The sequence below is a fragment of the Pseudophryne corroboree genome, chromosome 7, assembly GCF_028390025.1.
Source record: "Pseudophryne corroboree isolate aPseCor3 chromosome 7, aPseCor3.hap2, whole genome shotgun sequence".
NCBI lineage: Eukaryota > Metazoa > Chordata > Amphibia > Anura > Myobatrachidae > Pseudophryne > Pseudophryne corroboree.
The window spans coordinates 485,841,398-485,913,486 of record NC_086450.1 but is presented as its reverse complement, the minus strand read 5'-3'; the positions used below and the strand labels follow the sequence as shown (position 1 = coordinate 485,913,486).

Here is a 72,089-nt window from a genome sequence, read left to right as displayed (position 1 = left end):
ACGCAAACCACCCCACCAACTCCCTCAGTGTCAATTTCCTCCTTCCCCAGGAATGCCAATAGTCCTGCAGGCCATGTCACTGGCAATTCTGACGATTCCTCTCCTGCCTGGGATTCCTCCGATGCATCCTTGCGTGTAACGCCTACTGCTGCTGGCGCTGCTGTTGTTGCTGCTGGGAGTCGATGGTCATCCCACAGGGGAAATCGTAAGACCACTTTTACTACTTCCACCAAGCAATTAACTGTCCAACAGTCCTTTGCGAGGAAGATGAAATATCACAGCAGTCATCCTGTTGCAAAGCGGATAACTGAGGCCTTGACAACTATGTTGGTGTTAGACGTGCGTCCGGTATCCGCCGTTAGTTCACAGGGAACTAGACAATTTCTTGAGGTAGTGTGCCCCCGTTACCAAATACCATCTAGGTTCCACTTCTCTAGGCAGGCGATACCGAGAATGTACACGGACGTCAGAAAAAGACTCACCAGTGTCCTAAAAAATGCAGTTGTACCCAATGTCCACTTAACCACGGACATGTGAACAAGTGGAGCAGGGCAGGGTCAGGACTATATGACTGGGACAGCCCACTGGGTAGATGTATGGACTCCCGCCGCAAGAACAGCAGCGGCGGCACCAGTAGCAGCATCTCGCAAATGCCAACTCTTTCCTAGGCAGGCTACGCTTTGTATCACCGGTTTCCAGAATACGCACACAGCTGAAAACCTCTTACGGCAACTGAGGAAGATCATCGCGGAATGGCTTACCCCAATTGGACTCTCCTGTGGATTTGTGGCATCGGACAACGCCAGCAATATTGTGTGTGCATTAAATATGGGCAAATTCCAGCACGTCCCATGTTTTGCACATACCTTGAATTTGGTGGTGCAGAATTTTAAAAAAAATGACAGGGGCGTGCAAGAGATGCTGTCGGTGGCCAGAAGAATTGCGGGACACTTTCGGCGTACAGGCACCACGTACAGAAGACTGGAGCAACACCAAAAACGCCTGAACCTGCCCTGCCATCATCTGAAGCAAGAAGTGGTAACAAGGTGGAATTCAACCCTATATATGCTTCAGAGGTTGGAGGAGCAGCAAAAGGCCATTCAAGCCTATACAATTCAGCACGATATAGGAGGTGGAATGCACCTGTCTCAAGCACAGTGGAGAATGATTTCAACGTTGTGCAAGGTTCTGCTGCCCTTTGAACTTGCCACACGTGAAGTCAGTTCAGACACTGCCAGCCTGAGTCAGGTCATTCCCCTCATCAGGCTTTTGCAGAAGAAGCTGGAGACATTGAAGGAGGAGCTAACACGGAGCGATTCCGCTAGGCATGTGGGACTTGTGGATGGAGCCCTTAATTCGCTTAACAAGGATTCACGGGTGGTCAATCTGTTGAAATCAGAGCACTACATTTTGGCCACCGTGCTCGATCCTAGATTTAAAACCTACCTTGGATCTCTCTTTCCGGCAGACACAAGTCTGCTGGGGTTCAAAGACCTGCTGGTGAGAAAATTGTCAAGTCAAGCGGAACGCGACCTGTCAACATCTCCTCCTTCACATTCTCCCGCAACTGGGGGTGCGAGGAAAAGGCTCAGAATTCCGAGCCCACCCGCTGGCGGTGATGCAGGGCAGTCTGGAGCGACTGCTGATGCTGGCATCTGGTCCGGACTGATGGACCTGACAACGATTACGGACATGTCGTCTACTGTCACTGCATATGATTCTCTCCCCATTGAAAGAATGGTGGAGGATTATATGAGTGACCGCATCCAAGTAGGCACGTCACACAGTCCGTACTTATACTGGCAGGAAAAAGAGGCAATTTGGAGGCCCTTGCACAAACTGGCTTTATTCTACCTAAGTTGCCCTCCCACAAGTGTGTACTCCGAAAGAGTGTTTAGTGCCGCCGCTCACCTTGTCAGCAATCGGCGTACGAGGTTACTTCCAGAAAATGTGGAGAAGATGATGCTCATAAAAATGAATTATAATCAATTCCTCCGTGGAGACATTGACCAGCAGCAATTGCCTCCACAAAGTACACAGGGAGCTGAGATGGTGGATTCCAGTGGGGACGAATTGATAATCTGTGAGGAGGGGGATGTACACGGAGGATGATGATGAGGTGGACATCTTGCCTCTGTAGAGCCTGTTTGTGCAAGGAGAGATTAATTGCTTCTTTTTTGGTGGGGGTCCAAACCAACCCGTCATTTCAGTCACAGTCGTGTGGCAGACCCTGTCACTGAAATGATGGGTTGATTAAAGTGTGCATGTCCTGTTTATACAACATAAGGGTGGGTGGGAGGGCCCAAGGACAATTCCATCTTGCACCTCTTTAATTTTTCTTTGCGTCATGTGCTGTTTGGGGAGTATTTTTTTGAAGGGCCATCCTGCGTGACACTGCAGTGCCACTCCTAGATGGGCCAGGTGTTTGTGTCGGCCACTAGGGTCGCTTATCTTACTCACACAGCTACCTCATTGCGCCTCTTTTTTTCTTTGCGTCATGTGCTGTTTGGGGAGTGTTTTTTGGAAGGGCCATCCTGCGTGACACTGCAGTGACACTCCTAGATGGGCCAGGTGTTTGTGTCGGACACTAGGGTCGCTTATCTTACTCACACAGCTACCTCATTGCGCCTCTTTTTTTCTTTGCGTCATGTGCTGTTTGGGGAGTGTTTTTTGGAAGGGCCATCCTGCGTGACACTGCAGTGCCACTCCTAGATGGGCCAGGTGTTTGTGTCGGCCACTAGGGTCGCTTATCTTACTCACACAGCTACCTCATTGCGCCTCTTTTTTTCTTTGCGTCATGTGCTGTTTGGGGAGTGTTTTTTGGAAGGGCCATCCTGCGTGACACTGCAGTGCCACTCCTAGATGGGCCAGGTGTTTGTGTCGGCCACTAGGGTCGCTTATCTTACTCACACAGCTACCTCATTGCGCCTCTTTTTTTCTTTGCATCATGTGCTGTTTGGGGAGTGTTTTTTGGAAGGGCCATCCTGCGTGACACTGCAGTGCCACTCCTAGATGGGCCAGGTGTTTGTGTCGGCCACTATGGTCGCTTATCTTACTCACACAGCTACCTCATTGCGCCTCTTTTTTTCTTTGCGTCATGTGCTGTTTGGGGAGTGTTTTTTGGAAGGGCCATCCTGCGTGACACTGCAGTGCCACTCCTAGATGGGCCAGGTGTTTGTGTCGGCCACTAGGGTCGCTTATCTTACTCACACAGCTACCTCATTGCGCCTCTTTTTTTCTTTGCGTCATGTGCTGTTTGGGGAGTGTTTTTTGGAAGGGCCATCCTGCGTGACACTGCAGTGCCACTCCTAGATGGGCCAGGTGTTTGTGTCGGCCACTAGGGTCGCTTATCTTACGCACACAGCTACCTCATTGCGCCTCTTATTTTCTTTGCGTCATGTGCTGTTTGGGGAGTGTTGTTTGGAAGGGCCATCCTGCGTGACACTGCAGTGCCACTCCTAGATGGGCCAGGTGTTTGTGTCGGCCACTAGGGTCGCTTAGCGTAGTCATCCAGCGACCTCGGTGCAAATGTTAGGACTAAAAATAATATTGTGAGGTGTGAGGTATTCAGAATAGACTGAAAATGAGTGGAAATTATGGTTTTTTAGGTTAATAATACTTTGGGATCAAAATGACCCCCAAATTCTATGATTTAAGCTGTTTTTTAGTGTTTTTTGAAAAAAACACCCGAATCCAAAACACTCCCGAATCCGACAAAAATAAATTCGGTGAGGTTTTGCCAAAACGCGTTCGAACCCAAAACACCGCCGCGGAACCGAACCCAAAACCAAAACACAAAACCCGAAAAATTTCAAGTGCACATCTCTACTTTTTACACATTAAGGCAGACAGCGTCCGCTTTTTACACATTACGGCAGACAGAGTCCCCTTTTTACACATTACAGCAGCCAGCATTGGGACACTTGCCTGCCCTTCTAGAGGGCCGGAAGTACCACCTGATATTTTGGGGAGCCTCCCGGCAATCCAGGAGATTACGCAAGTATGAAAAACATTACTAATCTTTATGGACTACAATGGCAGTAGTGATAACGCTACATAATGTGATAGTAACAGCGTCACCTCCAAGGATCGCAACATTCATTGTTCCGTCACTATACTGTATGACTGACAGCTGTCAATCACTAATCACAATTCTGATGTACAGGAAATCCACGTGACAGCCAGGGAGTAATAACAGTGACTTTGATGAACATTTTTCCATTAAAACAGAACAATATAAGACAAGCTAAAATCTCAGCCAATCATTTGCCACCTAATTATTCTAATTTCCTTAACTCTTTTTAACATGTAGTCAACTAAAACGTCTACAGGCTTCATTTGTATAAGTAACAGGTAACAGTGACACCGTGAAGGTGCTATAACCGCATACACATGTTACACAAGGTGGGATCTGTGCTTGTTAACCCATCCCCCCCAAACACACACACACACATGTGGGCAATATACACAGGTGCAGCAGTATATACATTTGGGCATTGTACACGTGTGCAGCAGTATATACATGTGGCATTATACACAGGTTCAGCAGTATATACATATGGGCATTATACACAGGTTCAGCAGTATATACATGTGCGCATTATATACAGGTACACTAGTATGTACATGTGGGCGTTATACACAGGTGCAGCAGTATATACTTTGATAAATGTGATTAACTTACAGGACAGAAAAAGCAATACCTTTAACTTATATTTGTGCAGGCCGCTGTGACCGCTAAGCATGTGTGTGTAACCCCTAATAGATGTGTACACGTTGCGTAAGCACACCGTCTCGCTGTAAGCATAGAGTAGCTACACGTGAGGCGGAATACACTTAATAACCCCTAGCAGGAAAGGAACATGACACCAATTGTATTTAAAAATGTTGGGATCCGACCCACCAACAGTTATTTACTAAAAGGGGGTTACAACAATAATACAAATACATTAAGAGAAAGAGGCTACAATCAATGATACATACGTTTGTTTCGCCAGCGCCACCCAGTCCCGGTCCTCGGTCAATCAAGATAGATGACTTTCAGAGAATGTGTGACCGGCCAGGCAGCTTGGCTTTTTATACATTTGTCCAGTTCATGATATAATAGACACTGTATGCTCTTCTTCCATTGGTTCGGGGGTGGGACATATCCTGTGCACTGGCGATCATTGGTCAGCTCAAGCGGTGGGCGATGGCTATTCTTGAGATGTAACCAAAAAAGAAAAAAGATTTGTCTAGGCGCTGACCTATTTAGGGAGAATTTCCCAGGTAAATAACCCACTTCTATCTGGGTGTACTGCAGCTTCAAAAAAAAAGGGAGATCACTGATTCTCCCAAAAAGTACCACCAAACAAACGAAATTGAAGCGAAGTACATCCAGAATTTAGATTTTATAAATTTATTATCACAATAGACAAAACACATAAACATACAACACTAAACACACGGCCGGTGTATAAAATATATTAAAATAACAATCAATTCAGATATTAATTAGTACTAGACAACCTAGCCATTGGAAATACATCATATTTTACTATCCATTCTCTATAAAGCACTGGAATGATCAGTCCTCATTTGTTAATTAATCTGTGCAAAGTAGCAATTATTTAATCACAGCTCTTTAATGATTAGATATATCTTGCTGGTCATCCGTTATTTAGTGCCACAGTCCAGATCAAGTAAACATGTAAACAGTTAGTGCAAATTCATGTCAAACTCTGTCCACAGCTGTTAATTGATTACTGCATGCATAAATATATATTAGCCTTTAGTAAAGCCCAACGCAAAATTGCAATGGATTAGTAGATGAGTAGAAAAACATCCGTTGCAGAGTATAAAGTCACAGCTGATGCATTTCCAAATTAGTGCATTTTTAGATCACTTAAAACTTGTTAGTAGATAGCAAGCACTCACAACTTAATGCACACCCCATCAACATGGGTTAATAGATGGACACTGGAATCTTGGTTGGCTTACTGTGCAGTGATCAACCCCAGTAGCTGCAAACTATACTGGGAAATGAATACCCCTCCAGCGGCAGAAAGTGCTGTATACCACCGTAGCTTGTCCGGGGTCCCGCCGCACCAAGTCCGTTTGATTGATGTCCCACCAATGGTCAGATGGTCACAGCCGTGCATAAAGAGCAACCTCAATGCGTTTCTCCGCCTCTATACTCAGCGGCTTCCTCAAGAGTAATAATTCTTGAGATGTGATTTCTTTTGTTTGCATCTGAGTCCCCGCCCCATGACCAGTTAAACCCACTACATTAATCATACATAAATCTGGTATTAGTAATAACTTATTGTTGCAATATGTGACAATATTCTCATACCCACTGGATTAATGCTTATGTGACCCTGAACAAAATGATCCCACACATGATATGATTATCCTTTTCCATCCTCAAGATATATATATATATATATATATATATTTATTATACATACACATACATATATACATACATTCCTGCTATTACAATTTGTTAGGAAATATATATATATTTCCAAGAGTTTAGACTATAAATGTTATACCTCAGATATCTAAATGTCTGGTATGTAGTATGTCAGCTGTTAGTGGTTTGTACAAGCAAGGCTTGTGTTTGTATATCTTATTGTCTTCTTGTTTGTCCTGGCTTCTAGTAAAACAATGACAGTCCAGTATCTGCTGTCTTTGACAGATACTGAACAACTCTAGAACAATGGGGGTAACCAAAGGTGTTTGCCTTCTTCATAGGATTTCAAAGCTTTGCGTAAACAAGTCAGTCTGAAACATACAAGGCACTATTTGTGCTTGAGTTTCTAGGAGAATCGCCTTTCTATGCATATGAGAGGTTTGATTAATTTATGTGTGAACAGTAACTTGCTATTTGAAGGATGTACAGACAGGGTGTGATTTATGCACTATATGGGTAAAATATTGAATATGGCTTTTGTGGCTTTTTCTGTGCGAATGCGTATGTTACCGTATTTACTCATACCACGTGCTAACACGCAAGACCACGTGAGCGATTATACATAGCTTGCGAGTATGTGTACGCACGCCAGAACAAGCACCCACACGGAGGCTATCTGCGTGGTGTTTCTACGTGATGAGTGTGCCTATAAATTTTTTAATTTGGCAGTCAATAATAACTGCCACACATAACTAATAAACTGAAAATATTATCTCTACATTATTTACAAAATTTGGATGAGCATGAGAGAGTTGTAGGTAGGAAACGTGTAGCCTAGTGGGATAGGAAAAAGCATGTATGTATGAATCAATGTCTGAGGGGCATGTATCATGCCATATATGTTCAAAGTATGCTTCAAGGTAGTGCGAAGTATACATTAAATCCTTCTTATTCTGTATTAAGGGTCTGTGCATGGGCAAACAAACACTACCGAGCTCTTTTCGTGCAAGGGCTTTTACTCCTCACCCTTTTCGGCTTCTTATTTCCAAAAAATGGGGAGCACATTTATCTGAAGATACATGGTGGGGGAACATGTGTGAGTGCTACTAAATGTGGATAACACCTGTCGACTATGTGTGCCACATTAACTGAGGGTTGCAGAGATGAGGGTAAGACACATATAGAAAAAATGCATTTACATAAAATTTGGGTATGGTTGATGTTTTTTCCGGTTGGATATTTCTGGGTAAAGGGGGAAACAGAGAGAAATGGTGAAAGAAACAGGCCATGAAATTCATTTGCACTCCTTATCATAACACTGTTTAAACAGATGGGTCGTAAATCAAGTCTGCTGCTGTAACAACGCCATCGCTCCTTTGACTCATCAAATTTGTGCTGTGCTTGAGCCACGTCAAAATTCGAACACACCTGAATATCAGGCCAATAATTATGACAACACCCAGGATACAAAGGAGAAACTTTCTCACATTCACAATAACATTCTGTGCCCACTCTCCTAACCCTGAGAGCCATTTGCGTGGGTTCAACCATGAGACCCAGCCGGTCAGTTCATTACCCACAGCCATCAAGGTAAGGTTGTGTTTCCTCCTGAACTCCCACTTCAACTGCAAGATCTCGTCCATCTTTTGATCGATGATCTCCATGGGGTCGTCAGTGCTATTTGTAATATACGTACAGTACTTCACACCATATTGAGTCGCCAGAGTAACACAGTACCCACCTGTCACAGCCGTAACATAATTAAGGACCATCCTGTGCTGGATCAGCTCCTTCTTGTAGGCTTGTAGCTCTCTTCCCGTATACATGAAGGCGTCATCATACATCTCAGTGATATTATCTATCAAGTTCGCTAGCGCATAGATGTACCTATAATTTATAGTTCCTCTGGCAGTACGGGTGATGTCTAATGTGAGAAGGAACTGAATCCCAGTGGATTCATGGATCAAATCAGAGTCTGCGTGCTTTGCCCTATCTATGAGGTGTCTCTTGATGATGTGTTCATAATGGGTATGAGTATAAGGAGTCTGAGCGTTGCGGTGAATGTCCTTCATTTTATCGTGCACTATGGTAATGACCTCTGGTAGTACTCTCCCAATATAACACAACCCCTCAGAGCTCGGAGAAAGCAACTTTTACGCTTTCCTCCCAAATATGAAATAGGCATCATCTGGGAGAACATAAGGGACTAAATTTAACAACACCATATCACAAATCTTCCTGATAAAGAAACCAATCCCTAGTTCTCTCATTTGGTTCAGTACAAGTATCGGGCTGAATGATGTGGGCACAATACCCCTGCGACACTTTTCCAACCCACATGGTTTTGATCCCACGTGTATACCTATACCGAAAATTCTTCCCACTAGTGGCTATCTTGAGTACAAGTTCAGAGTCAATAGGTATCCTATCAGCTCTGTGTGAAAAAATCATTGTCTGGTTATTCCCAATTTCCTGGTTTTCTGAAATTGGAAACATTAAAACATAATAGTGATCTATCTACGTGGTACTGGTGGAGCTTCAAGCTAGGGGGCCTAGATATATTGAATTTCTTGTCCACCGGTCTCCCACTCCGTAATTCGAGTACCTCATCTATTGTTAAAGGGTATTGCACTAATCCCGACTTACTCTGTCCTTGAGGTACCTGTGAGCACACCCAACATTCTGTTTGGTTTAAGACCTTACCCACTAATGAGTGGTAATCACTCAACGGATGTCGGTCAATGTCGATATTACTGTTTGCCTGACATCTCTGGATGCACCCATCTTCGACTATGTTCTCGCAATGCTTACATATACAATATTCAGTGGCGGATCCAGGGGGGGGGGGCACTCGGGCCCGTGCCCCCCTGTAATTTGTGGCCTCCCCCGCGTCCCCGCCCCCCCCCCATCCCCGCGGCGTCGGCACCGCACAGGGAGATGACGGGCGCCCGCTGAGATTGTGTTACCAATGGGCGCCCGTCTCCCTGCACAGTGGTAGCCGGAGGCAGGAGCTCAGTACTGAGCTCCGGCTTCCGGCGCTGTCACTGCGCCGTGCGCTATGGGAGAGAAATCAGTCATGACGTCTCTCTCATAGTACTGAGGAGAGGACGCCAGCCAGGAGGAGGACTGCAGCGGCGCGGGAACGGGGCTCGGTAAGTATTATGTTTTTTTCCTCCTTAATGCAGCGGGGGCATCTCCTGGGGGAAAACTACTGGGGGACATTACTACTGGGGGGGGCATCAACAAGGGGCATTACTACTGGGGGGGGCATTACTACTGGGGGCATTATAACTGGGGGCATCACTACTGGGGGGGGCAGCTACTGGGGGCATTATTACTGGGGGGCACCTACAGGGGGCATTACTACTGGGGGTCATCTATTGGGGGCACCTAATGGGGGACATTTTTACTGGGGGAATTATTACTGAGGGGCATCTACTTGGGGCATTACTACTGGGGGGATCATCTATTGGGGGCAGCTACTGGGGGCCTTATTACTGGGGGGTATCTACTGGGGTCATTACTACTGGGGGTCATCTATTGCGGGCACCTAATGGGGGACATTTTTACTGGGGGACATCTACTGGGGGCATTATTACTGAGGGGCATCTACTTGGGGCATTACTACTGGGGGGGTCATCTATTGGGGGCATTATTACTGGGGGGTATCTACTGGGGGCATTACTACTGGGGGGTCATCTATTGGGGGCAAAGTCCTAGGGGGAATTACTACTGGGGGCAAACTACTGGAGGACATTATTACTGGGGGACATCTACTGGGGGCAAACTACTGGGGGACATTATTACTGAGTGCCAACTACAAAGGTGCTAACTACTGGGGGCATACTACAGGAGGGCATTACTACTTGGGGGCTAAACTACAGGGGCATTACTACTTGGGGGCTAAACTACAGGGGCATTACTACTTGGGGGCTTAACTACAGGGGCATTACTACTTGGGGGCTAAACTACAGGGGCATTACTACTTGGGGGCTAAACTACAGGGGCATTACTACTTGGGGGCTAAACTACAGGGGGGCCAAACTACTGGGGGCATAACTACAGGGGCCAAACTACTGGGGGCATTACTACTGGAGGCTAAACTATAAGGGGGGCATAACCACAGGGGCTAAACTACAATGGGGCAAACTACAGAGGTGCATTACTACTGGTGGCTAAACTAGTGGGGGCATTATCACTGGGAGGCTAAACTAAAGGGGGGAGGCTAAACTACTGGGGTCATAACTGCAGGGGCATTACCACTGGGGGCATAATGACTGGGGGCATTACTACAGGCAACATTACTACTGGGGGCAATACGGGCATTGCATAAGGGACACCACTACTATGGGGTCTATATAAGGGGCACTACCAGTACAGTGGACATTGCATAATGAGGGCTACAACTGTGGGCATTGTATAAGAAGCGCCACCTCACATGCACCGAAGCCGCACGCAAATGTACTTGCCCCTTCCATGGTGCCCCCCCCTATCATTTTCTTCTGGATCCGCCCCTGACAATATTCATCAGACAATAACCCTTCACATTGCCTCTGAGCCCCATCTTGATTACCAGATCGCTTACTGATACCAGCCTTTAATAGAGCGATGTGCTGCTGCTGAGATCCTACAAATCCGTACTCACCATCAGAACCCATTCCAGATCCTTGCTCTGGGACCCTCACAAAAACATTGTCCTGATCAAAAACAGAGTTACCAGAAAAACCCGAAACACATTCTCTTGAGGTAGATCCATTTCGTTAAGGAGCAAAAGAAAAATAAGAAGGGAACAAAATAAAAGAAAAATGCAGTGGGGATGAGGTGAAAAAAGAAAAATGGTACGACAACCGTCTTTGATTTTGTTGTTCTCCGCGCTCAGGTGCCGTCTCAACAGTCCTGCCTCTCAGCTTTCCCGGAACAAATTCTCTAGTGATACGAGGATCTCTTCACCTTGCTCTTTGTCACGAGTTTTCTCAGTGTCAGCGACCTTCTTGCAGTAGGACGAGTGGACCCAAGTCTCTCTCTCTGCAACTTTTAGTGCTGTCGTACTGGTCAACAAAACTTGATACAGTCCTTCCCACCTGTCTATGAGGCAACCTGAGCATAACATTTTTTGAATCATCACATAATCTCCAGCCTCAATGTCATGACAATTACTGTTTGGTAGGTCGGGAATCACCAGCTTTAGATTTCTTTGTTGATTTCTCAGCTGCTGGCTCATCCTAACCAAGTATTGCACAGTTATTTCGTTATTGCTCTTCAAATCATCCTGAGGGTCTATCATTACATGGGGTTGTCGACCAAAAAGAACATCGAAGGGTGATAAGTTAAGCGGTGACCTGAGAGTGGTTCTGATGCTGTTCAACACTAATACACCTTTCACACCACAGCTATAACCCGGTAAATTGCCATTTTTTAAGCCTTCCAAAATGTTTATAGCTGTTTGTAAAAGGGACACTTTGAATTTACTGGTTACAGATTACTGGTATTTTAAAATTGTTAAAAATCAGGGTCCTGCACGGTTCAGACACGTTTCATTATGCAATGTGAAAGGCTCAGAAATGGTATTTCCAAACCACAGAAGGTGATAGGCTGTCTCCATGCGTGATGTCACCAGGCGGAAGCAGGAAATAAACTGGAGGAAACACATGAGAGTGAAGAAGCATTTTATGCTGTTTTATTATACAGAAGAGAGTTTAAAATGGCAAATTGGAGTGATGAGGGTATTAGGGAGCTGCTTAGGATGAGAGGGGATGAAGAAATTGCTGGCCAAATCACTGGGACAGTGAAGGATGCTGTCATCTACAAAAACATGGTAAAGATGCATGAAGCTGCTGGGTTCCATCGTACGACTAGCCAAATTATTAATAATTAATTAATAATTATTAATAATGTGTGGGCCACCAAAGTACATTTAAATTGACAACCACTATTTTCTATGGGAGAAACGTGTCCAGTGTGAAAGGTACCAAAACGGTAATGAAACGGTAATATACCAGTTACAACATGCAACGTGAAGGGGGATTAACTGCTCAGACCCGTTTTAAGAACCGTTTAAAGAACCGTTTGAAAAGCAGGGTTTGCGATGTGAAAGCAGTATGATGGTAAGGCCTCTGGCCACAACAATCCAGTTTCAGCCATCACTTTGCTCATTTTATTCTTAATAGTGCTGTTCATTCTCTCCACCTTCGCACTCGCCTGTGGTCGGTACGGAGTATGCAGCTTGCTATTAATTCCCATCAGCTTGCACATGACCTGAAAGACTTCACCTGTAAAATGGGTACCCCTATCACTTTCAATCATTCTGGGATACCGTATCTGCACACAAATTCCTGCATGATTTTCTTTGCAGAGAACACAGCAGTATTTGTGGCAGCGGGGAATGTTTCTACCCAGTTTGAAAACACATCAGTACATACTAATACATATTTTAAATTCCTACAGGGTGGTAATTGTATGAAGTCGATTTGTATTACCTGAAAAGGTCCGTCTGTAGGAGGGATATGGGATGGCTCTGTTGGTATTGCCTTACCAATATTCTTCCTCAAGCAAGTAAAACATGTCATTGCTCTCTTACCTGTATGAGAAGAGAACCCTGGTGCAGTCCAGTCGGCTCTTACCAGCTTGCACATACCTTCCTTACCCAGATGAGTCAGACCATATGCCGCCTTAGCTAGGCTCGGGAGATATGCTCTGGGGGTCACTGGCTTACCGTATCCATCTGTCCAAAGTCCTGAGGACTCCTGACCATATCCCTCGGCCTTCCAGACTGCCTTTTCCTGTAGGGAACACAAATTTAGCATTTACATTTTTGAATGTTGTGTATTTGTTGTGTGGAGTAAAAACATCTCTAGAAATAGAAAAGAGGGTAATAAAAAAGAAAATGTCAGGTTTGTGTCAGGTTTGCGTTCACCATCAGGCTGTCACACCATCGTGCATATCAGTGTCTGTACACAGTTTCCCTTCACCAGTATTCTCATTCTCCAACCTCTGTGCATGACCAGGCACACTGCAGTAATACTGGTGTCATTGTGCTGCTGGGTTTGGGCAGAACTCTGAAGGACCAATTAGGCATGTGGTGTTTGAACTGTAATCGGGTCCATATATTGCACCCTCCTGTAGGTGAACGTAGAAGATGGGGAGGAAACTGTGAAGAACAATTACATAGAAGTTGGTAACAGATAAGTTTGTAGAGGTAAAGAAGATTTTATAAAATTTGACAACTGGATTGGGCACTACGGGGAATGACTCTCTACTTGGTTTACTCCCCTTAAAAAAAAATCTGTGTTTGTTGTATCGCTCTTGGGACTATCCCAGCCATCAATCCAGTGTCTTGTCCATCCTAAGTTCATAGGGAAGCTGGTATTTTTGCGAGACAATTTCCTCTACCTGTGATGAACATGAATCTAGAACAGTGAAATGCAATTTTAGTCTTTGTGGGTGTCTAACATACATTGTACTTCCAGAGCGGAAGCACAATATATGTATATCATATTTAACAAAGTTTCTGTTACGTTTGTCAGGGGTCATTTCTGATAGGTAAAAGTTTAGAATCATAGAGGCTCCATCTTAACCTCAGCAAGTTTTGTCAAAGGGTAATGTATTTATTTTGTTCTTCCCATTAGCAGAATCTATGTTTTCTATATGGCTTTTGAATCCTTACTATATGTCCCTTGGTTCCGTCTGTGTGTTTAATACTGTGGCTTGTGTTCTTTGTCTAGGGGGTCTATATTGGCTATGTGTCCTACTACTCCTACAATCCTGAGCAAAATGTCCTTCCTTTCTACAAATGTAACATAGTCTTGGTCATAATGTACCATCAGGGGTCTGGGGTTTAGGATGATGGGGCTTTCTTGTAAGAGCCTGTATACTTACCATCATCAGCTTATCCCCTTGCGACACCCTGTGTTTACTGATGTTACGATCATGCTCGATAGCGGACTCTCTCAACGCAGCCACCGAGATACCTCTCCAGTTAGGTAGAGAGGTTTGCACTCTTGTCCTCAGTGCCTCCTTTAATCCGTCCATTAACACAGAGACAGCTACCTCCCTGTGGTTGGCATTCTCCTTAATATCCTCAACCCCAGTGTATCTAGCTATTTCCTGCAGTGCTCCATAGAAATACTCGTATGCCATTTCACCTTCTTTTGTCTTATGGAGAAAATTTTATTCCATTTAACAACAGTAGAGAAATATAATCCTAGTTGTATGTTGATTTGCCTTATATTCTCCTGGTTGTACTCATCAGTGAGAGGCACTTCTACATTTAATTTACAATTGGTAATGAATTTTGGGATGTCAATATTTGAGGGTAGACTCGATCTGAGCACTGTCCACCAATCCTTGTTTGTGGGCTCATGGGCGTTACCTAATTCTTTAATGAATTTCTGGCATCCGACTAGATCTTTCCTGGGATCGGGGAATTCTGACATAATTGACCTTAACTCTGCTCGGGACCAAGGACAATGCATGGCAATGTTCATGATGGGAGTTACTCCCTGACTATCAGTTCTCCCATTGGGAACTGCAATCACCCTGACAGAATTTCATTCAACTATATCATTTTGGTTTGATCATATAATATGGGGAGCTATCGTCTCTGCATAATGTATGGTACCGTACTTACCGGTGGACACAACCTCACTCTCCCCTCCGCTGGGGGGATATCGCTACTACTTTTGGTGATTGGGCCATACTCACCTGGGTATTCTGTATGGTGGCTGATAGATAGAGTGCCGATATCATGCTGGGCTCATCTTCCTCCTCACAATCCTGGGGAAAATTTAGAATGGGATACAACTGGCAAGGGTTATTGTCAAAACATTGATTAATCACTTTCTTATCCTTTACCAAATGTACCATTGTTTGGAGCCAATTTCTCCCCATCGACATATGGCGGTGGTGGTGCGCTCGCAATAGCTTTCCCGCTAGGTTTGGAACCTGCTGTGCTAGCCAGTTCCCTTTGCACCTCCCCCTCTTGCTGCCACAGGTTTAAACAGTCTGTATGTCTGATTCTTTGTGTTCTAGATTTGATCAGACATATTCTAATCCTTATGTTCTGCAATACCTCTGGTTCAAAGCTACCCATCACAGGGAATGATGCCCTATCATCAGCAGTCATACGTACCCATTCATTGCAATAAGCCACCTCGTGTGGACCATATTTCCCACACATTATAAACCTTGTAGACCCCCTGGGCCTCACCTCTTCTGCCTGAACCCTGGCTACTGAATGTCTCTCACTTGAGCAACTGGCTCCCATAGCCAAAATACACAATGCAAGCAGACAGTGAAAGTTCTCGGAGCGCTCCTCACCTGCTCTCGCCCACATTGGCCAGCACTACGATACACTGTTGACAGTGGAAGGCAATGTACCAAACCTAGGGCTCCTATAAGACATTACAGCAACGCAATTTATTTTCGTTGAAGGTTCTCTTGGAATATTATCCTGAGAGAGGCAGTGAAAAATTCCTTTTCAGTATCTTTCCACTGGACTTTTTGTAGGGTGAAAAATAGAAAACTTCAATAACAATTGCTCACCCTGTGATGTTAGTGTATTAGAATGCTTAATATTTGTAGACACTCCCTTACTAATATGTATAAGCCTGAATCTTCAGTGATGAGACAAATTGAAGAGGTGAGGTTAAGGAGTTCAGAGGCTGGGGATTTTGTAGGGATATCAGTTGGTATTTTGAAGTCACCTAAGATAGAAGAAAGGAAATAAGAAAGCCAGAAATCAAAGTTGTCAAGGAATTTGGAGGCCATGCCAGGGGGACAGTAAATGACAGCAACTCATAGATGGACAGGTTGGAAGAGGTGTATAGCATGGACCTCAAATGTAGAGTATGTAAGGGATGTTTCTGGGGGGATGAGTTGGTTGGAGTGGCTAGAGGGTAAAAGGATCCCAACACCACCGCCTTGGCGATCCCCCCAGTCGGGGTGTATGTGAGAATATGAGGCCCCCAGCAGAGAGAGCAGCAGGAGAAGTGGTGTCATAGGGAGAAATCCAGGTTTTTGTAATGGCCAGGAGATGCCGGAAGTTGGAGAGGAATAGGTCATGGGTGGGAACCAGTTTGTTACAAACAGATCTGACATTCCATAGGGGAGACGTGAATGAGATTATCAGGGTTGCTGTAGCATTGAGGTGAGATTAATTTAGATGGAAGGGATAAAGTGGACATAGTTGTTTCGTTCATTTTTGTAAATCCAGTCATATGGATACAGAGACATGTGAGTTCACTGCTGTGCTGTTTATTCCATCACCAACTCCAGACACACTGCACACTGGACCACTTCCCAGCACCCCCCTGGTCCTAGGGACCATCACTGAAGATTCAGGCTTACACAGATTAGTAAAGGAGTGTCTACAAATATTAAGCATTCTAATACACTAACATCACATCCTCTTTTCTTTAAAGATAAGCTCTATACGGTTCAATGCAACAATTAACAATGTCATATTAAGAACATCATCTAACATGTTTCAATGAGTCTCTCAGGTCTGCGTATTTCCCTTTTGGGTCTTTCATACACAGTGTGTGTTTCATCGACCATGTTGGACCTTTCTAGAATCGTGGTTGGTTCACCATTATGAGGATCATCATACATGTCAGATGAAGTTTATTCTTCAGTCATGTTGTCTTCATTATGGTTAGGTTGAGATCTTAAATCCATCTTATTTCTTCTTCCGTTACACGCTCTGTACGTATAGTATAAGATCTTGGTGCTACTTGTGCTTGCACAATACCTTTCCGCACCCAAATACCTTTCTCGTGATCTCTGAGACAGATTTGGTCACCCGATTTTAGATCAGATAAACTTTTTGTTTGCCTGTCATGGAACAGTTTCTGTTTCGCCTGTTGACGTTCCTTACTCAGTCTGACCAACGCTGAGTTATGTGTATTAAGCAGTTCATCATGAATCGGGAGATTTGCACTAATCCTCCTTCCCATCAGCATTTGTGCAGGAGAAAGTCCATTCTGTAAGGGTGTACTGCGGTAGATTAAAAGACTTTTGTAGAAATCTTCTTTACCTTCTTGAGCTTTTTTCATGAGACTCTTTACAGTTTTTACTGAACTTTCCACCAACCCATTTGAGCATGGATAGTGGGGACTTGACGTAGTATGGACAAATTCCCACTCATCAGCAAATTGTCTAAATTCAGCACTGGAAAACTGAGGACCATTGTCAGTGAACACTTCCATAGGAACACCATGCCTTGCAAAGATTGACTTCATGCAATTGATTACAGCTTTACTAGTAGTTGTATGTAGTGTCTTCACCTCAGGGTAGTTAGAGTAATAATCAGTCACAACAATGTACGTTTTCCCATTACAATCAAACAAATCTGCGCCAACTTTCTGGTACGGTCTCTCTTGCACTGCGTGAGGACTCAGTAGCTCGACTTGTTGTTTCAGTCTATACGAAAGACATAATTCACATGTAGCTGTAGTCTGTGCTATGTCTTGGTTCATTCTTGGCCAATACATAACTTCACGCGCTCTCCGCTTACATTTTTCTTCTCCTAAGTGGCCTTCATGTATCTTGCAAAGCATAGTTTTTCTTATTTGTGCAGGTATGACAAACCTATTGCCTTTGTAAATAATACCATCGACAACTGTAAGATCACTGCGGTACATCCAATAATCATGGATAGACAGTGGGCACGCATGTTTTTCTGCTGGCCAACCTTTCAGAATTATATCTTTCAACACTTTCATTGTGTCATCTATCTCAGTTTCCTTCCTAATCTGTTCTTGTCTTGCAAGAGACACTAGTTGAGAAGCTACGATCAAATTAGCATAGGCTTCTATCTCTTCATCCATCAGACTTTTGAAACCTTCACTTTTGTCCACAGCACGAGAAAGTGTATCAGCAATGTACATGTATTTGCCGGGACAGTACAGCAAGTGTACATCATACTTCTGTAGTCTGATAAGCATTTGTTGAATTCTCATGGGACAGTCATGTAATGATTTAGTCATGATAGCTACCAATGGCTTGTGGTCAGTTTCCACTGTAAATGTTTGACCATACACAAATTGATGAAATTGCTCACATGCATATGTGATCGCTAGAAGTTCTTTTTCTATCTGAGCATACCTTGTTTCAGCACTTGTCAGTGCTCTTGATGCATAGATTACTGGTTGCCATGTATCCTCATGTTCTTGTAACAGCACTGAGCCTAGGCCAAATTGCGAAGCATCTGCCGAAATTCTTATTCTTTTCGCAGGATCAAAGAATTTTAGCACTGGTTGCTCTGTAATGATCTGTTTCAAGTTTTGCCAACTTTCTTCTTGTTCATGTGACCACATCCACTCGTTATCTTTGTCCAACAACCATCTAAGAGAGGCTGTTCGTTCAGAGAGTTGAGAAATAAACTTTCCTAAGTAAGTAATCATTCCTAGGAATCTTCTGACATCGTCTTTGTTGTTAGGACGTTCCATGTTCACTATGGCTTATATTTTCCTTGGCTCTGGTTTTACACCTTGATCCGAGACCACGTCGCCCATAAAGGTAAGTGTATTCACGCAAAATTCACATTTGTCCTTGTTTAGCATTAGATTCACTTTCTAGACAAGTTCCATTACTTGTCTCAATCTAGAATCATGTTCTTCCTTTGTAGATCCCCAGACAATAATGTCATCCATCATTGTTTCAACACCTGGAAAATGTTCAAAAATCATGTGTATCTTTTTGTGATATACTTCTGGAGCAGACAATATTCCATATGGTAGTTGAAGAAATCTGTATCGACCTTCTGGTGTATTAAATATAATAAAGCTTTGAGCTGGCCTCATCTAGCTTCATTTGCCAGAATCCTGAAGATGCGTCCAATTTACTGAACTATTTTGCTCCCGCAAATTGCGACATGATTTCATCTCTGGTTGGTAGTTTGAAATGTTCTCGTTTAATAGCTTTGTTTAAATCTCTGGGGTCTAGACATGTTCTGAGTTGTCCATTTTTCTTTTCAACAATTACTAAGGAGCTTACCCATTCAGTAGGCTCATCAACTTTCTGTATCACACCCAAGGCTTCCATGCGATTTAACTCTTGATTCAGTTTTTCTCTCAGCGCAAACGGCACTTTTCTACAGGGGTGTATCACTGAAGAATCTTGCGTGTCTATATTTATTGTATGCTCTCCAGGCAAACAACCTAGACCTTAAAACAAGTCTCTGTATTCTGTAAACATCGATTTGCAGTCATCTTCTACTTGTGATGTCACCATAAAAACTTTCTTTAGCAAGCTTAGTTTCTCACAGGAACTTAATCCTAGAATCGGTTGCACATTTTTATCCACAATCAGTAGAGATGTTTTAAACTGTTGTCCCTTATATATCAGTGTCACTAAGCATGTACCTTTCACAAGAATTTCCTCCCTAGTGTACCCTGTAGCTTTCACTTTGGCTGGATGAATTTTAGGTTTTACTTTAAAAGTCTTATAGTCTTGAAACAATATTAAATTCACCTGTGCGCCAGTATCAAGCTTAAAGGGAATGACAATCTTGTTCACAGTCAAAGGGACAATCCATTCTTTCTTATCTGCACTGCAAAGTTCAATGCAATCCACAAAGAATTCCTCTGTTTGTTTAACAGCATGCACATTGATTGTTTCTCTTTTCATTTTACAGCATTTGGCAAAGTGATTAAATCTACCACATTTCCTGCAGTTTTTACCATAAGCAGGGCACATTTTAGGATTGTGAGCATTTCCACATCTACTACACATTTCCTTATTAGACTGTGGCTTAGACGGCTTCATTCTTGAGAATGGAGGTTTGCTTGGCTCTGTTTTCTGCAATACATGGACAGCAGCATCAACTTCCTTGTGTAAGTTTTTTGCTTGAAATCTAGTTATTTCTGCAGATCTGCACATAGTCACTGCTTTTTGTAATGTTAGGTCTTGCTCTCTCAGCAATCTCTCTCTGAGTCCATTAACAGGTATTCCATAGACAATACGATCTCTAATCAGTAAATCCTTTAAATCACCAAACTCACAGGTTTTACTGAGTGATTGCAGCTCTGTAACATACTGATACAATCCATCTCCAGACTTTTGATCACATGTGAAAAACTTATATCTTTCATATGTCACATTTTTCCTTGGCACAAAGTAATCTTCAAACTTTTGCATTATAGAAGATAGCACCATATTCTGCCCCTCATCAAACTGAAAACTATTATAAATGTCCAGCACATCCTCTCCTATCACATGAAGGAAATGGATGCCTTCGTTTTGTCAGCCTCTGTATTAGCTCCACATGCAGCAAGATATATATTAAACCTTTGCTTAAATCTTTTCCAGTTTTCAGACAAGTTACCAGACATCAGCATGCCGGTTGGAGGAGCCAGTTTATCCATGGTTACTCACTGTTTGAAGAGAGGAGCACACGGCAGGCTTTGAAGACACTGAGTATCACAGCCTTACAGAATTCTGCAAGACTCTGAGAGCACTAGCAGTCCAAGTTAAACTTCTTCTGACACCATGAGCTGTTTATTCCATTACCAACTCCAGGCACACTGGACCACCCACTTCCCAGCATCCCCCTGGTCCTAGGGACCATCACTGAAGATTCAGGCTTACACATATTAGTGAGTGTCTACAAATATTAAGCATTCTAATACACTAACATCACAATAGTGTTAGTGCAGGCTTCTAAGCTAGGAGGGGAAACTGCAGGAGGAGGGCAGGGAGGGAGTGCAGTGTGATGCAGATGGAGATGAGGTGAGGTGACAGAGAATGGATGGAGGGAGCTGGGCTGAGTGGTGAGGTAGTAGTGGTCCTACTACCTCACCACTCAGCCCAGCTCCCTCCATCCATTCTGGTGGGGCAGAAGTGACTGAAAGTGGGGTGATCGGAAGGGCGGAGGGGAAGGGATGCAGAGCGGTGGACGGGAAACAAAGGAGGGGAGAGAGTAGGAGATGTAGGAGACTAGGGGGGAGGGATAGAGGTAGAGAGAAGGTGCAAAATAAAGAATTAGGTAGACAAGGGCTGATGGGGAGGGTTGATAAAAACCTGGACATAGTATGGGTGAGGTAAATGGGTGTAAAATTACAAATTAAAAAAATTAAAATATATCTATATATATTGGAAAAAGAAGTGAGGAGTCTGTATAATAGAGACAGATCAGTAGAATTGCAGGAGATAAGGTAATAGTACGGTGTTGGTAAATGTGTATGTAAAGTCGAAAGTAATTGAGTTACAAGTGAAACTTACAGTGAAGATTATAAGATTGCATAAATTGAGTTTTAAAGTAGACTGCTAGAATTGAGAGTAGGGAAAAAGCAATGGTAATTCAGACAGGACTTACAAGTAGGGGCCTAATTCAGACCTGATCGTTAGCAGGCGACTTTTTCACTGCTGCGATCAGATAGTCGCCCCCTACAGGGGGAGTGTATTAGAGCTGTGCAAGTGTGCGATCGCATGTGTCGCAGAGGTGTACAAACAGATCTTGTGCGGTCTCTGAGTAGCCCAGAACTAACTCAGCCGCTGCAAACACTTCAGCTTGTCCGGGACCAGAATTGACGTCAGACACCCGCTCTGCAAACGCTTTGACACGCCTGCGTTTTTCCCACCACTCCCAGAAAACGGTCAGTTGCCTCCCACAAACGCCCTCTTCCTGTCAATCTCCTTGCGATCGCCCATGCGAATGGATTCTTTGCACAAAGCCATCGTTGAGCAGCGATCTGCTTTGTACCCGTGTGACATGCCTGCGCATTGCGGTGCATATGCATGCGTAGTTTGGAACTGATCGCAGGCTGTAAGAGAATACAGCCTAGCGATCAAGTCTGAATTAGGCCCTATATGTTAAAGCAAAATGACAATGGTACGGGTGAGATTTCAGATGGTTTTGGTAAGCTACAGTATAAACATTAGTGATGAGCGGGAAACCGAACCCCCCCGAACTTTACCCTTTTTCACACGGGTCCGAGCCATACTCGGATTCTCCCGTATGGCTCGGGTAACCCGAGTGCGCCCGAACGTCATCATCCCGCTGTCGGATTCTCGCGAGATTCGGATTCTATATAAGGAGCCGCGCGTCACCGCCATTTTCACTCGTGCATTGGAGATGTTAGGGAGAGGACGTGGCTGGCGTCATCTCCGTTTATGTTGATGCATTGCAAATATTTTGTGCTTGCTTATTACTTAATTGTGGGGACTGGGGAGCAGCTGTGTAATATAGGAGGAGTACAGTGCAGAGTTTTGCTGACAGTGACCACCAGTAATACGTTGTCTGCCTGAAAAACACTCCATATCTGTGCTCAGTGTGCTGCATATATCTGTGCTCACACTGCTTAATTGTGGGGACTGAGGAGCAGCTGTATTATATAGCAGGAGTACAGTACAGAGTTTTGCTGACAGTGACCACCAGTATACGTTGTCTGCCTGAAAAACGCTCCATATCTGTGCTCAGTGTGCTACTTTATTGTGGGGACTGGGGACCACCAGTATAATATTATATAGGAGTACAGTGCAGAGTTTTGCTGACCAGTGACCACCAGTATATAATATATAGCATTACGGTACAGTAGGCCACTGCTGTACCTACCTCTGTGTCGTCATTAAGTATACTATCCATCTACATTCTATACCTGTGGTGCATTTTAGTTTTGCAGTTTGCTGACACAGTGACCACCAGTATACTATATATAGCAGTACGGTACGGAAGGCCACTGCTGTGCCTACCTCTGTGTCGTCATTAAGTATACTATCCATCTACATTCTATACCTGTGGTGCATTTTAGTTTTGCAGTTTGCCGACACAGTGACCACCAGTATACTATATATAGCAGTACGGTACGGAAGGCCACTGCTGTACCTACCTCTGTGTCATCATTAAGTATACTATCCATCTACTTTCAATACCTGTGGTGCATTTTAGTTGTGCGCAGTATATATAGTAGTAGGCCATTGCTATTGATATATTACTGGCATATAATTCCACACATTAAAAAATGGAGAACAAAAATGTGGAGGGTAAAATAGGAAAAGATCAAGATCCACTTCCACCTCGTGCTGAAGCTGCTGCCACTAGTCATGGCCGAGACGATGTAATGCCATCAACGTCGTCTGCCAAGGCCGATGCCCAATGTCATAGTAGAGAGCATGTAAAATCCAAAAAACAAAAGTTCAGTGAAATGAACCAAAAATCAAAATTGAAAGCATCTGATGAGAAGCGTAAACTTGCCAATATGCCATTTACGACACGGAATGGCAAGGAACGGCTGAGGCCCTGGCCTATGTTCATGGCTAGTGGTTCAGATTCACATGAGGATGGAAGCACTCATCCTCTCGCTAGAAAAATGAAAAGACTTAAGCTGGCAAAGCACAGCAAAGAACTGTGCGTTCTTCTAAATCACAAATCCCCAAGGAGAGTCCAATTGTGTTGGTTGCGATGCCTGACCTTCCCAACACTGGACGAGAAGAGCTTGCGCCTTCCACCATTTGCACGCCCCCTGCAAGTGCTGGAAGGAGCTCCCGCAGTCCAGTTCCTGATAGTCAAATTGAAGATGTCACTGTTGAAGTACACCAGGATGAGGATATGGGTGTTGCTGGCGCTGGGGAGGAAATTGACAAGGAGGATTCTGATGGTGAGGTGGTTTGTTTAAGGCAGGCACCCGGGGAAACACCTGTTGTCCGTGGGACGAATATGGCCATTTACATGCCTGGTCAAAATGCAAAAAACATCAGCTCTTCGGTGTGGAATTATTTCAACACAAATGCGGACAACAGGTGTCAAGCCGTGTGTTGCCTTTGTCAAGCTGTAATAAGTAGGGGTAAGGACGTTAGCCACCTCGGAACATTGTCCCTTATACGTCACCTACAGCGCATTCATCATAAGTCAGTGACAAGTTCAAAAACTTTGGATGACAGCGGAAGCAATCCACTGACCACTAAATCCCTTCCTCTTGTAACCAGGCTCCTGCAAACCACACCACCAACTCCCTCAGTGTCAATTTCCTCCTTACCCAGGAAAGCCAATAGTCCTGCAGGCCATGTCACTGTCATGTCTGACGAGTCCTCTCCTGCCTGGGATTCCTCCGATGGATCCTTGATTGTAACGCCTACTGCTGCTGGCGCTGCTGTTGTAGCTGCTGGGAGTCGATAGTCATCCCAGAGGGGAAGTCGGAAGACCACTTGTACTACTTCCAGTAGGCAATTGACTGTCCAACAGTCCTTTGCGAGGAAGATGAAATATCACAGCAGTCATCCTGCTGCAAAGTAGATAACTCAGGCCTTGGCAGCCTGGGCCGTGAGAAACGTGGTTCCGGTATCCACCGTTAATTCAGAGGCAACTAGAGACTTGATTGAGGTACTGTGTCCCCGGTACCAAATACCATCTAAGTTCCATTTCTCTAGGCAGGCGATACCGAAAATGTCCACAGACCTCAGAAAAAGACTCACCAGTGTCCTAAAAAATGCAGTTGTACCCAGTGTCCACTTAACCACGGACATGTGGACAAGTGGAGCAGGGCAGACTCAGGACTATATGACTGTGACAGCCCACTGGGTAGATGTATTGCCTCCCGCAGCAAGAACAGCAGCGGCGGCACCAGTAGCAGCATCTCGCAAACGCCAACTCATTCCTATGCAGGCTACGCTTGTATCACCGCTTTCCATAAGAGGCACACAGCTGACAAACTCTTACGGAAACTGAGGAAGATCATCGCAGAATGGCTTACCCCAATTGGACTCTCCTGGGGATTTGTGACATCGGACAACGCCAGCAATATTGTGCGTGCATTACATCTGGGCAAATTCCAGCACGTCCCATGTTTTGCACATACATTGAATTTGGTGGTGCAGAATTATTTAAAAAACGACAGGGGCGTGCAAGAGACGCTGTCGGTGGCCAGAAGAATTGTGGGCCACTTTCGGCATTCAGCCACCGCGTACAGAAGACTGGTGCACCACCAAACAGTCCTGAACCTGCCCTGCCATCATCTGAAGCAAGAGGTGGTAACGAGGTGGAATTCAACCCTCTATATGCTTCAGAGGATGGAGGAGCAGCAAAAGGCCATTCAAGCCTATACATCTGGTCACGATATAGGCAAAGGAGGTGGAATGCACCTGACTCAAGCGCAGTGGAGAATGATTTCAACGTTGTGCAAGGTTCTGCAACCCTTTGAACTTGCCACACGTGAAGTCAGTTCAGACACTGCCAGCCTGAGTCAGGTCATTCCCCTCATCAGGCTTTTGCAGAAGAAGCTGGAGACATTGAAGGAGAAGCTAAAATAGAGCGATTCCGCTAGGCATGTGGGACTTGTGGATGGAGCCCTTAATTCGCTTAACCAGGATTCACGGGTGGTCAATCTGTTGAAATCAGAGCACTACATTTTGGCCACCGTGCTCGATCCTAGATTTAAATCCTACGTTGTATCTCTCTTTCCGGCAGACACAAGTCTGCAGAGGTTCAAAGACCTGTTGGTGAGAAAATTGTCAAGTCAAGCGGAACGTGACCTGTCAACATCTCCTCCTTCACATTCGCCCGCAACTGGGGGTGCGAGGAAAAGGCTAAGAATTCCGAGCCCACCCGCTGGCGGTGATGCAGGGCAGTCTGGAGCGACTGCTGATGCTGACATCTGGTCCGGACTGAAGGACCTGCCAACGATTACCGACATGTCGACTACTGTCAATTCATATGATTCTGTCACCATTGAAAGAATGGTGGAGGATTATATGAGTGACCGCATCCAAGTAGGCACGTCAGACAGTCCGTACGTATACTGGCAGGAAAAAGAGGCAATTTGGAGGCCCTTGCACAAACTGGCTTTATTCTACCTAAGTTGCCCTCCCTCCAGTGTGTACTCCGAAAGAGTGTTTAGTGCCGCCGCTCACCTTGTCAGCAATCGGCATACGAGGTTACTTTCAGAAAATGTGGAGAAGATGATGTTCATCAAAATTAATTATAATCAATTCCTCTGTGGAGACATTCACCAGCAGCAATTGCCTCCACAAAGTACACAGGGACCTGAGATGGTGGATTCCAGTGGGGACGAACTAATAATCTGTGAGGAGGGGGATGTACACAGTGAAAGGGGTGAGGAATCGGAGGATGATGATGAGGTGGACAACTTGCCTCTGTAGAGCCAGTTTGTGCAAGGAAAGATTGCTTCTTTTTTTGGTGGGTGCCCAAACCAACCATTCATTTCAGTCACAGTCGTGTGGCAGACCCTGTCGCTGAAATGATGGGTTGGTTAAAGTGTGCATGTCCTGTTTATACAACATAAGGGTGGGTGGGAGGGCCCAAGGACAATTCCATCTTGCACCTCTTTTTTCTTTCATTTTTCTTTGCATCATGTGCTGTTTGGGGACAATTTTTTTGAAGTGCCATCCAGCCTGACACTGCAGTGCCACTCCTAGATGGGCCAGGTGTTTGTGTCGGCCACTTGTGTCGCTTAGCTTAGCCATCCAGCGACCTCGGTGCAAATTTTAGGACTAAAAATAATATTGTGAGGTGTGAGGTGTTCAGAATAGACTGGAAATGAGTGGAAATTATGGCTATTGAGGTTAATAATACTATGGGATCAAAATGAGCCCCAAATTCTATTATTTAAGCTGTTTTTTAGTTGTTGTTTTTTTAAAACACCTGAATCCAAAACACACCCGAATCCGACAAAAAAATTTCTGTGAGGTTTTGCCAAAATGCTTCCGAATCCAAAACACAGCCGCAGAACTGAATCCAAAACCAAAACACAAAACCCGAAAAATGTCAGGTGCACATCACTAATAAACATAAATTTGAGAAGTTGCAGATGAAGTGGAAAGGTCTTGCAGCTTTCCTAACACAGAGATAAGTTATAAGTGGACAGAGAGGGTGGTTTTTGCAAACACATGCGACCAATTATCTTAATTTCTATTAGCAGACAGGTTCAGGTACGGTTACAGGCAATTTTTTATTGTACTGAAGGGATATTAGGGGGAGAAAAAGCACCCTCCCCCCCTTTCTAGCACCTGATGTATAATTATCTCCAGGAATGATTGAGTAGCTACCATTGTTTGTCTGTAAGTTATAAGTGTCCAGGTCACTCAGATTGAAGTAGTTGATGAGTAGAGTAAAGGGGAGTACTCACGGGAGAGATGTGTGCTGAGCAAACCACTCGGCACACATCTCTCTCCCCCGCTCAGCACAGCGCGATGTGCTGAGCGAGGGTTGACGATGACGAGGGAACGCTCACTTCACACAGCGCTGAAGTGAGCTACCAGCTAGATCTAGCACCGGTGATAGCGATCGCTGGGGGTCATACACATGGCAGATCCGTGCTTAAAATCTAAGCAATCTAGTCAGATTGCTTAGATTTTAAGCACAGATCTCTCCGTGTGTACCCCCATTAAGTGGACTCACATTTGTTTGGAAGCAGTCCTTCAGTGTTCCAGATTGCGGGTAGATTGTTTTCCTTCTGTTTTCCTTCGGTTTAACACAGATGTAATGTCATAATTATGTTAAAATTTTAGCTATCATTTTAATTAATGTCCTTCAAATTAATGGACACCACAAGCCTCTGTATCAGCACAAGCCTCCCTAATGTTCTTTAAAAAAATTATTATTATTATTATTATTATTACTACTACCTCTTAACTGGCATGGTCAGATCATATGTGACCACACCGCCCCTCTGTGTTCCCCAGTTTTTGAAGAAGAGATCTGTTATGCATAATACATACTTGCCTACTTTTGAAAAAGCATTTCAGCAAGATTGTGAAGCTAACACCTATTACCGTGGACGTGTACCGCTACATCTGAGAGGCGTCATGAAAATGACTTACATCCAAATATAAATGAGCCCCAAAGTTAGTAAGATCTACTTGTTGAAGAAAAGACTCATATTTTGCAGGATGTGTTTGTGTATTGTGTTTTACAAGAGGTTCCATATACTGTAAGTGGCCACAAGAAACCTTTATACCACAAGAAACCTTTATACCACAATAAACCTTTAAAATGCATGTAGCCATAGGGATCATTGTGCCTTATAACCAATATAGGGAAATGGCACTGATGATACCATTTAAATCTATGTATCTTTGTTTTTTTGTTCAGGGGGATTGAGGGACCATTCAGGGAGTGAGGGAGATTGCTACTATTTCAGGGAGTCTCCTGCAGAATGAGGGAGGGTAGGCAACTATGACATAATATAATATTTTAATATTTTAAAAAATACTTTAAAAAAAATGCGATGAACGATTTTGAAAGGTAACGTTTGTCAGTTAAGTGGTTAAATTGACTCTAGGGCTGCACTTTGGAATTGTACAATTTCTAAAATGAAAGTGAAAGAATGTAGAGGCAGTTACTGCGTAGCCTGATGCATAATATAAATAGTTCTGAGCACAGGATATATATTATAAGACAGACGGAGAGAGAGCTAGGAGACATGGATCACAGACAGCTGAGAGACAACATCCGGACCTTCAGCCTCGGTGACTGCGCTCGGGGGAATCAGGGGTATAACCGGGTTCTCCTGCAGCTATTCGGTTATACAGGTCACGGGAAATCCTCTCTGATCAACTCTTGTATATACGCCCTGGAAGAGGACGGGGGATTCATCGAGCATGCTGAGGCTGGAGATCAAGATGGAGGAAAAACTATGATAAGAAAAGCCTATGAGCTCACCGGTAACATCACCATGGTGGACAACAGAGGGTACAATAGAATGGACGGCTTCCAGAGAGCTGAAGTTTATGCCCAACTGGGTAAGTGAGAGCTGGGACTATAATGACCATGTTATACTGTTATACACATTACTGCCGTCACTTGTACAGCTGCACTGCTTACATAGTACTATATCTGCTATATACTGTTCTAAGAGGGTAATTCAGAGTTGATCGCAGCAGCAAATTTGTTAGCAGTTCGGTAAAGCCATGTGCACTGCAGGTGGGGCACAATGAAAGAAGTATGAATCTTGTGAAATAGCTTTTACGTGTGGACTGGAGTAAAACGACAGGGGACGGTGGGGTGGGGGGGGCACCATGATAGGGAGGGGGAGGGTGATTAGGGTGCTAGGTATCTTTGCACATGCCTTATAGTGGTCTCACTACAAATGGCGTGGCCTCACATGATATGTGGGAGAGAGGGACAGAGACAGGGAGAGGGGGATATGGAGAAAGACAGTGAGCAGGTGTTAGAGAGGGAGAGAGAGAGAGAGACAGAGACTGAGGGGGGGGGGGGGAAACGGGAATAAGAGAGGGAGTAGCAAGAGGGGAAGAGATAGAGGAAGAGAGATAGGAGAGAGGGAAAGAGAGAGGGAAGGTGGAGAGAGAGAGAGAGAGGGGGGGGGGGGAGAGAAAGAGGAGTAACAGGAGGGGGGAAATGCAGGAAGATAGAGGGGAGAGGGAGGGCAAAAGAGAGAGAGAGGGGGTGGAGAGAGGGAGGGGGAGGGAGAGAGGTGGTGGAGTGAGAGAGAGAGGGAGTAGCAGGAGCGGGAGAGGTGGAGGAAGAAAGCAGGGAGACGGAGGGCAAGAGAGAGAGAGGTGGAGGAGAGAGAGAGAGAGGAAGGGACAGAGAGAGAGAGTAACAGGAGAGGGGAAGGTAAGGGAAAAGAGAGGGGAGAGGGAGGGCAAGAGAGAGAGGGGTGGAGAGAGAGATGGGGAGGGAGAGAGAGAGAGAGAGAAATAGGGAGTAACAGTAGGGGGAGATGGAGGAAGAGAGAGGGGAGAGTAGGGCAAGAGAGAGAGAGAGGGGGTGGAGAGAGAGAGAGAGTGGGAGAGAGAGAGGTAGAGAGTTGGTGAAGTGAGAGAGAAAGGGAGTAGCAGTAGTGGTAGAGATGGAGGAAGAGAGCAGGGAGACGGAGGGCAAGAGAGAGAGAGGGGGTGGAGAGAGAGAGGGGGAGGGAGGGAGAGAGGGGGTTGAGAGAGAGGGAGAGAGAGAGGGAGTAGCGGGAGAGATGGAGGAAGAGAGAGGGAGGGAAAGAGAGAGAGAGAGTGCATGCTGTGAGAGAACTGACCTTCACCCAGCAACCAATCCAGGGATACGGTCATTATGTCGACAACACTTAGGTTGACACTCAGACAGTCATTAGGTCGACCACTATTGGTCGACAAGCATTAGGTAGACATGGTCACTAGATCGAGATGTACTAAGTCGACATGGAAAAAGATCAACATGAGTTTTTCACTTTTCTTTATATTTTTTACTTTTTCATACTTTACCATCCACGTGGACTACAACTGGGAATAGTCACCTGTGCCGAGCGCTGCGGTAGCGGAGTGAGGAACCTTGCCCAAAGCATGGCGAGCAAAGCGAGGGGACACGGCGCACTAATTGGAGTTCCTGGTCACTTTATGAAGAAAATGACACCAAAAAAAGAAAAAAAAAACTCATGTCGACCTTTTTTCCATGTCAACCTAATGACTGTCGACCTAAGTGTGATTTATCTGGTGTTCTAGAGGATTGTCAGCACAGCCGGGCCTCTGACTCTAGTAACCTGTCTGGTTTGATAATTCTCTCTGAGAACAGTGATATAGGGAAATATAATTAGTCTCTGGGGTTCTGCAGGATTGATGGCATGGGCAGATAACGGAATTGTATAACCTGTCTGATTGGATAATTATTACTATCTGCTGAGTCATTTACATAGGTGGATCCAGGCTGGGGGGGGGGGGGGGGGGAGGGCACCCGGGCCCGTGCTTCCCCTTGTTGTTTCTGACTTCTTCTTGTTTTTCAAAAGGAGTACAGCAGCAGCACTACTGTTACTTCCATCAGTCAGGTATGACAAAAGAGCCGGCAGGCACTAGGACCCGCCACGGCTCTAACAGCAAGTCCATGTGTTAACCAATGGGGAGGCTGGAGCTCCCTCTGCTCACACCGCAACCTACCTCCCCCACTGCCAGCCGGCCAGAGTCCAGCCCGGGCGCGGGGTTCAAATGCCAGCATGGAGTAAGACTGTTATACCCCTTTCACATCGCACAAATAACCCGGTATCGACACGGCATATTGCCGTGTCGACCCGGGTCAGTGTGCGATGTGAAAGCACACTGGCTGAATTAGCGGGTCACCTTCCTCCTCCACTTCCTTTACCACCATGCTAGGTGCAGTCACACTCAGCCTCAGCTGTGAGAAGGCGGCCAGTGTGATTGTGACAGGGCTGTCCTGCAGATGTCTTATGCTGTGTGAGTGTGACAGGGCTGTCCTGCAGATGTCTTATGCTGTGTGAGTGTGACAGGGCTGTCCTGCAGATGTCTTATGCTGTGTGACTGTGACAGGGCTGTCCTGCAGATGTCTTATGCTGTGTGAGTGTGACAGGGCTGTCCAGCAGATGTCTTATGCTGTGTGATGTGACAGGCCTGTCCTGCAGATGTCTTATGCTGTGTGATTATGACAGGGCTGTCCTGCAGATGTCTTATGCTGTGTGACTGAGACAGGGCTGTCCTGCAGATGTCTTATGTTGTGTGACTGTGACAGGGCTGTCCTGCAGATGTCTTATGCTGTGTGAGTGTGACAGGGCTGTCCAGCAGATGTCTTATGCTGTGTGACTGTGACAGGGCTGTCCTGCAGATGTATTATGCTGTGTGAGTGTGACAGGGCTGTCCAGCAGATGTCTTATGCTGTGTGATGTGACAGGGCTGTCCAGCAGATGTCTTATGCTGTGTGATGTGACAGGGCTGTCATGCAGATGTCTTATGCTGTGTGAGTGTGACAGGGCTGTCCTGCAGGGCTGTCCTGCAGATGTCTTATGCTGTGTGACTGTGACAGGGCTGTCCTGCAGATGTCTTATGCTGTGTGATGTGACAGGGCTGTCCTGCAGATGTCTTATGCTGTGTGATGTGACAGGGCTGTCCTGCAGATGTCTTATTCTGTGTGACTGTGACAGGGCTGTCCTGCAGATGTCTTATGCTGTGTGATGTGACAGGGCTGTCCTGCAGATGTCTTATGCTGTGTGAGTGTGACAGGGCTGTCCTGCAGATGTCTTATGCTGTGTGAGTGTGACAGGGCTGTCCTGCTGATGTCTTATGCAGACTTGCCTACTCTCCCGGAATGGCTGGGAGGCTCCCGAAAATCGGGTGACCCTCCCGGCCCCCCGGAAGAGCAGACAAGTCTCCCAGTCACAGGGGTCCCCCCTCTGCCCGGCCGCCCACTTAGCGAGTAAAGTGGGCGGTCCGGGCAGGCGATGACGCGATTCTTGTTGAATCGCGTCATCATAGTCACGCCCCCTGCTGTATAATGCCTGCAATAGCGGCATTACACAGCGGGGGCGGGGCTTACACGGGACGATCCCGTAGTCACGCCCCTGGTCCACCTTTGACACGCCCCCAGCCCGCCTATGCCACACCTCCGGCCCGCCCCCCTCTGCAAGTACAGCGCAGCCGGACCCCCTGCCGCACCGACCTGGCTGCTCTCTCCCGGAGAGAGCAGCCAAAAAGTCGGTAAGTATGGTCTTATGCTGTGTGACTGTGACAGGGCTGTCCTGCAGATGTCTTATGCTGTGTGACTGTGACAGGGCTGTCCTGCAGATGTCTTATGCTGTGTGACTGTGACACGGCTGTCCTGCAGATGTCTTATGCTGTGTGATGTGACAGGGTTGTCCTGCCGATGTCTTATACTCTGTGACTGTGACAGGGCTGTCCTGCAGATGTCTTATGCTGTGTGACTGTGACAGGGCTGTCCTGCAGATGTCTTATGCTGTGTGATTGTGACAGGGCTGTCCTGCAGATGTCTTATGCTGTGTGATGTGACAGGGCTGTCCTGCAGATGTCTTATGCTGTGTGATAGTGACAGGGCTGTCCTGCAGATGTCTTATGCTGTGTGATTGTGACAGGGCTGTCCTGCAGATGTCTTATGCTGTGTGATGTGACAGGGCTGTCCTGCAGATGTCTTATGCTGTGTGATAGTGACAGGGCTGTCCTGCAGATGTCTTATGCTGTGTGACAGGACTGTCCTGCAGATGTCTTATGCTGTGTGACTGTGACAGGGCTGTCCTGCAGATGTCTTATGCTGTGTGAGTGTGACAGGGCTGTCCTGCAGAGGTCTTATGCTGTGTGATAGTGACAGGGCTGTCCTGCAGATGTCTTATGCTGTGTGAGTGTGACAGGGCTGTCCTGCAGATGTCTTATGTTGTGTGAGTGTGACAGGGCTGTCCTGCAGATGTCTTATGCTGTGTGATGTGACAGGGCTGTCCTGCAGATGTCTTATGCTGTGTGATGTGACAGGGCTGTCCTGCAGATGTCTTATGCTGTGTGATGTGACAGGGCTGTCCTGCAGATGTCTTATGCTGTGTGATGTGACAGGGCTGTCCTGCAGATGTCTTATGCTGTGTGACTGTGACAGGGCTGTCCTGCAGATGTCTTATGCCGTGTGACTGTGACAGGGCTGTCCTGCAGATGTCTTATGCTGTGTGACTGTGACAGGGCTGTCCTGCAGATGTCTTATGCTGTGTGATGTGACAGGGCTGTCCTGCAGATGTCTTATGCTGTGTGACTGTGACAGAGCTGTCCTGCAGATGTCTTATGTTGTGTGAGTGTGACAGGGCTGTCCTGCAGATGTCTTATGCTGTGTGATGTGACAGGGCTGTCCTGCAGATGTCTTATGCTGTGTGACTGTGACAGGGCTGTCCTGCAGATGTCTTATGCTGTGTGATGTGACAAGGCTGTCTTGCAGATGTCTTATGCTGTGTGACTGTGACAGGGCTGTCCTGTAGATGTCTTATGCTGTGTGAGTGTGACAGGGCTGTCCTGCAGGTGTCTTATGCTGTGTGATGTGACAGGGCTGTCCTGCAGATGTCTTATGCTGTGTGACTGTGACAGAGCTGTCCTGCAGATGTCTTATGTTGTGTGAGTGTGACAGGGCTGTCCTGCAGATGTCTTATGCTGTGTGATGTGACAGGGCTGTCCTGCAGATGTCTTATGCTGTGTGACTGTGACAGGGCTGTCCTGCAGATGTCTTATGCTGTGTGATGTGACAAGGCTGTCTTGCAGATGTCTTATGCTGTGTGACTGTGTGACAGGGCTGTCCTGCAGTTGTCTTATGCTGTGTGATGTGACAGGGCTGTCCTGCAGATGTCTTATGCCGTGTGACTGTGACAGGGCTGTCCTGCAGATGTCTTATGCTGTGTGAGTGTGACAGGGCTGTCCTGCAGATGTCTTATGCTGTGTGACTGTGACAGGGCTGTCCTGCAGATGTCTTATGCTGTGTGAGTGTGACAGGGCTGTCCTGCTGATGTCTTATGCTCTGTGAGTGTGACAGGGCTATCCTGCAGATGTCTTATGCTGTGTGACTGTGACAGGGCTGTCCTGCAGATGTCATATGCTGTGTGACTGTGACAGGGCTGTCCTGCAGATGTCTAATGCTGTGTGACTGTGACAGGGCTGTCCTGCAGGTGTCTTATGCTGTGTGAGTGTGACAGGGCTGTCCTGCAAATGTCTTATGCTGTGTGACTGTGACAGGGCTGTCCTGCAGATGTCTTATGCTGTGTGACTGTGACAGGGCTGTCCTGCAGATGTATTATGCTGTGTGACTGTGACAGGGCTGTCCTGCAGATGTCTTATGCCGTGTGAGTGTGACAGGGCTGTCCTGCAGATGTCTTATGCTGTGTGAGTGTGACAGGGCTGTCCTGCAGATGTCTTATGCTGTGTGAGTGTGACAGGGCTGTCCTGCAGATGTCTTATGCTGTGTGACTGTGACAGGGCTGTCCTGCAGATGCCTTATGCTGTGTGACTGTGACAGGGCTGTCCTGCAGATGTCTTATGCTGTGTGACTGTGACAGGGCTGTCCTGCAGGTGTCTTATGCTGTGTGATGTGACAGGGCTGTCCTGCAGATGTCTTATGCTGTGTGAGTGTGACAGGGCTGTCCTGCAGATGTCTTATGCTGTGTGAGTGTGACAGGGCTGCCCTGAAGATGTCTTATGCTGTGTGATGTGACATGGCTGTCCTGCAGATGTCTTATGCTGTGTGATGTGACAGGGCTGTCCTGCAGATGTCTTATGCTGTGTGACTGTGACAGGGCTGTCCTGCAGATGTCTTATGCTGTGTGACTGTGACAGGGCTGTCCTGCAGATGTCTTATGCTGTGTGATGTGACAGGGCTGTCCTGCAGATGTCTTATGCTGTGTGATGTGACAGGGCTGTTCTGCAGATGTCTTATGCTGTGTGATTGTGACAGGGCTGTCCTGCAGATGTCTTATGCTGTGTGATTGTGACAGGGCTGTCCTGCAGATGTCTTATGCTGTGTGACTGTGACAGGGCTGTCCTGTAGATGTCTTATGCTGTGTGACTGTGACAGGGCTGTCCTGCAGATGTCTTATGCTGTGTGATGTGACAGGGCTGTCCTGCAGATGTCTTATGCTGTGTAAGTGTGACAGGGCTATCCTGCAGATGTCTAATGCTGTGTGACTGTGACAGGGCTGTCCTGCAGATGTCTTATGCTGTGTGAGTGTGACAGGGCTGCCCTGCAGATGTCTTATGCTGTGTGACTGTGACAGGGCTGTCCTGCAGATGTCTTATGCTGTGTGATGTGACAGGGCTGTCCTGCAGATGTCTTATGCTGTGTGACAGGACTGTCCTGCAGATGTCTTATGCTGTGTGACTGTGACAGGGCTGTCCTGCAGAGGTCTTATGCTGTGTGATAGTGACAGGGCTGTCCTGCAGATGTCTTATGCTGTGTGAGTGTGACAGGGCTGTCCTGCAGATGTCTTATGTTGTGTGAGTGTGACAGGGCTGTCCTGCAGATGTCTTATGCTGTGTGATGTGACAGGGCTGTCCTGCAGATGTCTTATGTTGTGTGAGTGTGACAGGGCTGTCCTGCAGATGTCTTATGCTGTGTGATGTGACAGGATTGTCCTGCAGATGTCTTATGCTGTGTGATTGTGACAGGATTGTCCTGCAGATGTCTTATGCTGCTTGTTGGAGATCCAGCTGGCTGCTTCTGCTAATCACAGATGGGGGCAGTTCATGTCCTGCAGTCTGAGTCTCAGTGCAGTGCCCAAAACAAGGTATGCTGCACCTACCACCACCAACTAAACACTATAATAATTATATTGTGCTGGGGTGCCTTCCAGGCTCCCATACCTAATGGAACAGGTGACCAACAATTCAAGGCCCAATCAGCCTTTTCATCAGGGTGATACATTGGCAATAAACCAGGATGCGCTCCTACAGCCAATCATTACCTGATGGCGTATTCTGTGAGGCCACGCCCCCGGTGATACCACACCCCTTATCTGTGAGCACGCGTGCCTTAGGTGCATGTAAATATAACTATTACCGTTCCCCTATCATGGTGTCCCCCCCTTTCATTTTCTTATGGATCCGCACCTGGTAATTTACACCTAACCCCATCCTGAGTTTACACCTTATATCACAGACATGGGAATATTTGTACTATGGCCCTCATTCCGAGTTGTTCGCTCGCAAGGCGATTTTAGCAGAGTTACACACGCTAAGCCGCCGCCTACTGGGAGTGTATCTTAGCTTCTTAAATGTGCGACCGATGTATGCGCAATATTGCGATCACAAACGAGTTAGCAGTTTTTGAGTAGCTTCAGACTTACTCTGCCTGTGCGATCAGTTCAGTGCTTTTCGTTCCTGGCTGACGTCATAAACACACCCAGCGTTCGCCCAGGCACACCCACCGTTTCCCCGGCCACTCCTGCGTTTTTTCCGGAAACGGTAGCGATTCCAGCCACACGCCCCTAAAACGCCGTGCATCCGCCCAGTAACACCCATTTCCTGTCAATCACAATGCGATCGTCGGAGCGAAGAAAAAGCCGTGAGTAAACTTACTTTCTTCATAGTAAAATTACTTGGCGCAGTCGCAGTGCGAACATTGCGCATGCGCATTAAGAGAATTCTCACTGCGATGCGATGAAAAACTCCGAGCGAACAACTCGGAATGAGGGCCTATATACTGTATGTAGGGCAAAATGTAGGGGGTAATTCAGACCCCTTCCTGTCGATCCCCTTGTGTTCGCCAGTGTGATGTGATTTTTCGCACAATCCTGTCGCTGACCGGCGCTCCCCGTCACAGCGGACCATTGCGCCTGCACCTTGCGGTGCATATGCATGCGCAGTTCAGACCGAAAACGCACAGCAGCGGTCATGTCTGAATTACCCCCGTACTGCAGTATGATTTTGCAGAAATGTGCGAGTTTAGCACTAAACTGGCACATTTTGCAAAGTCGACCAATGTAATGGGATGCGGAAATATGCAAAATCGCATTATTCCTGCAGTCTAAAAAATTACAAAACTCGCATCTAGATGTTTTGCCATTGCAAACATACAACTCGGGCAATGTAATAGGATGCGAGTTTACAACTAGCACCTAAAATATTACCAAAAAATCGCCAATATATAGACCAGCTTCTGGCTGGCGAGATTGGCAGAAGCATCAGTGAGATCCGTACATGTCTCTGTGTGTGAAAGTAAAGAAAGTTTAAAATTTTTTAAAAAAAACTGATATGCAGGTCCCCCCAAAAGCTAGTCACCCCTGGCCAAGATTCCCTGGGGGAGTAGGGACCCCTAAAATAAAGGGGTTCCCCCTCTTCAGGCAAACAATGGCCAGAGATGAAGCCCGAGGCTGTCCCTGGCACCCCTGGGCTGTGGTTGCCAGGCTGATAGCCATTGTGTTTGTAAAAAATTATATTGTCTTTTGCTGTGGAACTACAAGTCCTAGCAAGCCTCCCCAGCATACTGGTACTTGGAGAACCACAGGTACCAGCATGTGGGACATTAAAGGGTACACTGGTATTTGTAGTTCCGCAGTAAAGGAAATATAAAAAAACACAGGACACATTATGAAAGTACTGAAAAATGTTATTTAAACATACATGCACACTTACACACTCACATATACTTACCTAGTGTCCCACGGAGCCCCTCGGTCCCCTTGTCAAGTCCACGGGTACCTGTAAATAAAAATGTTATACTCACCTAATCCTGTGTAGATCGGTCCTCTTCATGCCAAGTAGGCATCCCAGGGGTTAAAAACAACAAACCACCGCTAACCCGATCCAGCGGACAGGTAGAAGTGCATGTTTACACATATACTTCTACTACGCAAATGGGGTCCTTCCACGAGACTAATATCAGGTGAGGCATGGCTAGAGGTCGGGAGGTTACTTTTGTTAGATTGACCATGTTTTACATTCCTATTGTGAGGAATGTGAGCAAGCCGGCAAGCACGTCTTTTACATAAACAGAAGATTCATTCAGAAATCACCGGCATCCACACTATAATAGAGATAAGAGATACACTCCTCCATGTTACTTACTGTGCTGAGCGTCAGCAGCAGCAGCGCAGCATAGCTCCAGCCCAGAACACGGAAGGTGCGGAGAAGAGCGCACACACACAGGGGAAGAGACTCAGACTGGCCAGCGCAGCTCTGCTCGCTGCGATGCATAATAGAAGCGGTGCGTCCGGCAGAGAAGGAGTAGGGCGCAACGCTACTATTTTACATTACAGCGGCCAGCGGCGGACAAATGGTGTGATTGCAGATGGTGCGCCCACAGGGCAAATGCGCTGTGTGCTCAGCACCGTCCGCACACACCTAGTTACGGCTCTGGCAACTCGCATTACAAGGTCCGAATTTAACCGCTAGGTTTCAGGTCTGTTTTTTTCGCCAGACCTCGCATGCAGGTTAAGTGTTTTACTTAAAACTCGCACTGCATTACATTTGAGAGTTGCGCCGCCAACTCGCACCTTCTCAGAGTGCAGGAAGGTGCGAGTTGGAATGTGTGAAAAACATTGCACTCCATTAAATCCTGCCCACTGTGTGACAATACCATCCAATTCCATAAACCTTAGAATATCCTAATAGAGATATAGGCTGGCGTTGAATAATTCCATTATCTACACACACTCCCGCATATATATATGCATTGTATACTAATTACTATATTTCTCTAAGTGTAAATAACACACAGTGAGCCTTTGGTTTTAATTCACATTTCTGTTCTTTTTTTACACAGTTTGTATGTAAGTGTTTCTATGTATTCTGTCCTTTAATCATATTTCACTGGATATATTTTATTGAGATTTACTAAAAGTTATATTTTATATACAATTTGGGCCTAATTCAGACCTGATCGGTGCTGTGTGATTTCGACGGGTGTCTTAGGCTCACGATCGCGGTCGCTGGGTGAGAAGGGGCGGGATGGTGGCGTTAAGCCACTGTTTACGGGACGTGGTCCGAGCAATGCAGGTGTGCCCGGACCGTTGCAAGGACAGGCCGCGGCGACTACATGACATCACACGCAGCCGCTGCGACCCGAGCAGCGACGCCTATCTCCCGGCCAGTGCACAGGAGCTGCGCTGGCCGGGAGCTATTCTTCCAGTACAAAAGCATTGCTGTTGGGCGATGCTTTTGTACTGTTGCGACGGGGCAGGGACTGACATGCGGGCGGACTAGCCCTGTGCTGGGCGTCCCCCCACATGTCAGGGAAGCTGATCGTAGATGTGCTAAATTTAGCACATCTATGACCAGGTCTGAATTACCCCCTTTGTGCGCCATATTGTACAATCCTTTTTCTCAACGTCTGGTATATGCATATTTATTCCGAGTGTATAGGAGTGACCCAGATGTCAGGGGCAAGCTGCTGAAACCCAACACAACTCCTCAATTCCCAGTATCTGCCATATTCTCTCTCTCATTAGGTTCAGCACTCTTCCAGCATAACGTTGGGATTCACAGAATTATGAAGACGAGGTGGGGCCAAAATGATGCAATTAGGATAGAATTGTGTTATATTTGCTCCGGTCCCTCCACGTAGACCAATGACTTGCGGCGCAAGTGTAAAGGGGGCATTTTGGGTAGAGAACAACCCCCCCCTTGTGCACCACAGCAATGAGTGTTGTGGCTTGATAGTTGGTGGTAGACGTGAAGCCGGTGTTTCCTAGCACTGGGGAAATGATTACGATCAGGTGAGCTTTGGTCTTACAGGTAAATGCCACCTCAGTATGTTTGTTTGTGTTTTTGCCAGGAAACTTCATCCCTGTAGGTGAGAAGGTGGTTTGGAGAGATAATTACACTGATATGATGATAGAAGTGGAGCGATCTGACATGGACCCAAATTGCACAGACTTCATTGTTCCTGTGTTGGTTTATAGGTAAGTGACTTGTTACCTTTTGACTTTATAGGGTCAGGTCAGTGCAGTGTGATGACACTCGGCTGTTCACACGTCACACATTTACAGTAGGCTGGCTGTACAGGGCAGGTTTTCCTGCACACCTCTATGAGAAAGTACAAGGTGCCCGGGTGAGACACTTTTATTACATTAGTATTTTGACTTAGACACATCCAGGTGACCTGATCATTAGCCGTCCACTGAACCACCATCTGTAATACATTCCCCAGCTCTCTACCCATCACAGTGATCCAAGTTATGAGTGGTCAGTAACTGGGTGGTATTCAGTATGCCGGCGGCCGGAATCCCGGCGCTTCGTGTACCGGCGCCAGAATTCCGACCGCCGGCATGCCGACAACTATTCTCCCTCTTGGGGGTCCACGACCCCCCAGGAGGTAGAATAAATAGCATGGCGCAAGTAGCGCCCCACCGTGCCTGCAGCATGGCAAGCCAAGGAGCCTGCAAGGGGCTCATTTGCGCTCACCCAGCTGTCCCCGCCGCCGGCATACCGTACTTCAGCCCAGTGACTGACCTGATCACCACTCACTTTCCTCTCTCAGAGTAGGTCTTCTCATACACTGACAGGAGGGAGTGACTGAGCATCGGGTCTTTCTCTGACCGGTCACTTGATTCCCTCTTGCAGAGTCAGAGGATGACAAGTGACTGACCACTGGGAATATATTGTGGGTGGGTGTTGCTGAAATATAGACTGGTTACATTTTGTGGCATGTGGAGAAAGGTGCGGTGGTCTGAGTAGCATGTGGAGGCAGAAGGAGTGGTTTGAGTGGCACTTTGGGTGGACTGAGGTGCATATGGAGGGAGTTGTGTTGATCTGAGGGGTATATGGAGGGAGCAGTGTTGATCTGAGGGGTATATGGAGGGAGTTGTGTTGATCTGAGGGGCATATGAAGGCAGGTGGGGTGGTCACAGTGGCATGTGTTGTGATTTGGATGCAGGTGGGCTAGGCTTAATGGTGTGCGGAGGCAGGAGGGTATCATAAGGGGCATATGGAAACAGGTGGGTTAGTCTGGGTGGCATGTGAAAGCACGTGAGGAGGTCTGAGCAACATGTGGGGTTGGTCTAATTGACATATGGGGTCGTTAGAGTGGCATGTGTTGGGAATGTGGGGTAACTGAGTGCTATGTATAGGCACGTGAGGAGGTCTGGAAGGTATGTGGAGGCACATGAGAATGTCAGAGTTGCATGTGGATTAATCAAAGTGGCATATGTTGTGGCACTTGGGGAGAGGTGGGGTGGTCTGAGTGGCATGTAGGAAGGTAGGGTGGTCTGAGTAGTATGTGGAGGAAAGTGGGGTGGTCTGAGTGGCATGTGGAGGAAGGTGGGATGGTCTGAGTGGTATGTGGAGGAAAGTGGGTGGTCTGAGTGGCATGTGGAGGAAGCGGCGATGCCTTTGCACTTAAAGTGTAGCTCCCGACCAGCGCAGCTTTAGCGTGCTGGCCGGGAGCTACTTCTTCGCTCCACGGCCCGCAGCGGTTGCGTGTGACGTCACGCAGCCGACGTGGCCTGCCCCCCCAAAGGTCTGGCCATGCCTGCGTTGGCCGGACCACGCCCCCTAAACGGTGGCTTAATGCCACCGCCCAGCCCCCTCCCATCCAGCGAACGCCTCTGCCTCAGAGGCGATCGCTAGGCAATGACGGCTGCCATGCACGGGGTACTGCGGTGCCAGCACATGCTCAGCTCCAAACCCAATCGCTGCGCTGCGAGAAACTGCAGCGAGCGATTGGGTCGGAATGACCCGCAAAACACGAAAAGTGCCCGTCACACATCTCTATTACAAACAACTGTAAGTTCGCAATGTAAAAGCTTTTCCCTGCCACGGTGTAAATGAAATGATCTATTAAGTAATGTGACTACATGGCTGCAGCCTCATCTAATAGCACCAAAGGTCCTGATCCTGATCCACCTGTGGTTGCTTTTCCTTCCAGCTACACTACCCTGCTTACTTCTTTACCCTATAGTGATAATCCATCCATCTACAGTAAAAGTCCATGTATCTCCATGTGGAAGCCTGTCCTGCCAGTGGCGTCACTAGGGGGGGAGTGTGGGGATGTGGGCCACACTGGGTGACACCATCCGAAGGGGTTACACCAAAATAGCAGAGCTGCTCTGCTGTTTTGGTGTCAACCCCTTGGGTGGTGTCACTGGACAGTGGTGATGGATTATGCCTGTGTGCATCATCCACACTGTGCCCATGTGTCCGGAGAGGCTGGGGGCTGTGCAGTAGCCCCTGGGGCACTGGAAAGCCCCAAGCATCATGAAAACTGGGGTTCTACAAAACGTCATGCATCAGGGGTGTGGCTTTGCAAGAAGGAGATCACGCCTCCTTTCATGAGCACTTTTAGATCCACACATACGGAGTGCACAGCACCGGGTGACACCAATCCCATTGATACCACTGTGTACTGCCCACTGTGCATGGAAGTTAGCACTATTTTTGACAGAGATAAAGTGGACGGAGGTAAAGTGCCAACCAACCAGCTCCTGACTGTCATTATTCTCTTTATTTTCTAGTGCCAAGGCCGGACTTGCAGAAGGGGAAAAGCCAGAGGTGAAAATATTTATCAGTAACTGTATAAAAATGACAGGTAACTGAAAGCTTTTGAACGTTATAATGATATAATGATTGCATTGAAAATAGCCAACGTCACATAGACTGGTATCAATGGTGAGATGAGGCTTCAGAAACCTTCACTTACTAGTACTGGTCCTGATTCTGTTTGGGACAGAAAGTCCATTACGAATGCGGATATCTATTAAGGTCATGGATCTTATAGAGCTTCTCATGTATAATCTTCTACTGTATAATTAATGCCTGTCACATGAAAGAGTCAGAGCACTAAGGGGGGATTTACTAAAGGGTGGGTTTGGTGGCATTTCCAACTAGCCTTTCATTGCTGGTGGTTTTCATGTACAAACTCACATATTTACTATTCCATGGGTTTGAGAGTTGATTGAAACCCACCAGTGATGCCCGGAGGACTACAAATAGTCACATTGCCAGAAAAAAAAAACACCACAAAAATCTCCACAGCTACATTATCTGGCCAATCAGAAGGCGAGGACTCCCAATACACTGGTAATAAGGACAAGCATTATATATTGATGACAGAGGAAAGTAACATTAATACTCTCGTGGGTGCAATCTTATTATTAATATACTGGAGTGCAAAACTAAAATAAGATATATATGTTATTAGTTATATGAAAGGTGTATAATTAACAATTGTTAATTGGCTTGTTGTTGTTGTTGTTGTGGTAAATCTCACTCCACTCTGTGCTTCACCCTTTTGTTTTTTTTAGAGATGTGCGGCGGACACTTTTTGTGTTTTGTGTTTTGGTTTTGGATCTGGAGCCTCGCTCATGTTTTGTATCTGGATTGATTTTGCCAAAACCACCCTTTCGGGGTTTAGTTTTGGATTGGATGATTTTTTTTAAAAATCATAAAAAAAGCTAAAATCACAGAATTTGGGGGTAATTTTGATCCTAAATTCCACTCATTTCCAGTCTATTCTGAACACCTCACACCTCACAATATTGTTTTTAGGCCAAAAGGTTGCACCGATGTCGATGGATGGCTAAGCGACACAAGTGTGCGGCACAAACACCTGGCCCATCTAGGAGTGGCACTGCAGTGTCAGACAGGATGTCAGTTTTAAAAAGTAGGCCCCAAAGAGCACATAATGCAAAGAAAAAAAAGAAGTACAAGATGGAATTGTCCTTGGACCCTCCCACCCACCCTTATGTTGTTTACACAGGACATGCACAGTTTAATAAACCCATCATTTCAGCCACAGGTGGTCACTCTGCAAAAAGCTCGCCAAGTTCTCTGAATCATATCTAGCTACAAACATACAACCTCCATATTTGATGACTTTTCACATTATGAGAAGAGGCAAGAGGACAGTGTCAAGAAGGGGATTAAAAATTAGAGAGGCACACGCAATCAGGAACAACACACAGGCTTTCACCTCCACTCCTATATTGGTGTGGAACAGAAAGGACTTCAACCAAGCAAATATATATAATTGCCACATTACTGAACAAACTGAAAAACTAGGGACCAAAGCCTCCAAATTTGTACCCCCTTCTCCATGTTCAGGGATTAAGATAATCTCGGACTTAATGCTGGGATGTAAGTAAACTGGCGTATAGCACAGGATCAAGATTGGATATTTTCCCCTCCATGGAGTCTGGAGACTTATTTTGTAAAAACCATGTAGATTTTTGTTTTCCTTTTTGTTTTTATTGCGTTTGTATTTACAGATTTTGCGGTAGATGCCTTGGTTTTGTTTTTCACAGCTCCCAGTTACACGCATGTTAGCATACCTGTGTGTCCCAGTTCAGGGCCGTAACTAGGGGGGGGGGCTAAGGGGGCATGCGCCCCGGGTGCAGGATTTTGAGGGGGCGCCAAGAGGAACAGGTTTTTTTTTTTTTTTACCGGCAGTGCTGTACTGCTCTGGTGGTAACAAAGCAGAATTCCTTTATGTATTTAACAACCCTTTGCTGAAGTCTAAGAACACTGTACGCTGTTTACTTAAGAAGTACCGTATGGGTACGCCGGTTGCGTAACGATCGCTCAGCCGTAGGCGAGACGCTCAAGCGTCACGTTCGCTCACGGCCCAGTGATCACAGAACACGTTATTGGTTATGACTAGAGTAATGATTCGCTATGGCGTAGCATACGCTCGAGACCACGAGGAGGTCACCAGCGGCGCAGACGCTCACAATGCTATACCTTTATGTCTAAACCTTATACCAATGAAATACACAGAATACCTTAATGTGAGTACAGGGTGTAAGTGCAACCTTGTGTAACCTGACTAACTACAAAGCTGCTTGAGCGCCACCGACGCTCAAGTGAACACAACACTATAGAAAATACACAGATACTGGTTTAGGGTCCAAAGCCTATTAACTGTATTATATCTAATATACTTGTAAAAGGGGATAACAGTACAAATGATACACTACAATATAACAGAGACTTCCTAACCAAAATACAATACTATTCTAATACAATACAATACTAGTCTAGGGGAGATGTGAGGGAAAAGAGAATAGAGAGAGAGAAATGCAGAGAGAGAGATGAGAGAAAATTGGCTCACAGTAAGACAATGATTACGAGAAGACAAATACAATTGCGGAGAAACACTTACGCACAAGGGGAAACGATCGCAAGCGCCTCTGGACATCCAGCTTCCTGATTATCAGCAATGAGAACCATTTGAAGAGAAGTGCAAGCTGGATGTCACAGACCCGTCTTTTATGCTACTCACACAATGCAATCTAATGGTCCCTACAGTCTCACTGTCCATTGGACGCAGGAACTCGGCTTCGCATTATAACAAAGGTCATAGGTTGATTCATACAGGTAAACTGTATCAGTGGTCTTGGTTATGCAAAACAATGGGTGATAACTAACACATTCCTGTCTTCTGGAGAGCTATTGTTTGGCGAATACAAAACAGAATCCTGTCTGGGTTCTGTTCTATATTCATGATGTCCACTTTCAGTTGAGACAATGACGTCTCAGCCCTTATTTTCCTGTATACAAATCCAGCCCCATTTGTAAACACAGGTGTTGGCCTTCTTCATTGAGTCTCAAAGCTCAGTGTAATTAAAGGCTATTGCACTCCGTCTGCGGGAAAGATACTGATTTGGAGTACAATTGATCTTCAATTACTATTCCTGTGTTCACCTTATGCATGTGTAGATATGAGGCCCTCTTAACATGCAAACTATTGTTTGGGGGATCTCTGAGGTCAAAGAGCCATTTGAGACCCACTGATGCCTGTCTCCAACTGTTCAGATGCATGACTAAGTAAGAACAAATAAAATGGACATAACTTCTTATGTCCATAACTATTCGCACGAGCGATTAATCCGCTCCAAACCAACACCGGAATATTGCTATTTACATACTCTTCCGATAGGTACCAAACACCACTGTCTGACTCCTGTTAGACCCTTCGCACAATACAAAGAGGGATTCCTCCGTTCAGGGACATTCTATATTAACCAAACTTTCAGAATCTATCAAAGGGACCATAATCTATAAACTACATTAATACTGAAAATATGTAACGTATGAATCGCACGCTATGACTACATAAACTCTACCGTAAATACGCATACCGTGCGCCTGCGGGTGCCCGCGGCTGTGAGTATGTGTACGTACGGGAGAGCGTACGCCTGCGCAGCGCGGACATGAATGAGGTGCAAATATGGCAGTGTGCATAGAGATATTTTTCTGACTTTGACAGTCCAACCTTTGGCAGTCAATAAATAACTGCCACCTTCTAAAACATTTCAAAAGGAGAAAAATATATGTCAGGGGTTAATTCATTTCCATGGTTGGGTAGGGAAGGAGAGAGGAGTAGGTGTGAAGGGGGTATGACCTAGTGAGATAGCAGAAGCGTGTGTGTCTGAGTCCATGTTTGGGGGGGTCATGTATCATCGTGCCGTACGTGTTGTAAATCAAGCTTCGAGGTATTGCGAAGTATACATTTGAATTCCTTCTTATCCCGTACTAAGGGTCTGTGGATGGGCTGTCAAACTCTACCGAGCTCATTTCGGCTTTCAGTTGTAACAAAATGGGGATGCACATTTTAGTTGATGATACATGAATGGGGGAGGTATGTGGTTGCTGATATCTGTGCCTGTATTCCCTATCGTCTATGTGTGTCATTACCTGAGGGTTGTAGAGATGAAGATAAAGAACACTTATGGAAAATGCAATGATATTCTATGTCAGGGAAATGTACATCTGTCGTTGAAGTTGTGTTCGGTATCTGTTGAGAGTCGTCTTCTTTGCGCTGTATTGCTCCTTGGGCATGAGCAAATAGCTTTGTCTGAGCCATCAGATTTACAAAAAATGTTGGGCTAGCGTGAGTTTAAAAGTACTAGGGAAACTGGGGATCCATGGCAAATTTCATCAAGTGTCCATTTCTCAAGTGGTCAAAATCCTTCTTTGGTGCTTGTCTGTTGTCTGTATAGTGTCTCGTCAACTTCCTCGTCCAAGGGGGTCTTTGTATCTTGGAGAGAAGCAGAAAAACAGGTGAAAGAAACGGACCGTATAATCGCATTCTCCTCACATTCTGGTTTCTATCATTGGGTCATAAATCAAATCCAGGTTAATTACGGTTTCCTCACTCCTCAAGCTCATCACTTTTGTACTTTGTTTACACCTCATTAAAGCCTGCCCGCACCTAAATATCAATCCAATCGATATAATGACACCCAAGATACATAGTAGAAACTTTCCAACATCCATTATGACTCCTTGAGCCCAGTCTCCCAAACCGGAGAACCAATTTCGCGGGTTCAACCATGACACCCAACCAGTCAGCTCATTACCTACAGCAGCAAGGGTGAGATTGTGTTTTCGACGAAATTCCCACTTTAATTGCAGAATATCATCCATCTTTTGGTCTATGACCTCTACCGGATCCTCGGTGCTATTTGTGATATACGTGCAACACTTTATGCCGTACTGTGTTGCCAATGTAACACAATATCCGCCTGTTACTGCTGTAAGATAATTAAGAACCATCCTATGCTGAACTAGTTCTGTTTTGTAAGCTTGAAGTTCTCTTCCAGTGTATCTAAACGTGTCATCATACATTTCAGTGATATTATCTAACAAATTGGCGAGTGCGGAAATGTATCTATAATTCATCACTCCCCGAGCGGTACGAGTGAAATCTAACGCTACCAGAACCTGAATCCCGGTGGATTCATGGATAAGATCAGAGACCGGATGCTCTAACCTTTCTGACAGTTGTCTTTTAACTCGGTGCTCGTAATGAGTGTGAGTATAAGGAGCTTGGGCACCACGGTGTATGTCCTTCATTTTGTCATGTGTAACAGTCATCACTTCAGGCAATACTTTTCCAATATAACACAATCCTTCAGAGTTTGGGGCAAGCCACTTGTACGCCTTTCTCCCGCATATGAAATATGCATCATCGGGGAGAACATAAGGGACGGAGAAGGACATGACCATGTTACAAACCTTCCAGGTGAAATCTCCTGACCCTAATTCTTCCATCTGCTTAATGCACGTATCAGTTTGTACGATATGTGCACAGTATCCTGGTGATACCTCTCCAACTCTAGTAATCCTATTTCCTAAGGTATATCGATACCGGAAAGATTTTCCTCTACTGGCTATGTGGCGTACGAGCTCTGTATCTGTAGGCATTCTATCTGCTCTGTGTGAGAAGGTCATGGTAAGGTTGCTCCATGACACTTCCCAATTTCCCGGCTTACGGGGATTGGAGATATTAAAACATAAGAGGGACCTATCCACATGGTATTGGTGGAGCTTCAAACTAGGAGGGCTGGAGATGTTAAACCTCCGGTCCACCGGTCTCCCACCACTTAGCTCAAGTACCTCCCCTAACGTTAAAGGAAATGGTACTAGCCCTGATTTGCTATGTCCCTGAGGTACTTGAGAGCATACCCAACAATCTGTTTTGTTTAACACATTACCCACTAAGGAGTGATAGTCACTCAATGGATGCCGGTCCATATGGATATTAAAACTGGATTGGCATTATTGTTACAGAGCCTACAGATACAGTTTTCTTTTTAACTAACAATCCTTCACAATTGTTTACAAATAACATGGTTGTTAGATCGTGCCCGGTACTCGCCTTTGCTTGGTGATTGGGTTGCTATTGGAAATTTACACCTCCGTCTCAGTCATCAGGACCTTTCTGGATCCTTTCTCGACCTCACTGGTACTCTCACCGAAACAGACTGCTCTGGTCAACATCATGGTTAACGGGAAAATCCATATCACAGTCTCTTGGGGCAAGTCCATCTTACAGGAGGAGAAAAGAAGAAATTTGTAAATGGGGTATAAGAAAACAGTTTGAGGGGGAGAGAACTTGTTACGATAATAAGTTCTCTCGTCTTGTCGTTCTTCTTGTTCTGCTGTCCTCTCAAAAGGTGCTGTCTCTTCAGTCTTCCGAATGAACCTTCTGGTGATGTAATCTTTCTTCCTAACTAGCGATCTTTCTGTGTGGAGCAAAAATCTGGCATTACCATTGGTCCAACTGAGGGGTGACATACCATCTTTAAATCATGGAAACATGAGTGAGAAGAGAGAGAAAATAAAAAACAAAAGAGATAGAGAGCAATTCATGTGCATATATACATTACATAACTCGACAATAACCATCAATAAGAGAAGAGAAACAAAGAATTTTTAAACATTGTCAACATTAAGAAAACATTGTCAGACTATTAGGCTGTCGTATCTACGTGTCTAATGGTTTCCTTGAGCAGTCCCTCCCCACCAGCACTTGCATTATTCCACTGTCTGTATCTGGCCAGAATACATTGTGGTGGATAGGTCATGCTGGGGTTTGGTAGACTTCTGCAAGGACCAAGCGAATATGCAATGTTCGAATTCTTACCAATAATCGTCAGAGATGGGGATAGAGAGAGAGAGAAAAAACATTTTTCACAAATACATTTACAACGTTTAACCTGGTCATTCCTGTGTCTTCAGTGAATGACCTCCCCATTTACTAACCATTACCTCAGGCTTACCATCCGTCGTATGATCACCTTTCTTGACTACCTATCATGGGTGTGGCTCAAAATTCCTCCTATCTGATCTCTGATTATAATGGTGTGTGTTGTAATTTTGCTCATTTCTTGGTCTAGGGGGTCTAACTTTATGTGGGTTATTACAGTTGTTGGCATAATGCCCTTCTCTTCTACAATGGTAACAAATCCTTGGCTTTCTCCATGTGCTAGGGGCCTGGGGTTCCGGTCGACTTGATGCATCCTCTAGTGCTTGGATGTTCAGTGTCATCAACCGCTCTCCCTGCGCTTCCCTGGTTCTTTGGATATTTCGGTCATGCTCGATAGCGGACTCTCTTAATGCCGCCACCGAGATACCTCTCCAATGAGGTATTGAAGTTTGTACCCTAATTTTTAGTGTATCTTTTAAGTTGTTCGCTAATACGGACACAGCTACCTCTCTGTGGTGTACATTAGTTTCAATGTCATCTATACCAGTGTACCTAGCCATATCCTGCAGAGCCCGGTGAAAATACTCTTCTGCGGATTCACCTTCTTTTTGTCTTATTGTATAGATTTTATTCCACTTTGTTACTGTAGGAAAATATTCTTTCAACTGTAGGTTGATTCTTTTTACATTATCTTGGTTATACTTATTTGTTAGTGGCACTTCCTCATCTAGCTTACAATCAGTGATAAATTTCGATGAATCAACATCGGGGGGTAAACATGCCCTCAAAACTGTCCTCCAATCTTTGTTACTTGGCTCTGCAGTATGTCCTAGCACTCTAATGTATCTTTGACAAGCAACTAAGTCTTTCCTGGGATCAGGAAATTCAGACAGAATTGCTCTTAATTCTGTTCGGGAAAAAGGGCAGTACATGGCGATGTTCCTGACAGGAGTGATTCCTGAAGAGTCAGTTTCCCCATTTGGTACTGCAATTATCCTAACAGGATTAAGTCCAGTAATGTCATTCTGAATTGATTCTAGGATATAAGGTACATTTGTTTGTGCGTGATGTATAATACCATACATACCTGTGGACACGACCTCACCTGACCCTCCATTAGGGGGTTTGATTACAGTTTTTACTGACTGGGTCGCGTCCACCTGGACGTCTTGTGTGATGGCTTCTGGAAGAGGTGCCGACATCGTTCTGGGTTCACTTTCTGGTTGGTGTTCCTGAGGAAAGTTTAACATGGGGTGCGACTTGCATGGGTTAATAGTTGTACATTCAACAGTATTACAATTATCTTTGTTACATTTATTACACTTATTCTTATCATCTATACTACAGTTGCTAAGAGCGTTTATATTGTTCACCCCTGTGCTTTTCTCCGCAATCATAATTCTCCCTGCTGCCACGTTTCTCCTCTCAAGATGAAAGTTAGGTATGTAAGTTACATTTCTCTGTATTTCACTTTCCTGTAGCCATAACTGCAAACAATCATCATGTTTAACCCGTAGTTTCAAGTATTTTATGAGACAGATCCTCCGCCTTAAATTATGCAACACCTCTAAGTCAAAACTACCTATCCCGGGAAATGGTACCTTATCCCCCGCAGTCATTCGTGTCCATTCATCACAAAAGGTCTCAGAGTGGGGACCATATTTCCCCCACATTACTAACCGAGCAGACCCTCGGGGTCTGCAAGCCTCTGGAGTCTGAATCCTGACCTCCGACCGTCTCTGTATTGTGCACTTGGCTGCCATTGTGGACCTTTTTAACACAGAAAAAACTTCCTAAAATGCACCAAACACAGAACTTCGTTGGAAATCCTTAAAGCTCTTCCACTGAACTTCTTCTGCTCCGGGTATCTCCGTTCCGCCTTCTAGCAGACACGTGTAGCCGTTGCAGGCCCTATTTTTAGAGATTTTCCTGAGAAAATTCCCTTCCTTTTTCTTTACACAAATCACGCTTGCATGTGCTCCCTACAACACGTATGAGGGCAAGATTTACGCATGGATATACGACCTCATATCACGTTGCGTTATTGGTCACACATACAACCGTGCGGTCCAATCGTACCACTTATAGACACTTGTTGCCCATAAATGGTAGGATCATTGGAGTCTCCCTACTGTGCTCCAAAACAGCCAGAGCGTAATACAACGAAAACTTTATCACACTCTGTTGCACGTTTTCACTCAGATCGTGCTCATCACGTTCCACATAGATCACAAAGTTCACAAAGCGGGATTATCACATAGATCACAAAGTCCACAAAGTGGGATTCAATACACTCATACCGTTTTCAACCCACTATCATTCTTATAGTTTTCTGATCAGAAAAAATCATTTCCCGTAGTCTGATAGCTCTCCCCAGAGGTATTACAGTAAAGTAAGGTATTTAAACTAAGTTTTGGAAAGCTGAAATCAATTTGTGCTATTTATCGCTTTGCGTTATTTATCGCCTTTTAATTATAACATTTGTGATTTGTTACATGAGCGTACACGGACGCTCCGTTGCGCTGCGTGCGTCGGCCTTTGGGTTGCGTACGCAAGTCTCAGTCTTTTGTTAGAGACACGTGTACGCACAGCAAAGATCCACCGTAACACGATTTATACGTTTATCAATGTAGATGATCCTTGATCATTTACCGCGCACCACACTGACCTTGTCTCTTGGCAAAGCTGTGTGTTTGTCTATATTTTAACTATGTTGCTTCTACTTAAATTATTGAAATAGCGACAAATCTCTCTCAGCACATTTATCAACTATAAATAGTGATATACGAAAAAAATGAAATACACGGATGGAAAAGAAATGCAGATATATATGTATACGTGCGTATATACGCAAGACAGAAGAAAAAAACAGTTTTAAAAGACACAAGCGTTTTGTTCTTACCTCCTGGTCTCCGGATTCCTTCAGCACTCTTTATCTAAGCGAAGCAGACGCTTATCCCATCAGCACTGCGAGACAACCTCCCGCCCTTTTGCTGGGGGATAATGTCTGCTGATCTACCTAGTGCAGATATGTGAAGGACTGGACGGCCCCCAATTAACAAAGCAGAATTCCTTTATGTATTTAACAACCCTTTGCTGAAGTCTAAGAACACTGTACGCTGTTTACTTAAGAAGTACCGTATGGGTACGCCGGTTGCGTAACGATCGCTCAGCCGTAGGCGAGACGCTCAAGCGTCACGTTCGCTCACGGCCCAGTGATCACAGAACACGTTATTGGTTATGACTAGAGTAATGATTCGCTATGGCGTAGCATACGCTCGAGACCACGAGGAGGTCACCAGCGGCGCAGACGCTCACAATGCTATACCTTTATGTCTAAACCTTATACCAATGAAATACACAGAATACCTTAATGTGAGTACAGGGTGTAAGTGCAACCTTGTGTAACCTGACTAACTACAAAGCTGCTTGAGCGCCACCGACGCTCAAGTGAACACAACACTATAGAAAATACACAGATACTGGTTTAGGGTCCAAAGCCTATTAACTGTATTATATCTAATATACTTGTAAAAGGGGATAACAGTACAAATGATACACTACAATATAACAGAGACTTCCTAACCAAAATACAATACTATTCTAATACAATACAATACTAGTCTAGGGGAGATGTGAGGGAAAAGAGAATAGAGAGAGAGAAATGCAGAGAGAGAGATGAGAGAAAATTGGCTCACAGTAAGACAATGATTACGAGAAGACAAATACAATTGCGGAGAAACACTTACGCACAAGGGGAAACGATCGCAAGCGCCTCTGGACATCCAGCTTCCTGATTATCAGCAATGAGAACCATTTGAAGAGAAGTGCAAGCTGGATGTCACAGACCCGTCTTTTATGCTACTCACACAATGCAATCTAATGGTCCCTACAGTCTCACTGTCCATTGGACGCAGGAACTCGGCTTCGCATTATAACAAAGGTCATAGGTTGATTCATACAGGTAAACTGTATCAGTGGTCTTGGTTATGCAAAACAATGGGTGATAACTAACACATTCCTGTCTTCTGGAGAGCTATTGTTTGGCGAATACAAAACAGAATCCTGTCTGGGTTCTGTTCTATATTCATGATGTCCACTTTCAGTTGAGACAATGACGTCTCAGCCCTTATTTTCCTGTATACAAATCCAGCCCCATTTGTAAACACAGGTGTTGGCCTTCTTCATTAAGTCTCAAAGCTCAGTGTAATTAAAGGCTATTGCACTCCGTCTGCGGGAAAGATACTGATTTGGAGTACAATTGATCTTCAATTACTATTCCTGTGTTTACCTTATGCATGTGTAGATATGAGGCCCTCTTAACATGCAAACTATTGTTTGGGTGATCTCTGAGGTCAAAGAGCCATTTGAGACCCACTGATGCCTGTCTCCAACTGTTCAGATGCATGACTAAGTAAGAACAAATAAAATGGACATAACTTCTTATGTCCATAACTATTCGCACGAGCGATTAATCCGCTCCAAACCAACACCGGAATATTGCTATTTACATACTCTTCCGATAGGTACCAAACACCACTGTCTGACTCCTGTTAGACCCTTCGCACAATACAAAGAGGGATTCCTCCGTTCAGGGACATTCTATATTAACCAAACTTTCAGAATCTATCAAAGGGACCATAATCTATAAACTACATTAATACTGAAAATATGTAACGTATGAATCGCACGCTATGACTACATAAACTCTACCGTAAATACGCATACCGTGCGCCTGCGGGTGCCCGCGGCTGTGAGTATGTGTACGTACGGGAGAGCGTACGCCTGCGCAGCGCGGACATGAATGAGGTGCAAATATGGCAGTGTGCATAGAGATATTTTTCTGACTTTGACAGTGGGGCACCAGACAGCAACCTTGGCAATGTCTCTGACCCACCTGTATGCCCACAGCTGGCTCCAATGCTGTGCGGGTGAGCTCCAGTACCTGGGATCTCTTCTATGCCGGCTACTGTGTTAAACTCTCTTCTTTGCCACACAGTGCTGCGACTAGCGTGCAGTGGACTGTACAAGCTATAGAAGCGCACTGTGCACCCAGATAGCAGTATCAACCTCCGCTTTACCTCCCAGATGGGGGGATTTGGTGTAGCTTATAGGGGATGTAGTGTAGTGATGTAATGTACCATATAGGGTATGTAGTGTGGTCATGTATTGCAGTATTTAGGGGCATGTAGTGCACTGATATGGTGTAGCATATAAAAGGATGTAGTGTAGTGATGTAGTGTAGCATATAGGTAGTGATATAGATAGATAGTGTAGTGATGTAGTGCAGTAGTGTAGAGCATAGGGGCATAGGGGTAGTGTAGTGCAGAGCATAGGGGCATGTAGTGTAGTAATGTAGTTCAGCGTGTAGGGGATGTAGTATAGTGATTTAGTGCAGTGGATAGGAGAATGTAGTGCAGTGACAGAGTGTTATGATATAGAGCAATGTATGGGGACACACAGTGGATCATGTAGTAGAACACGCTGGCAGGGCATGTGACGCATACTGTAGGGAATTTGATGCACATAGGGGAATATTGTCTAATAGTATCTCCTTTTTTCAAATTTCCTGATATTTTAGTCTGACAGTTTGTTTTACTGTTGCTGTGTTATTTTTGTCAATTTTTTTTCCGGGGGGGGGGGGGGGGGGGCGCAAACTATTGCCTTGCCCCAGGTGACGAAAATCCTAGTTTCGGACCTGCCCAGTTACACGCATGTGAGCATACCTGTGTGTCCCAGTTACACGCATGTGAGCATACCTGTGTGTCCCAGTTACACGCATGTGAGCACATACCTGTGTGTCTTGTTTATTTATTTTTTCATATTTAATTTTTAAATAAAGCAGCCCCTTAGATGTTTTAGCAGCCCCTCCTGAGCCCCCACAGCAACCCCGGATGGGGCAAGTTGAGTTCGGGTGGGTTCGGTACAGTTCTAATCAGGACTGTGCAGTAAATTTCTTGTTATTGAGTCCCTGCCCTAGTGGAGCTTACCCAATCATTTCATACTATAAGTAGGACTGTGGGAGGGAGCAATGCTAACCATAGCATGCCTTAGCCTGGCAAGCCAGACATCTTACTGGCTGTAAGCCACCATAAATCTCCATACTGGGCCTTATTCAGTAACTGTTTGTGCCTCACAGGAGCTCCTGGCCCATCTAGTGCTGCAGTGCAATGGAAAGCTGACGCAATGCAAGATCACTGAAACTCTGTTCTTCTAACACCACAAGGTCTTGCGATAACCCTACGCAGCCCTTAGGAAAAGAAGATCCCTGTACAACAAATGCGCATCTTCTAAATAAATAATCCTGAAATGTGGAATATCAATAATAAATCAAAATTAAGCTTGACTAATTGGAGTCATTCATTTGAGTGAGTCCCTAACATGAAATAACTGAGAAGAACCTCTCTCTAATGCTCACTTTTACCTCTTCGGCAGTTGCGCTTGATTATGATTCAGTTTCTACTGAGTCACACTGACTTTGGCCACAAATGTGGTCTCTCCCCACTTTATTTAAAAACACTTCGTCAAATTAGCAATTTCCATTTCCATCTTTGCAGCTATGTTTTCACAAATCTGTTTGTGATGTTAAAGCTTGTTTTATATTTAATTATACGGCAGCACCCCTGGACTGATAGGGCACAGCAGACAGGCAACAGCACCCCTGGACTTAAATGGCAGTGGGGCAACACCCCTGGACTGATAGGGCAGAGGGGCAGCACCCCATATAGGGCAGCAGCCCTGGAATGATGTGGCAAAGAAAAAACGAGCAAGGAAAAATTGTTCTTGGACTCTCCCACCCACCCTTATGTTGTATAAACAGGACATGCACACTTTAACGAACCCATCATTTCAGCGACAGGGTCTGCCACACGACTGTGACTGAAATTAGTGGTTTGTTTGGGCCCCCACCAAAAAAGAAGCAATTAATTTCTCCTTGCACAAACTAGCTCTACAGTAGCAAGATGTCATCCTCATCCTCAGATTCCTCCCCTCCCCCTTCAGTATTTACATCCTCATCCTCACAGAGAAATAATTCCACACCGAAGAGGTGGCTTTTTTGGTATTTTGCCCAGGCATGACAACGGGTTTTTCATCCCATGGCCAACAACTGTCTCCACTGGTGCCTTATTCAAATAAACCACATCACCATCAAAATCCTAATTGTCTACTTCATCCTCAGCACCAGCTACACCCATATCCTCCTCATCCTGGTGTACTTCTACAGTGACGTCCTCAATCTCAATATCAGCGGACTGGCGGTGCTTCTCCCAGCACTTGTAGAGGGCGTGCAAATGGTGGTAGGAGCCTCCTCTTCCCATACAGTGTAGTGAAGGTCAGGCCTAGACATCGCAACCGCGGACAGTGCCAGCACCCCTGTATTTTCACAATACCACTGTAATTTTACAGTATACAAGACAAGGCCAGTGTACATTAATTTTCACTGCACCCCTGTATCTTTACAGCATACAGGAACAGTGTACTTTTATTTTAACAACAGCACCCCTGAAATTTTACAGCATACAAGACAGGGCCAGTGTACATTTATTTTCACTGCTCCCCAGATTTTTTACAGCATACAAGACAGGGCCGCAACACCCATGTACAGCTGCAGCACCCCAAACAGCACATGGAACACCAGTGACAGCCAGGACAGCACCCCTAACATCACAGGGACACCACAGTGACAGGACAGCACCCCTGACAGTACACAGGACAGCACCCCTAGAGAGCACACACTGACCCCACCCGACGCCACCACCCACAGAGAGAGACAGAGGTCTGTCTCCCTCACTGTCCAAGTCCGGAGTGAAAATGGCGGTGACGCACTGCTGTTTATATGGAACCCAAAGCCCTCAAGAATCCGACAGCGGGATGATGACGTTTTGCTTCATTCTGGTTTCCGAGTCTGGTGGGAAGTCCCAAGCCGGGCTCGGAACCGTGCTCGGGGCATGAAGTTCGGGGGGGTTCGGATCTCGGAGATCCGAACCTGCTCATCTCTATTTTTTTTTATAGTAGTGTGCAAAATCTCTGTATAATATAATAGTGCAGAATGTCAAATAATACCAGCAACAACAACAACAACAACAGCCTATACACTGCAGTGCTGTGTGACCAGTCAGAGGGATTGTGAATAAAATCTCCGTTCCTTTAGGAGAGATGGTAAGTGTCAGGATGGATAATACAATCTAGTTTTAATAAATTGCACTCACATTAAACATATACAAATGATATCCACAATACTCATCACCCCTTAGACTTATACCGATTCTGATAAAGATTCGGAAGTATCGAAACATGTAAAGGAGACCATTAATAAACCTTTTTGGACATTGTGGATAGACGTACTAATACAGTATGTTGAATTTAGGCAACATCTCATTATGAGTTTAATATAAAGGGGCGATTACTATTGTGGATTTGACGAGCCATTTTTTTATTTGTTTAATTTGAGTGCAATTTATTAAAACTAGGGCCAAAATTTACTAATAATCCGAGTTTGTCCGATTTGTGTTTTTTTTTCTAAGTCCCAATACGGGCATTCACAAAGCACAAATCTCGGCAGTGTTTGGGCTATTCGTAATGGTTTTAACTGCAAAGTTCTGAAATACGAATGAATAGACCATCGGTCAAACGCGGCTGTTATTTCATACAATACGGTTATTCACTATTCATTCGTATTTGGGTGTTAGTCTCTGAGTGCTCAATTGCGGTCGTATTTTTTTGCGATTCATTAAAAAAAGCAGCAAAAAAATAGACCTGCTTTTTCCAGTCGAGTTTGGATAATCATGCAGGGATCAGTGAGATCTGTGCATGGTTATCTTTGGGAAAGGGTCTGTTTAGTGTAAAAATATTTTAAAAAATTGTGTGCGGTCCCCCCTCCTAAGCATAACCAGCCTCGGGCTCTTTGAGCCAGTCCTGGTTTAAAAAATACAGGGGAAAAATTGACTGGGGATCCCCCATATTTTATCAACCAGCACCGGGCTGCAAAAAATACGGGGGACAAAAGCGTTGGGGTCCCCCGTATTTTTTGAACCAGCACCGGGCTCCACGAGTCAGAGGGATAATGCCACAGCCGGGGGCACTTTTGTGTTGGCCCCTGCGGCCGTGGCATTACCCCCCCCAACTAGTCACCCCTGGCCGGGGTACCCTGGAGGAATGGGGACCCCTAAAATCAAGGGGTCCCCTCCTCCAGCCACCCAAGGGCCAGGGGTGAAGCCTGAGGCTGTCCCTTCCATCCCAGGGCGGTAGATGGGGGGCTGATAGCCTTTTGTGTAAAAAATAGAATTTTTTTTTGTAGAAGAACTACAAGTCCCAGCAAGCCTCCCCGCAAGCTGGTACTTGGAGCATGCGGGAATAAACGGGCCCGCTGGTACCTGTAGTTCTAATACAAAAAAAATACCCAAATAAAAACAGAACACACACACACCGTGACAGTAAAACTTTATTACATATATGCACACCTACATACATACATACTTACCTATGTTCACACGAAGCCTCGGTCCACGTCACCAGAAGAATCCACGGGGTACCTGTAAATAAAATTATACTCAAAACAATCCTGTGTTGGTCTTCTTCTTCTTTAATTGTAATCCACGTACTTGGCAAAAAAAAAAAAAAACGAAAAGCCGATCCACGCACTGAAAGGTGTCCCATGTTTACACATGGTTCCCCTTTCCCCGTCTGGCGGGACCCCCGTGACTGCTGTCAAAGAGGGTCCCTTCAGCCAATCAGGGAGCACCACGTTGTGGCACTCTCCTGATTGGCTGTGCGCGCCTGAACTGTCAGTCTGGCTGCGCACTGCACTGTAGATACAATGTTGCGCATAGGCGCTCCATTGTATCTAACTTTGCGGTCTGCGGTAAACCGCGAGGTTAAGTGGGGTCACTCTTGTGGTTTGCCACACATAACCTCGCGGTCTGCCACAGACCGCAAAGTTCCCACCATTAGACACAATGGAGCGCCTATGCGCAACATTGTATCTACAGTGCAGTGCGCAGCCTGACTGACAGTTCAGGCGCGAACAGCCAATCAGGAGAGTGCCACAACATGGTGACGTGGACCGAGGCTTCGTGAGAACATAGGTAAGTATGTATGTATATATGTATGTAGGTGTGCATATATGTAATAAAGTTTTACTGTCATGGTGTGCGTGTTTTGTTTTTATTTGGGTATTTTTTTGTATTAGAACTACATGTACCAGCGGGCCCGTTTATTCCCACATGCTGGTACTTGTGGTTCTCCAAGTACCAGCTTGCGGGGAGGCTTGCTGGGACTTGTAGTTCTTCTACAAAAAAAACAATATTCTATTTTTTACACAAAAGGCTATCAGCCCCCCATCCACCGCCCTGGGATGGGGGGACAGCCTCGGGCTTCACCCCTGGCCCTTGGGTGGCTGGAGGGGGGGACCCAGAGCCGGCCCTAGCCAATTTGATGCCCTAGGCAAAATTTTGTCTGGTGCCCCCTAGCTCCGCCGCTAGTTCTGCATCTGTACCTGCAACGCTCAGGTAGTGGGGCCCACCGGGGGGTTACCCTGTGGGCCAGTTCAACTCTGCACAATGCCACACAGTAATTACCATAATACATATAATTCCACACAGTAATGCACCTTACACATATGCCCCACATTAGTAATGCCCATAATACACATATACTGCCACAGATACTGCCACACTTGCTGGTTATACAAAAAGACCAGTATCAAACATGTAGAAACTGTCCATTCTCTTCACTATTCAGTGTGTTTGCTGGTGTCTGTTACTGCATGCCCTTTACTTTATACTGTGGGAGCTAAATGCTCTGCCCTCCAGTCTGATGTGTCCGAAAGTCATGCTGCACTGATGTTTCATATAGAAAAGCACAACGCAACTTACTGACCACGTTACAGTGCTGGGTGGCAGGGGAATTTTACGGCATGGACTGACTAGGAAATAAAGTGTGGGGAGAACACTGCCCATGTTATGTCCCTGCAGACACCTGGGAATTGCACAGGGATAAGGGACACAGGATAGCAGGGTCCCCCTCCCCTATGTGCACAAGCAGTAGGTGATGTCAGGTTTCTGTGAAGCAGTCTTCCAAAATACACATGTGTTATAGAAGCCATCCAGTAATAACCTTATATAGTCAGTGAAAATGTCACAAGTCCAGGAATTGCATTTACTGGGCTTCTGCTGTCTGTCTGAGGTCTCACAAGTCAGGGGCAATCAAGCATGTCAGAGGAAGTTTAAGGCACAGTGTGCATTTTTTTTTACAAATGTAAACAGCAGTGTATACAAGTACTGATTGAATACATTTGGAAAGTAACAGTTAGTTTGCGGACTGTCCCTCCCAGCATGAGATACTGCAGGGACATGCTTGGATGCCCCTAGACATGCTTGGATGCCCTAGGCAAATGCCTAGCCTGCCTATAGCTAAGGCCGGCTCTGGGGGGACCCCTTGATTTTAGGGGTCCCCACTCCTCCAGGGTACCCCGACCAGGAGTGACTAGTTGGTGGGGTAATGCCACGGCCGCAGGGGCCAACATAAAAGTGCCCCCCTGCTTTGGCATTATCTCTCTGACTAGTGGAGCCCGGTGCTGGTTCAAAAAATACAGGGGACCCCTACGCTTTTGTCCCCCGTATTTTTTGCACCAGGACCAGGCGCAGAGCCCGGTGCTGGTTGATAAAATATGGGGGGACCCCTGTAAATTGTTCCCCTGTATTTTTTTAACCAGGACTGGCTCAAGGAGCCCGAGACTGGTTATGCTTAGGTGGGGGGACCCCACGCAATTTCCCCCCCAAGATTTTTAACCCTTTCCACACTTCTTTTAAGGTTCACAAAGAAGCCATGCATAGATCTCACAGATCCGGCCGGGATTCCTTGTGTTTTGTCAGGCAGTGTTTTACTCATCACTCCCGTAAAACACTGCCTGATATTACGAATCACATCGACATCGGAAAACACGATTGAAGAAAATTTGTCAGCTTAGAGAATAACCGTGTCAGGATTCAAAAAGTTGCAGTAAAATGCACCCGATACCATTCGAAATCAAACACCCTTAAAAACTGAAAAAACACGAATATTAGTAAATAAACCCCTAGGCGTCTTTAATCTTTGGGGGTCTGTTGCTGAGGAGTAAAGAGCCCAAACGGAAGCCGTTGTCACCCCCTCCCATCCCCAAACAGCATCAGACTGTCAATCACTGACAGTCTACTGCCATCCCTGCGTCCTGTGCGCAAAGTACCGAACATCTGTACTTTGCCGCATGGGGCGCAGATATAACCGGACCTGAGTGAGCTCCCATATTATATACTTCCTCATGAAGCTGATTGAGAGAATGCAAAGAGTGTGCAAAGCTGTCATCAAAGCAAAAGGGGGGCTTCTTTCAGGAATCTAAAAAATAAAACATATTTTGATTTGTTTAACACATTTTTGTTTACAATATAATTCCATATGTGTTCTTTCATAGTTTTAATGTCTTCAGTATTAATCTACAATGTAGAAAATAATTTAAACATACAAAAACCATTGAATGAGAAGGTGTGTCCAAACTTTTGACTGGTACTGTATGTAGAGGTGTTAGTGATGTGGGGCATGTATGTAGAGGTGTTAGTGATGTGGGGCATGTATGTAGAGGTGTTAGTGATATGGGACATGTATTTAGAGGTGTTAGTTATGAGGGACATGTATTTAGAGGTGTTAGTTATGTGGTACATGTATTTAGAGGTGTTAGTGATGTGGGACATGTATGTAGAGATGTTAGTGATGTGGGATATGTATTTAGAGGTGTTACTGATGTGGGGCATGTATGTAGAGTTGTTAGTGATGTGGTAAATGTATGTGGAGGTGTTAGTGATGTGGGATATGTATGTAGAGGTGTTAGTGATTTGGGACATGTATGTAGAGGTGTTAGTGATGTGGTAAATGTATGTGGAGGTGTTAGTGATGTGGGATATGTATGTAGAGGTGTTAGTGATTTGGAACATGTATGTAGAGGAGTTAGTGATGTGGGACATGTATGTAGAGAAGTTAGTGATGTGGGGCATATATTTAGAGGTGTTAGTGATGTGGGACATGTATTTAGACGTGTTAGTTATGTGGGACATGTATGTAGAGGCGTTAGTGATGTAGGACATGTATGTAGAGGTGTTCTTGATGTGGGAAATGTATGTAGATGTGTTAGTTATGTGGGACATGTATGTAGAGGAGTTAGTGATGTGGTACATGTATTTAGAGGTGTTAGTGATGTGGTAAATGTATGTGGAGGTGTTAGTGATGTGGGATATGTATGTAGGGGTGTTAGTGACTTGGGACATGTATGCAGAGGTGTTAGTGATGTGGGACATATATGTAGAGAAGTTAGTGATGTGGGACATGAATGTAGAGGTGTTCTTGATGTGGGACATGTATTTAGACGTGCTAGTTATGTGGGACATGTATGTAGAGGTGTTAGGGATGTAGGACATGTATCTAGAGGTGTTAGTGATGTGGGATATGTATGTAGAGGTGTTAGTGATGTGGGACATGTATGTAGAGGTGGTAGTGATGTGGTACATGTGTTTGGAGGTGTTAGTGATGTGGGATATGTATGTAGAGGTGTTAGTGATGTGGGACATGTATGTAGAGGTGTTAGTTATGTGGGACATGTATGTAGAGGAGTTAGTGATGTGGTACATGTATGTAGAGGTGTTAGTGATGTGGGACATGTATGTAGAGGTGTTAGGGATGTGGGATATGTATGTAGAAGTGTTAGTGATGTGGGACATGTATGTAGAGGTGTTAGTGATGTGGTACATGTGTTTGGAGGTGTTAGTGATGTGGGACATGTATGTAGAGGTGTTAGTGATGTGGGACATGTATGTAGAGGTGTTCTTGATGTGGGAAATGTATGTAGAGGTGTTAGTTATGTGGGACATGTATGTAGAGGAGTTAGTGATGTGGTACATGTATTTAGAGGTGTTAGTGATGTGGTAAATGTATGTGGAGGTGTTAGTGATGTGGGATATGTATGTAGGGGTGTTAGTGACTTGGGACATGTATGTAGAGGTGTTAGTGATGTGGGACATATATGTAGAGAAGTTAGTGATGTGGGACATGAATGTAGAGGTGTTAGTGATGTGGGACATGTATTTAGACGTGCTAGTTATGTGGGACATGTATGTAGAGGTGTTAGGGATGTAGGACATGTATGTAGAGGTGTTAGTGATGTGGGATATGTATGTAGAGGTGTTAGTGATGTGGGACATGTATGTAGAGGTGTTAGTGATGTGGTACATGTGTGTGGAGGTGTTAGTGATGTGGGACATGTATGTAGAGGTGTTAGTGATGTGGGACATGTATGTAGATGTGTTAGTGATGTGGTACATGTATGTGGAGGTGTTAGTGATGTGGGACATGTATGTAAAGGTGTTAGTGATGTGGTACATTTATGTAGAGGATTTAGTGATGTGGGACATGTATTTAGAGGTGTTAATGATGTGGGACATGTATGTAGAGGTGTTAGTGATGTGGGACATGTATGTAGATGTGTTAGTGATGTGGTACATGTATGTGGAGGTGTTAGTGATGTGGGACATGTATGTAAAGGTGTTAGTGATGTGGTACATTTATGTAGAGGAGTTAGTGATGTGGGACATGTATGTAGAGGTGTTAGTGATGTGGGACATGTATGTAGAGGAGTTAGTGATGTGGTACATGTATGTAGAGGTGTTAGTGATGTGGGACATGTATGTAGAGGTGTTAGTGATGTGGGATATGCATGTAGAAGTGTTAGTGATGTGGGACATGTATGTAGAGGTGTTAGTGATGTGGTACATGTGTGTGGAGGTGTTAGTGATGTGGGACATGTATGTAGAGGTGTTAGTGATGTGGGACATGTATGTAGATGTGTTAGTGATGTGGTACATGTATGTGGAGGTGTTAGTGATGTGGGACATGTATGTAAAGGTGTTAGTGATGTGGTACATTTATGTAGAGGAGTTAGTGATGTGGGACATGTATTTAGAGGTGTTAATGATGTGGGACATGTATGTAGAGGTGTTAGTGATGTGGAACATGTATGTAGATGTGTTAGTGATGTGGTACATGTATGTGGAGGTGTTAGTGATGTGGGACATGTATGTAAAGGTGTTAGTGATGTGGTACATTTATGTAGAGGAGTTAGTGATGTGGGACATGTATTTAGAGGTGTTAGTGATGTGGGACATGTAATTAGGTATAAATGTGTTGGGATACAGCGCAGCTCTAGGGGTGAAATGGGGGGTGGGATCATAGGAAAAGAAGGGGAGGGGAGGAGAGAAAGAGAGGGCTAACAGTGGAGTGGATGAAGAAATAAACAAATTAAGAATCAGATATAGTGGTGTCACAATGCTCTATGTTATGTTGGTCTCTGGAAGAATAACCTTCTGTATGGGATCCCGTCCGCATGCCCACGGAATCCCAATGCTAGAAACTCATCACTGGTCAGTAGACCGACACCGGGATCCCGACATGGATCACAAAATCGTTGCTGGAATTCCAACTGCCGGCAACCCGATTGTAAGTATGCCGAGGTGGGTTTGGTCAGGCTGGGGGTTAGGCTTAGGATACGGGTGGGGGACAGTGGCAAACGCAGGATTTAGCGAGGGGGTTTCCGTGGGTGTGTATGTATATGTGCATGTATGTGTAATATATATATATATATATATATATACATACGCAGTGGACGAAGTGGAATTTTGAAGTGGGGGTATGCAAAAGTCAAGGACGTAATTATGCGCGCCCAAGGCGCGCTCCATAAAGGGGCATGGTCACCCAAAAAGGGGCATGGTCACATAAAAGGGGGGGTGTCCAGTGTAGTAGAACCCCTTATATTATCTAGTACTGGTGCCCCTTTCACCTTATAGCACATGGTACGAGCTGAAATTCACATTATAGCACACGGTACGAGCCGAAACTCACATTGTAGCACACTGAATGAGCCGACAGTCACATTGTAGCACACTGAATGAGCTGAAATTGTGACAGTAGGGACAGCCAGAGTGACGACAGTGCGAAAGAGAGTGACGACAGGGAGAAAGAGCGACGAAAGGGAGAGAGTGACGACAGTGACGGCAGGGAGAGAGTGACGACAGTGACGACAGGGAGAGAGAGTGACGACAGTGAGAGAGTGACAACAGGGAGAGAGAGTGATGACAGGGAGAGAGAGTGACGACAGAGAGAGAGTGACGACAGAGAGAGAGAGTGACAACAGTGACGTCAGGGAGAGTGAGTGATGACAGGGAGAGAGAGTGACGATAGTGACGACAGGGAGAGAGAATGACGACAGGGAGAGAGAGTGATGACGGAGAGAGAGTGAAAGCAGTGACGACAGGGAGAGAGAGTGACGACAGGGAGAGAGTGTGACGACAGTGACGACAGGGTGAGAGAGTGACGACAGGGAGAGAGAGTGAGGACAGGGAGAGAGAGTGACGACAGTGATGACGGAGAGAGAGTGACGACAGGGACAGAGAGTGACGACAGTGATGACAGGGAGAGAGAGTGACGACAGGGAGAGAGGTGACAGCAGGGGAACATTACCTCATTTGTTGCTGGTGGCTGGCAGCGGTGAGCTGCGGGCGGCGGCGGGAGGCTGGTGTATGGCGGAGAGCAGCGTGCGGTGAGCGGCGGGCAGCTGCGGTGAGCGGCGTCGGGTGGCTGTGAGCTAATACAGCGCTCTACACAGCCGCCGGCCGCCGCGCAGGAACGGGGAGCACAATGTGCAGCAGGATCGCCACTTATATGTATACACACATACATACATGTGTATATATATATATATATATATATATATATATAGACAGCGGTGTCGGGATCGGCACTCAGAAAAGGGGCTGCTGGAATACTTGCTGCGGTGCCCTCTGGACTGGATTATAAGTTTTTCACATCATTCATTTCTGACTGCTGAGTGCCGCTGATTTCTCCACCCACTATATATATATATATATATATATATACACACACACACACACACACATACACCACATTAAAATATACATACACAAACGCACACATATACACAAGTACACATACATACATACATACATACATATATACATACTGTACATACACCAGTGCACAAACACACAGGCATGCTGTACATACAAACATACAAATACACACACAAAAACACTGGCTGCAAACTTACATGATCCATCAGGGCCTGGGAGCAGAAGGACGGCGGAGTGAGGGCAGAGCGGAGGGAGCTACTGTTGCTGAGCATGCGCAGCCAACAGCTCCCCCGGCACATTCTGTAAGCAGAGAGTTCCACAGCTCTCCCTTGCTGCTGCAGCTCCGCGGTCGCGCTCGCGATCGCGGTAGCGGCTTTTTCTGAAACGGAGACAAAGCTCGGCTCATCAGTGGGGGTATTCCAGGTACTCGGAAACCCCCCCTGCGTGCGCCACTGGGGGAAGGTTAGGGTTAGACTGTGGGTGGGGGAAGGTTAGGGTTAGACTGTGGGAGGGGAAGGTTAGGTTTAGGATACGGTTGGAGGGTTAGGATGTGGGTGGGGAAAGGTTAGGGTTAGACTGTGGGTGGGGGACGGATAGGGTTTAGGCTGCGGGGAAGGAGGGTTAGAGTTAGGCACTAAGAGGGGGTGGTTAGGGTTAGGCTGCGAGGGGTGGGGAGGGTTAGGGTCAGGCTACGGGGAGGGAACGTTAGGGTTAGGGGGGTAGATGGGGAGTGTTAGACTACTTACCAACCTAGTGTCGGGATTCTGTGTGTTGGGATGCCGCTGTCAGTATTCTTACCGTTGACATACCGATACCATCCCTACTGTATACCTTTCAAGATGGCATACAGAAGGGTCGTCTCCCAGAGACCAGAGCATTGTGACTCCTCTATATCTGATTTTTAGTAAATGGTAAAACTTATTTACAGCCTCATAACCATTATTTATACGCCCATATCCCATACAGCTAGTTCACACACATATACATCTTTGCTATTTTGCTCAATTTGGCACAACATGCAAAATACCGCTAAGCTGTTTTTCACGAGTAGCGAATGGATGGATTTTAACATTTTTGTTTCCCATAATAGAATATGTATAAATTAACAAAAAATCACAAGGCATAGCTACATCTCTGAGTCTATGGCATGCAAAACCGTGCCATACATGGCGGGATATAGCAAAGATGTATGTGGACACATCTGTATGTATTATTTTCTTTTCTTTTGCTTTTTCCTAGTTTACTTTCCCTCCATCCACTCTTTCTTTCCCCCTCCCCCTTGTTTTCCTCCTTCCCCTCCTGCCCATTTCACCCCTAGGAGCTCAATGCCTTGGTGTGAAACGGGTAACAATATGGGTGACACCATGTTCATTATCCCAGCTCGAAACTGGGACTTTGGTGTGAAAGTGGTATCATACATCCAGCTTCTTTCTTCATTATAATCAATCACATTAAGGGCATTTTAACACCGCCCTTTTAGCAGCTTATTACACAAGCCACGCACATTTACAGAGACACTGTAACATCTATCTCTTCTCCAGGAGTTGCCCCCATCATTGTCCTCACCAACAAAACCAGCGGAGATTACTTTGAGATTGAGAAGCAGTTCAAGCTGATAGGGGCTGAGACTGTGATAGCCGTGGAGAACTACACCAATGAGGACAGTATGAAAACTCTGCGAAGAACCACAGATTTCCTGATGTTCATTGATGGCTCCATAAAACAAGTAATATTCCGTATGGAACAGAAAAGGAACCCGCGGGAAGAGCGACTACAGAGGAAGATTTTCCTGCTCCAGTACATACATGAGGCTGAAATGAAAAAGGAGGAAGATAAAAGAGAGCGGGAGAGGCGCAAGGAAGAGGAATTTAGGGCAAAGGTACTTAAGTCACCATTAAAGTTTTTATTTCAGCTAGGTAGAGATACATGATGTAAGCAGGTACTAATGTTATTAAATGGGAAATATCAATTACAGCGGTTTTAATTCTTTTGGGGGCTCTATTTCCACAACCTCCACTTACTGTACCCAGGGCAAATATTTTAATTACCTCCATCGTGGCCTGGCCACATCTCATTCCACATAAATGTATCCAATGTTTCTCAATGAAGGAATTAATATCAGTTTGGTCAAAATTATTATTTTTACATGTTGATGGAAGAAGTAAGTATGATAGAAATGGAAAGAGACTCTGAATTTTCTGCCACTTGGTGTCAATGGCTAGAATGGAAAAACTCATTTTCCCACATAGCGGCTCCAATGATGGGTGGCCTCCCCGGGCCCATAAAATGTCCCTCTTTCCCTCTCTAGTCCTCCCCGTACCTCTCTACCCATTTATTGTATTGATGGCGGCTCATGTGCTCCTCACTGAGCTCCATTTACCTCTTATTAACTACAAAAAAATATCTTATATACTGACATTGTTACCATTGTTTATGGTTATCTGCTGTACTTAAGAATTTCCAGTGGCCATTGTATAAGAATAAAGAAAAGATTTAAAAAAATTGTATACAATTTTGCACAGCCCTGACGCATTTCCGGCAGATACAGTACCTGTAATGGACCAACAATGATGTACTGGGCACAGGAGGAATAAGCATTAGGGGCATTTAACATTTTCCTTTTATTTGTGCTGTTTAACAGAAAGAAAACATAAATAAGATTGTGATGTATTTTCTATTTTTGAATAATGTCAAAAGTATTTCTAGATACGAGACTGCAGCGCAGTCCCAAATTCAACTAGAGGATACCGCACCAACTGCCACCTCAAACGCTGCCACACATCACCGGTCGGGACTCACTGGCAGTTGGTGCGGCTCTCCTATTTGAATTTTGGACTGTGCTGTAGTTCCACCTCTGGAGTGGCTACTGGTTGGGAGCAAAGCCAAAAAAAGTAAGTAACTTTGCACCTTGGTACGACCAGGCTACACTGCAGGTGGGGCAGATGTAATAGGTATGATTTAGAGGTGGACACAGTGAAACCATCGGGTGCAATTGCCCCGTGTTTTCTCTCTGCATGTGCGTCCAGGCAGCACTGTGCAGTTACTGCTTTTTTTAGCTTTGCTCCCATCCCAAATTCAGCTACTTTATATTGGCCCTCATTCCGAGATGTTCGCTCGGTATTTTTCATCGCATCGCAGTGAAATTCCGCTTTGTGCGCATGCGCAATCTTCGCACTGCGACTGCGCCAAGTATCTTTGCTATGAAGATAGTATTTTTACTCACGGCTTTTTCATCGCTCCGGCGATCGTAATGTGATTGACAGGAAATGGGTGTTACTGGGCGGAAGCACGGCGTTTTAGGGGCGTGTGGCTGAAAACGCTACCGTTTCCGGAAAAAACGCAGGAGTGGCCGGAGAAACGGTGGGAGTGCCTGGGCGAACGCTGGGTGTGTTTGTGACGTCAACCAGGAACGACAAGCACTGAACTGATCGCACAGGCAGAGTAAGTCTGAAGCTACTCTAAAACTGCTACGAGGTTTGTGATCGCAATATTGCGATTACTTCGGTCGCACTTTTAAGAAGCTAAGATACACTCCCAGTAGGCGGCGGCTTAGCGTGTGTAACTCTGCTACATTCGCATTGCGACCGATCAACTCGGAATGAGGGCCATTGTTTCCACTATTTATCTCTGCACGTATGCTGTAACTTTCTACTGTTACAGAATGACTGCTCTCAGATTATATTGTAATCCCAAAAGATTTGATAGGGATCCACCGCTGTCCATGACATAATTGTTGAATTCTGATTCTTTGGAATATTTGTGATTTTAAAAAATAAATCCAGCATCAATAAAAAGTGAATAATTAACAACACTTCACCTTTTGTTTATTAAGAAAATGTTAATAGAAAATATTTCTTGTAGGCAATATTTTAAGTCAAAATAGATATAGAGTACATGGAAGAAGAAAACTGCAGCAGCCGACAGACGAGAACTAGTACAGAAGGATTTGTAGGTAATAGTTGGTTTATATACACAAGATGGATGATAGCCGCTCTGGCACCGTCTTACTGGTCAATGAATTGAGCAAAAAGAAAATGGACAAAAAAAGAAAGGACCAGTTAGGAATATACACTATGGGGTAGAGGTTCTCAGACACGGCCCTCAGTGCACCCCAATTATACAGTCTTTAAGTACATCCATGCTTGTCCACAGGTGACTTAAATAGTACCTCAGTCAATTTGATTTAACCATCTGTGATGAGCCATGGATATACCTAAAACCTGGATCGTTGGGGGCCTTGAGGACCACGTTTGAGATCCTCTGCTCTAAGAAGTATATATAACAACTTTTTTTTTAGAACATACAGTAATCAAATCTATGTACATCATTCATAATTGGCCACAAAATATTCAGAAAGGACAAAAACATGAATGTGATACTATCAAAGACTGTAGACTGTGAAAACATATCTCTAATTGACCCCATACTGTAAATACGTACTTTCTTGTACGTTCCTGCCTAAGCTCCAAAACATGTCAGCTTTGTGACTAGAAACAGGGCCATAACTAGGGCGGTGCGGCCGGTGTCCCACACAGAGTACAGTATGCCCTGTGGGCGAAACTGGCTGCTGTATCGATCCCTATTTGCGAGCGCAAAGCAGGTGTGGCTCCGGTTTAAATTTGGTGATGAGCCACAATGAGCCAATCATGGATCACCACATCATAGCTCAAGCCACTCATGGTGTCTGACCTCAAATGGCACCAAGCAGAGCCTTACATTCGGCGGCAGTTAATAGAAGACAATGTCGGATGAAGTGGCCATGGAAGAGGGCAGAAGACGGCGCCGCTCTCCAGGATGGGCCAACAGTAGAAGAAAGATGATGAGGAGGATGCATGCTGCAGGTGATGGGAACAAAAAGCTAAATGAAGCTACCCATTGCAGCCTCAGCCACCTTACTGCTAGGTTACCTCGACCTCTGGGAATTTTTTTTACCCTCCCTAGACTGCCAGGTGTCCTGCATTAGGTCCATGGGTGCAATCAAGCCTCTGGGACACGTTAGGCAGGCAGAGGGCCCATGCCACAAGTAAAAGTGACTCTGGGCATTAGGCCCAGGTCACTTTATGTCCTCTAAGGTAAGGGGCACAACTATTGGGTGGCATAGTGTGTAAGGGGCATTACTACTGAGTGGGGTCATATGTAGGGGGCACTATTACCATGTGGGCATAATGTGTCAGTGGGCCTACTA

General features: G+C 45.4%; 1 protein-coding gene across 1 annotated transcript; it reads left to right on the top strand.

The window, feature by feature from the left end:
• The first annotated feature begins 28,672 nt into the window (after positions 1 to 28,672).
• On the top strand, positions 28,673 to 70,715 carry LOC134945670 (uncharacterized). Its single transcript, XM_063935111.1, has 4 exons — positions 28,673 to 29,089; positions 40,305 to 40,431; positions 42,982 to 43,055; positions 68,446 to 70,715. Exons 1-4 carry the CDS (start codon positions 28,702 to 28,704, stop codon positions 68,832 to 68,834), a joined length of 978 nt encoding a protein of 325 aa, XP_063791181.1. The 5' UTR covers positions 28,673 to 28,701; the 3' UTR covers positions 68,835 to 70,715.
• Positions 70,716 to 72,089: the final 1,374 nt, after the last annotated feature.

What these genes read in the sequence shown, in the direction of transcription:
- LOC134945670 (XM_063935111.1), top strand. Translation starts at nt 28,702, where the DNA reads ATGCATAATATAAATAGTTCTGAGCACAGGATATATATTATAAGACAG. An exon ending in TGAAGTTTATGCCCAACTGG is followed by an intron (nt 29,090 to 40,304) that starts GTAAGTGAGAGC and finishes TGTTTTTGCCAG; the next exon opens with GAAACTTCATCCCTGTAGGT. An exon ending in TAACTGTATAAAAATGACAG is followed by an intron (nt 43,056 to 68,445) that starts GTAACTGAAAGC and finishes TCTCTTCTCCAG; the next exon opens with GAGTTGCCCCCATCATTGTC.